This window comes from Melanerpes formicivorus, unplaced genomic scaffold (genome assembly GCF_026170545.1).
Source record: "Melanerpes formicivorus ecotype bairdi unplaced genomic scaffold, bMelFor1.0.p_v2 SCAF_34, whole genome shotgun sequence".
NCBI lineage: Eukaryota > Metazoa > Chordata > Aves > Piciformes > Picidae > Melanerpes > Melanerpes formicivorus.
Genome location: NW_027142386.1, coordinates 629,758 through 690,341, shown reverse-complemented (window position 1 = coordinate 690,341; position 60,584 = coordinate 629,758). Strand labels below are relative to the sequence as shown.

Here is a 60,584-nt window from a genome sequence, read left to right as displayed (position 1 = left end):
AGGGGAGAGGGGGGGGAAGGGGTTGGGGGTGTCAAAAAAAAAAGACCAAACAAACGAATGGCGACCAAGTAGGATGGCAAAGAAAAGCTACAATCAAAAGTGAGCAACTTTCAGAGTGAAGCCTTAAAAGGAAGAGCCTCAAATAGATGAAGACCAAGAGTCAGGGGGTTGGTGGTGGTAGTGGTGGGGGGGAGGGGGGAGGGGAAGTCACGTTCCCCTCCCCCCCCCCGCCCCAATCTTGCTTCCAATACCTACTGGCAAGACAACGGACTGCACGACCCCAACAGCTCTGATCTGTGGAAGCCAAGTTGTGCCAAAGAGGTTTGCACAGGGGAGGAGGAGGGGGGGGGGTCAGAAAACATTGGAGGATGTTCACTTGGGGTTGTTTTTTTAAGGCTTATTTTTTTTCCCCCCATCACTCGGGACCAGAATTGTGGAGAAAAAAACAACTAAACATAATCAACAACAAAAGGAAAAAACCCAACAGAGTAACTTTAAAAAATTTAAAATATATAGAGAGAGATATATATATATTAAAAGGAAATCAAAAAAATAAAAAGAGAGAAAAACTCAAGGAATATTTCACAGGTTACATTCATCAATCCAGACTTTCAAAATGAGCTCTCAACAAGAGGAAGGATGCGGACATGAGCAAAAGGAGTTACCTCGAATTACAGGGCTATTTTCCACATATGAACTAGCCAAGAGAGCAGCTCTCGTCTCAGAGGTTTTCTGTTGGAGGCACAACACTTCTTTTTTCCTCTCCAAGGACACTGCAGTGTTCCACATACCGCTAGCAAAGAACGCTCAGAACTTTTCGTGAAGGCAATGCACAAAGCTAAGCTAAGCGACGGCAGTGCGCCTGACCGGGGGGGGGGGGGGGTCCACACCGCACCTAGCAGCTGCTCCTCCCCCAGGGGAGAAGAAGTGGAGGGGGGTCAGGGGGGTGACTAAAGCACTAAGTCTTCAACTACAGTGTAGGTGGGGTGCAGGATTGGTTGGGTTTTGGTTTTCCATCCTCCTAACCTAGCACCGGCTGAGTTCAGCACCGGCCCTTAGCGCTTTCAGATCCTCCGGCCTCTAGAGGCAGAAGCTTCTGTGTGCAAAAGAGGGTGACAGAGGTCCCCTGGGCAAGAGAGAGGTCAGGTTGGAGTCACTCAAGCTGGAAAAAAAATCTCCTCTGACATCCTCTCCTGGGCTTAATGAACTGCATCTCCTCAGCTTAATTAAGTGGATCTCCTGAGGTGAGCAAACTGCCATCTCTTGGTCTTAAGGTGGATCTCCTGAGGTTTAAGAGTCTGAGGTTTAAAGTGGATCTCCTGAGGTTAAGAACATGCATCTCCTGGGCTTAATAAAACCATCTCCTGAGGTTAACATACTGCATCTCCTGAGGTTTTAACCAACTGCATCTCCAGGGCTTAAGGTGAATCTCCTGAGGCTAACAAAAATGCATCTTCAGGGCTTAATAAACCATCTCCTGAGGTTAAGAGTCTCCTGAGGTTTAAAAGTGGATCTCCTGAGGTAAACAAACTGCATCTCCTGGGCTTAATATAAAACCATCTCCTGAGGTTTTAACCAACTGCATCTCCAGGGCTTAAGGTGCATCTCCTGAGGTTAAGAAAATGCCTCTCCTGGGCTTAACAAAACCATCTCCTGAGGTTAAGAAACTGCATCTCCTGGGCTTAATAGAACCATCTCCAGAGCTTAAGTTGGATCTCCTGAGGTTAAGAGTCTCCTGAGTTTTAAAGTGGATCTCCTCAGGTTAAGAAAATGCCTCTCCTGGGCTTAACAAAACCATCTCCTGAGGTTAACAAACTGCATCTCCTGGGCTTAATAAAACCACCTTCAGGGCTTAAGGTGAATCTCCTGAGGTTTTGAAGTGGATCTCCTGAGGTTTACAAACTGCATCTCCTCAGGTTAATAAAATGCCTCTCCTGGGCTTAACAAAACCATCTCCTGAGGTTTAAAGTGGATCTCCTGAGGTAAACAAACTGCATCTCCTCAGGTTAAGAAAATGCCCCTCCTGGGCTTAATAAAACCATCTCCTAGGGTTAAGAAAATGCCTCTCCTGGGCTTAACAAAACCATCTCCAGGGCTTAAGGTGAATCTCCTGAGGTTAAGAGTCTCCTGAGGTTTTAAAGTGGATCTCCCGAGGTTAAGAAAATGCCTCTCCTGGGCTTAACAAACCCATCTCCTAGGGTTAAGAAAATGCCTCTCCTGGGCTTAACAAACCCATCTCCAGGGCTTGAGGTGGATCTCCTGAGGCTAACACAAAAGGCATCTCTCCTGGGCTTAAATAAACCACCTCATGAGCTTAACCAACTGCATCTTCCTGAGGTTTAAAAGCCAACAACTGCCATCCACCTGCAATCATCTTCTCTCCTCCTGAGGTCCAGCTACTAAACTTTAGACTTGCTTTGGTTTTGATTGGTTTTGGCTTGGTTTTTGGTTTGTTTTCCTCCTCTCTTCCATCTTCCAAGGAATTGTGTTGTGCAATGAAATGTAAAATGTCAGGAGCAAGAGTTCATTTCAGATGGTCTTTTAATAGGCTTCGTAAAGCCAAAAAGGAGAACAAAAAAAAAAAAAAACTAAAAATAATAAAAGGTAATAATAATAATATGTGAAATAAAAAGAACTGTATACAAGAATCCTTTTACCACTTTTTCAAATACAATAAGCAATGGAATATGCAGTTATTTTTGCTTTTTTTTTTTTTCTTCCAGTAAAAAAGGACAATATAAATAAAACATTTTCTTTTTTTTATCCAAGAGAACCTCTTTTTTTTTGTTGGTTTTTTTCCTCTTTTTTTTTTCCTTTTTTTTCCTATTTTTTTAATGTTTTTTTTTTTCCCCTCTTTTTTTCCAAGCCTATTTTTCTTGTTTTTATGTTTTCCTCTTCTTGTTGCTTTTTTTTTTTCTCTCCTCTGGGTAAATTTACATCATGACAACAGTAAAAATTACCAGTGAGGCAAAGATATCTCTTTTTTTTTTGTTGTTATCCCAGAACATACAAGCCAAAAAAAAACACAAAATAAAAAGGAAGAAATTGAAAGTAATAAAAGAGGAGGAAGCTGTTATTTTCTTTTTCCCACTTTCTCTTTTAGATATATCAAGGTGGTTTTTGTTTTTGGGGGGTGAGGAGGGGAGACACACACACACACCCAAGGCTGCATTCCTACCTTGCTACACTAAAGGAATGTTACCACCAAAAAAATCAATGAAAGGTGGAAGGGGGTAATGCAATTTTCAAAGGAATCCAAAATTAAGATACAAAGAAAAACAAAAGGAGAGGGTTGAAAAAGTCCACAGCTTGTTCAGCTTCTAAAGTGAACACTGAAAATTCCCCCAAAAGGCCTTTTTTCTAAGCTCAAAAAAGGGAGGGGGGGGGAAAAATGAAACCAAATCAGGGCTAGGGGAAGAGAGGAGGCAGAGGGAAGGGGGCAGGGGGGAGAAAGGCCTCCCCCTTAACTCATAAAAAAAGCAAACCAGAACATACACACACACCATGGGCTCAATCAAGGGAAGGAGGCAATTAATAGCTGAAGTGCTTTCAGAAAAAGAAAGATTTCTTACAACACAAAAAAAACCCACTTCTTGAAAGCAGAGCTTTCTTTTGCCAGGAGGAACAACAACAACAACAACAAAACACACTCCCCCTCCCCCAAAAAAAAACAAGAAGTCTTTTTTTTTGGCCCAGACCCCATTCTTTGCTAGATCAGAAGCTGTCAGGCTGTGGGTTTGGTGGTTTTTTTTTTTGGTTGTTTTTTTGTTTCCCTATTTGACAAGATTCCCAACTGATAAATGAAAAGCTAAAAACCCAAAGTGTGTGAAATACAAGGAGATGTTACTACAACAAAGAACCATTTCAGCGAAGCTCCAAAAATCTTTCTAAATACAGCCATTGGAAGGACGATCTTGAGTCAGGAAGGATTTTTACTCGTTGTGTGTAGCTGAGGACAAGAAGCAGGCACAAATTGTAAAGGCACTGAAGCATAGACAAGTTCCAGCATTTCACTCCCTTTCCATTCCTTTTTTTTTCCTCCAAGAAGCTAGAAGGGTTTCTTTTTTTTTGGGGGGGAGGGGGCGTTGCTTTGGTTGGGGTTTTTTTGGGTTCGAACTCCCCCACCCTTGAATCAAAGTTAGGAGGTTTGAGTTTTGCCTTTAAGTCTCTCTCTTTTTCTCTCTCAAAGCTTGAGGAAAATTGGGTTTTTAAAGCAACTTGCTTTGCCTTTAAGGTCCAAGCCAACTCCTACACACATGCATTACACGAAGTTAGCAACTCGTTTTTGGTTGGGTTTCGGTTTTAACCCGGCAACGACCACGTCCAAAGCCTCGGCAGATTTGGTTCTTAAAGGGCAAGAACAGCGCAAATAGCAACAAGTCCCGAGCCTTACAGAGTGCTTCCAGACTCGAGGAGAGGGTGAGGAGGTTTAAGAGAGTTCCTACACACAGCCATAACAACAAAACTCATTCCCACTTGACCCAAGACTTACCATAACTGTCATAGCTGTCTCTGTAGGATCCTCCTGAAGACCTGTCGCCGTAGCCCCCTTGACTCCTGCTGCGCAGAAGGAAAGACAGCCTTTAGGTGCTTGAGGTGGTTTTGCCCAGCAGCTTGGGGCAGCCTGGTTTGAGGTTTTTTTCCCCCCCCCCCAAGAGGCTTAAAGGAAAAAAAACAACCAGCTCCACAACAACCCAGTGGGGCCCTGACAATAACTGTACCTGCTATTATAGTAGTCTCTGGAACCATTGTATCCACCGCTTCTGGAATCGAATCTGCTGCCGCCGTAACCTCTGTCTCCACCTCCTAGAGGAGACCAAAGATCATTAATGATTTGGAGAGATTTTTGTTTTGGACATGCTTTGATTAAAACTATCAGGAACTGAAGGAAGTGAGGAGGAAAAAGAAAGTTGGTATACTCACCCTCACCTCTGGAGAAACCACGGCCCCGACCTCTGCCCCCACGGAAGAAGCCTCTGCCCCCAGAGGATCCCCCTCTGTAACCACGAGATCTGTTCTCTGATGATTTGCCAGCCTGGTCAACTCTGATCTGACGTCCATCTACAGACTAAAAGGAAACAAACAAGGCAACAACTTTGGGTGAAAAGCTGTTTAAACAACCCAAGAGTTGCACATCCTCGCTGCCAGCTACCCAGCACCCGGGCTTGCACCGCTCCTCACAAAGCTTTTAACCTCACCACTCGACCAGCTGGGGGGGTTCAGGCTAGACAAGCTCAAAGCTGCCTTCCAGGACCTGCAAGGATCCTACAGGAAGGCTGGAAAAGGACTTTTCCTAACAGTGCCTGGCCACAGGCCAAGGGGAAATGGTTTGAAGTGGAGGGAGAGCAGAATTAGACTGGATCCAAGGAAGAGGTTCTTCAGTAAAAGGTTGGTGAGACTACAGGTTTGCCCAGGGAGGTTGTGGATGCCTCCTCCCTGGGGGTGTTCAAGGCCTGTAACAGCCAAGTCTAGCTGAGAGGTGTCCCTGCCTGTGGCTGGCAGGGTTTGAGCACATGATCTCTCAGAGGTTCCTTCAACCTAAGCCACGGAACCCCGTTTTAGAGCACCACTACCCCTCCATTTTCCTCCACAGCACTAAACAGAACTCTGTTTCATGCTCATTTCACTACAGTGAAGAATCACAGAGCGAGCCCAAGGCCTCCTTACCTTCCCGTTCATGGCCATCATGGCATCTTTAGCGTCGTCTATGTTTTCAAACGTAACAAACCCAAACCCTCTGGATCTCTGAGTCTCTCTGTCTTTTACCACCACGACTACAAAGAAAGGGAAAAAAAAAAACCAAACAATCAACGCCTGTGCAGCCTTAAATCTATATAAGTCATCCCAACCTAGGCCTGAGGATCTTACCTTCAGAGATCTGTCCGTATTTAGAGAAGACTTGTTCCAATGATTGCTCATTGGTGTCAAAACTCAGTCCACCGACAAAGAGTTTTCCCTCGTCTGATGCCATTTTAACCTAAAACAAAAAAAAAAAAAAGGGAAAATAAATCAAGGAAAGGGAAATCGGGATCTCAAAATCCACATTCCCGCAAGGGCTGAAGGATTAAATGGCTCCGAGACCACGACCGAGGACCGAGGATGACGCAAAGGCCGCGCACAGGACACCGCAGCTCTGCGTTACAGAGGATCAGCCCTGGGGCTGGCCGCCGGCCAAGCGCCCCCCCCCCCCCCCCCCCGGGCAAGCGGAGCCGCAGCCGAGATCACGGCAAGCAGCAGGACGTCGGCAGCGCGGCCCCGGCCGCACACAGCCCAGGCCAGGAGCGGAGCTCACAACCCAGGCGTCCAAGCCCCGCAGCTCCGTAAAGACCTCGTGGTCCCACGGGGGCATCCCATCTCGGTCGCAGCCGATAGCCCGGGTGGAGTTCCCAGCCACAGAGCCCGGTAAAAGCTTACGGCCCAGTGGGGGCTCCGACCCCACAGCTCGGCAGGCACACGAGGCCCCGGTAGCGCAGCGAGGGGTCCAGGACCCCTCCACCGTGGGAAAGGGAGGAGGGAAGGGGCAGGCGATCAAGCACGCATGCGCATTCCGCGGCCCCGCCCGCCACCCCTCGGCGCCCTCCCGACCCCGCCCTCCCTCCCCGCCCCCTTGGCGCCGGCGCGCTCCGCCGCCCCGCCTCCCGCGCGCCGCCATTTTGCACGGTGGAGCCTCGTCGCCATTTTGTTTCCGAGCGCGCATTTCACCCCTCCCCCGGCCCCTTCCCACATACACGCAGCAAACAACCGGGACAACTCCTCCGGACTCCACGCAACTGCGGTGGTCACCCCGGCCGCAGGACAAAGACTCCGCTCCGACCTCCCCCGGTTAACAATTTCGCCATTCCTGAGACACGTTCCCTCAAACTTCGGCCCACCAAGCGTTCCCCGGTACCGTCCAGCCTAGATGGGCCCATCCCACTCCAGCCTGCCCGGTGCTTACCGGTGCCTGGAGGCGCGGATTCAAGACTTCACTTCAAAGCTTCAGCGCGATGTACGCTGAGGCTGGCGGGGCGGCGGCTTATAAAGGCCCACGCTGCGCTCCGCCCATCTCATGGATATGCAAATTAAGCCCGGCGGAAGGCGGGGCTACAACGTCACCAAAGCGCTGCCACCGCCGAGCCACCGGATTGGGCAGGCCGTGATTAACATTCATGAGCCCCCGCAGGGAGGCGAGGGGAGGGGGGAGAGAAAACAAAACGGCTGCGCCTCCTGACCCCTCCCGCTTAGAGGCGGGACGCAGGGGGCGGCGCGGATTGGCTGCGACCGCCGAGGCCGTTGGCCGGGAGAGCCCCTGTGAGAAAGAAGGAAGTGGAGGCAGCCGATTGGTTGGGTTCTGAATCCGCCCCGCCCTTATTGGCGGCCGGCGAGGGGGAGGGGGCGTGGCCTCGCTGCCCCAGTTTCGCGCCCTTCTCGGCAATGCGGCGGCTGCAGACAAAGAGGCCGCCCGAGGGGCCGCCGCCATCTTGGGTGGCGAACGCTGCCCGCAGCCGACCCCGTCCCTGGTCTCAGCCTTCCCTTTCCTCCTGGGCTGTTCTCCCGCTGTCTGCTGTTCGCACTGCGCAGGCCGGCTGTGTGTGTGCCCACCACCCCTTACACCAAGATGCGGCTGCTGCGGCCTTGCCATGTCTTCCCTCCTCTGAGGGAGACGGTGAGGGACAGCATATCCCCAGCCCCTCCGGGCTGCAGCCGCAGAGCCTCCCGGGGAGAGGCTTCTCTTCCCCCTTCCCTGCCCCGCAGAGTTAAAGCAGCGATCCTGCGCTTCCACCGTGGGCCGTGTGGATAATCCCTGCGGGGGGGCAGCCTCCCCGCTTCGCAGCGTGGCGCTCGGTGCCTCCCCCCCCACCCCCTTCCCACGCGTGCTTGGGAAGAGCAGGGGGCACAACGTGAACGTGAGAAACAGCCCTGCCCCGGGCTCCAGAGCGAGGGAGAAGTTTGTTTAACCAAATAAAAACCAAGATCAGAATGCCTTAGCTCAGTCTGTGTTGTATTGAAAACTTTAAATAAGTAAATAAATAAATAAACGAAACCACCAACCCCACCCCCCCCACCCCACCCCCCGCGCTGTGGTTTTCTCTAAGGTTTGTCTCCAGCGTTCGAAACTTCCTCAGTGTAAAGAGGAAACTCTTAATGGCAACAGAGAAACACGTGGATCGGCGCGGGGGGGAAGGGAGGAAGGGAGGGCTGTGTTGGGGGTTTTAAAAGCACCGAAAGTAAACATTTTTTTTCTCTTTTTTTCTTTTTTGCGGTTTTTCGTAAGCTAATTAGCAAGCTCTTCTAGGAAGGGAAAAGAAAGAAAAAGATGATGGTGACCTCTGAGAGGAAAGAGATGCAGGGGGGGGAAGAGGAAAAGGGCAGCGTGGAGAGGAGAGCTGGGGAGAAAGGATGGAGGAAAAGCCGAGATGAGGAGGGCGAGAAAGGGGGTGGAAGAAAATCAAGACGAGGACGAGAAAGGATGGAGGACAAGAAAGAGTGGAAGAAACCCAAGACGAGGAGGACAAGAAAGGATGGAGGAAAAGCCAAGACGAGGAGGACAAGAAAGGATGGAGGAAAAGCCAAGACGAGGAGGACGAGAAAGGGTGGAAGAAAATCAAGACGAGGACAAGAAAGGATGGAGGAAAACCAAACCCAGGAGGATAGGAAAGGGTGGAAGAAACCCAAGACGAGAAGGACAAGAAAGGATGGAAGAAAACAAGACGAGGACGAGAAAGGGTAGAAGAAAATCAAGGCGAGGACGAGAAAGGATAGAAGAAAATCAAGAGGAAGAGGACAAGAAAGGATGGAGGAAAACCAAGAGGAAGAGGACAAGAAAGGATGGAGGAAAACCAAGACGAGGAGGACAAGAAAGAGTGGAAGAAACCCAAGACGAGGAGGACAAGAAAGGATGGAGGAAAAGCAAAACCAGGAGGACAGGAAAGGGTGGAAGAAACTCAAGACGAGGAGGACAAGAAAGGATGGAGGAAAACCAAAACCAGGAGGATAGGAAAGGGTAGAAGAAACCCAAGACGAGGAGGACAAGAAAGGATGTAAGAAAACAAGACGAGGAGGACAAGTCCCTGGAGGTCACCTCATGGGAGAGGCAGGACCGGGCGGCAGCAGCTCTGCCTCCACAAACCGCTCCTGAAATTCCCTGCGCGGTTTGCAGAAGCCAGGAGGAGGAGGAGGAGGAGAGGACGAAACCTCCCCCTGCATCCCCCCTCCGGCCCCCACCCCCTACCCCGAGCGTTCCCGGCCGGAGCTGGGCTGCACAGAACACCCCCGGAGCGTTCTCAATCGGGGGCTGTTTGGTCGCAGATAACGCGATTGAATTCCTTCCTGAGCGCTGAAAAGGAGTTGAAAGCTCAGTGAAATGCAAAGAGATCTTTCTATTTTTTTTTCTCCCCTGCCCACTATTGTTCTGCTAAAGCTGTGAGTGCCCCATTCTCTGCCTGGCTGAGCGAGGAAATTGGGCTTTTCCTCCCTCCCCGGTTTGTTGTCGTGCCTTCTTCGGGGAGCTGCGGGGAAAAGGCATGGGTTTGGGTACGGGGGCAAAGAGCAAGGAGGAAACAGGGGAGGGATCTGGCTGCTGCACTCTGCCCTGCATCGCAGCAGCTGCACACACACAGAGACACAAGAGGCGTTCCCAGCCTTGATTCCTGTGGGGTTTGCCTTGTGTGCCAAGCACGCAGGAGCTGGCACTGCCAGCTGCCACCGGGGTGCTCGAAAAGCACCTGAAATCCCCAATGTCGATGCTGTGTCATGATAATACCCTCAAAATAGTGTGTGTGTGGGGGGGAGCTTGTTTAACTTTCCAGGCCTGAAAGCAAAGGAGCAGCCTCGAATATAGAGTTGATGGCTAATTAATAGTTTATAGCTAATTAAAGTGTACCTGAGAGTGTCGATTATTAAGTTTAGCTGCTGTGTTTTGTTGGAGAAGGTGAAGGAAAGGCTCAGCACTCAGGGAAGAGGCTGCTGAGAGAGAGCTGTCTCTGACTCCCAAGGCTAAAATGGGACAAGATTGGGTTCCAAGGGCATAAATTGTTTCCTGCTTGGAGGTGGCTAGCTGCGAATCTCGACTCTGGGTTGGAGTTATTGACTCACTCTGGGTTGGGCTGGTTTCTTACTCTCACACAAGGCTGCCTGGTCCCTCAGTGTCCAGGGGTGGGGAGGCTCATCTGAGACTGGGAATCGATTTTTGCCCTTCAAGGAGGGAACCCAGCCCTGAACCGGGAGCCCCCGGCGCGCTGATTAAATTAGAGGCTCATTAACGGGAGCGCTTCTGGAGCTCGACTGGGGGCGGCTGAAGTGACCTTGAGGGACGGAGGAGCCATTTTCCGGGCGGTGCAGAAGCGACAAGCCAGGACGTCGTCGGGATGCTGGCGGGGGCGGAGCAGCCGCTGCTCCCTGCGCCCCGCAGCCTGCCTGCTGCAAACGGCGAGGGGCGAGCGCGGCGCCGGGTGGGCTGTCAGCTCCTCCAGCGCAGCCAACGCGGGTGCAGATCGCGCCTGGTAACCTCCCCGTGCTGCTCCAGGGCAGCAGGACACACCAAAGCAGCAGTGTGGCTCTGGTGGTGGCAGCTCTGCCCGGATTTGCCCCCAGAAGTGTGATGCTGGTCTCTCTCGGGCGTGTGCCTGATGCCTTTCCTTTGACTCCAAGGGAGTCACGCTGGGAAACGAGGCGAGAGCCCGGGCTGGATCCGGCTCACCCGTGATGCCTCAGCCTCTGTCCCAGTTCTGCAGCTCTCGGGAGCTTTCTGTGCTCCAGATCTGCTTGTTCCTCACTGCCTGATCCAGGGCATTAGCCGCGGCTTCTCTCGCCTCAGCCTGAGAACAGCCCCACGCAGGCAGTCCCACGTCACCGGCGCGGCCCCGGGGGCTGTGGGACTCGGGACAGGGACATCTCGGCTTGGATGAGGCTGTGGCTGAAACTGGTGCCGGGGGAGTAGCCCAGCAGGGTTCTTAATCACCCGGGTGATTGTGAGAGCAGTTAATGACACCATGGAACACACCGGTGTGATTGCACCGAGGCCCTGCGTGGTGGGGGTGGGAAGGGACCTCTGGAGATCATCCTGCCCAACCCCCTGCTCCAGCAGGGCACCCACAGCAGCTTGCCCAGGAGGGGTTGGAAGCTCTCCAGGGAAGGAGATTCCACAACCTCTCTAGGCAGTCTGCTCCAGCACCCTCACACCAAACGAGTTTGTCCTCCTGCTCAGGTGGAGCCTCCTGGGTGCCACTTTGTGCCCCTGGCACTAGGCACCTCTGAGCAGAGTCTGGGCCCAGCCTCTTGCCTCCCACCCTTTAGCTCTTGCTCAGCATTACTCAGATGCCCTCTGGGGCTGCTCTCCTCCAGGCTCTCAGCCCCAGGGCTCTCAGCCTTTGCTCCTCACAGAGCTGCTCCAGGCCCCTCAGCAGCTTCCCAGCCTCCCCTGGACTCTCTCCAGCAGTTCCCTGGCTCTCATGAACTGGGGAGCCCAGAGCTGGCCCCAGGGCTGCAGCTGTGGCCTCACCAGGGCAGAGCAGAGGGGGAGGAGAGCCTTCCTTTGCCCTACTGCCCACACTCTGTGCATCCCAGGAGAGCACCGACCTTCTGGCCATGAGGGCACCCTGCTGGCTCATAATGAACCTCTTGTCCCCCAGCACTCCCAGGTCCTTCTCTGTGGGGCTGCTTTCCAGCAGTTCCCCCCTTGAGCTGTCCTGCAGCAGGAGGCTGTTCCTCCCCTGGAGCAGAACCCTCCACCAAACAGTTAACTTTGCAGAGCAGCCAAGGCCTCGGTGGTGGTTTCCAAGCCAAGCACCATGGTTTGTTTGCTCTGGCCTAAGCCCATCTGCAGTCACCTGGAGCTGTCTGTGAGCAGGACCCGTGGCTGCCATGACCTAATATGGTGAAAGCTCCAGCACTTGGGCCAGGACCACAAATAGCTGTTGGGAATCACTCCGTGGAGCAGAGCTGGTGCCTGTCCACGAGGGCAAGCATCCCTCAGGAGAGGCTGGAGGGGGCTGGGGGGGGTCTCCTCTGCTGGTTCCAGCAGCCCCACAGATCTTCTGCTCACCCGACTTTGTACCTCCAAGGACAGGTTATTGAGACCCTGGCCCGGGTTGCCCAGAGAGGGGCAACCTGCTCTGGTTGGGGATGTCCCTGCTGGCTGCAGGGGGTTGGGCCTGGTTTCTTCCCACCCAACCCCCTCTGGGAAGCAGGGCCCTCGGTACAGCAGCACAGCAGCACTCAGTGCCACATCCAAGCCTCTCCAGGGGGCACCAACACGCTGGGATGTGCTCCTCTCCCACCCTCCTGCCTTCACCTTCATCCCCCACAGGTCCCCAGAGCTGCACAAGCTTCTCCTCTGCCTCTGAGGGGGACCTTGCCTTGGGTGCATCCTGCAGCCCAGCAGCCCCTCCTGCAGCACTGCAGGTCTGGGGGAGAGCCAGCAGAGCTCACTGCCTGTGCTTGTGGGAACCTTCCTCCTGTCCCACAGGTTGGTGTCTGCCCAGAGCCAGGAGCAGCTGAGCCTGAACCTGCTCCAGAGCCTGAACCTGCTCCAGAGCCTGAGCTGGGAGCCAAGGGCAGAGCAGAGGCCTCCACCCCAGGCACTGCTCTGATGAAGCTTCCAAACCCCAGGCCTGGGCGCTGCTGCCTGGGGCAAGGGCTGGGGCAAGGAGCTCCCAGGAGGGATGGGGGAAGAGCAGGGTGGGAAGGAATCACAGAGCCATGGAATTGTTTAGGCTGGAAGAAACTTTTCAGATCGTTGAGTCAAACCTCTACCCCAGCACTGCCAAGGCACCACCAACCCATGGCCCTTAGCACCTCATCTCCATGGCTCTGAAACCCCTCCTGGGATGGGGACTCCACCACTGCCCTCTGGGCAGCCTGGGCCAGGCTTTGACAGCCCTCAAAAGGGGAACAAATTCTTCCTCATGCCCAACCCAAACCTCCCCTGGGGCAACTCGAGGCCATTTCCTCTTGTCCTGTTGTTTGTTAACTGAAGACCAATCCCTCTACCCTCCCTCCCAGCTCCAGCCTCTTTTCAAGGAGCTGTAGAGAGCAATGAGGTTGCCCTCAGGGAGGCTGTGGCTGCCCCCTCCTTGGGGGTGCTCAAGGCCAGGCTGGATGAGACCTTGAGCAACTTGGGCTGGTGGGAGGTGTCCCTGCCCATGGCAAGGGGGGGTTTGAACCAGATGATCTTCAAGGTCCCTTCCAACCCAACCCATTCCATGTTTCTCTGAGTCTATCAAAGAGAGGATGTGGGGCAGGGGTCCCCCCTGGGCCTCCATCCCATCCCTCCCCAACCCCACTGCTCCTTCCTGCCCCGGGGGCACAGCCCACGCTGTGAGGCAGGAAGGCTTCCACGGCACAGAGCTGTGCTGGGCACTTCCCATTCCCCAGCCAACCTCCCCTGTGTGGCCATCCAGGGGGTCTCATCACCAGCCCTGAGCCCCAGGGAGCAAAAATACTTGAGTGGGTTTGGAATTTGGGAACCGGCAGCCCCAGGAGCCCACAGGGAAAAAACAAACCACCACCAGCCCAAAGAAAAAACCCCTCCCACCAACAAACCAAACGAATCCTCCCTTCCCTCCCCCCTGCTGCTCCGGAGGGAGCTGCTGCTCCAGCTTTGCAGCTGGAAAAAGCCAGCCCTGACGCAGTGCTGGTGTTGCCATGGCAAGAAGCCCTTGCTGCTGGAGCCTCCTCTGCCAGCCCCTGCTGCAGCTGCTTCTGAAAGGATGTGGGGCTGGGGCTGGCAGTGGACTGGGGCTGGGGTCAGGAGGGATTCGGGGCTGGGGGTGCCAGTGTACCCAGGCTGGGCTCAGGAGGGATTCGGGGCTGGGGGTGCCAGCGTACCCAGGCTGAGGTCAGGAGGGATTCAGGGCTGGGGGTGCCAGTGTACCCAGGCTGGGCTCAGGAGGGATTTGGGGCTGGGGGTGCCAGTGTACCCAGGCTGGGGTCAGGAGGGATTCAGGGCTGGGGGTGCCAGTGTACCCAGGCTGGGGTCAGGAGGGATTCGGGGCTGGGGGTGCCAGTGTACCCAGGCTGGGCTCAGGAGGGATTCGGGGCTGGGGGTGCCAATGTACCCAGGCTGGGGTCAGGAGGGATTCGGGGCTGGGGGTGCCAATGTACCCAGGCTGGGGTCAGGAGGGATTCAGGGCTGGGGGTGCCAGTGTACCCAGGCTGGGGTCAGGAGGGATTCAGGGCCAGGGGTGCCAGTGTACCCAGGCTGGGGTCAGGAGGGATTCAGGGCTGGGGGTGCCAGTGTACCCAGGCTGGGGTCAGGAGGGATTCAGGGCTGGGGGTGCCAGTGTACCCAGGCTGGGGTCAGGAGGGATTCAGGGCCAGGGGTGCCAGTGTACCCAGGCTGGGGTCAGGAGGGATTCAGGGCTGGGGGTGCCAGTGTACCCAGGCTGGGGTCAGGAGGGATTCAGGGCTGGGGGTGCCAGTGTACCCAGGCTGGGGTCAGGAGGGATTCAGGGCTGGGGGTGCCAATGTACCCAGGCTGGGGTCAGGAGGAATTTGGGGCTGGGGGTGCCAGTGTACCCAGGCTGGGGTCAGGAGGAATTTGGGGCTGGGGGTGCCAGTGTACCCAGGCTGGGGTCAGGAGCAATTTGGGGCTGGGGGTGCCAATGTACCCAGGCTGGGCTCAGGAGGAATTTGGGGCTGGGGGTGCCAGTGTACCCAGGCTGGGGTCAGGAGGGATTCAGGGCTGGGGGTGCCAGTGTACCCGGGCTGGGGGTGCCAGTGTACCCAGGCTGGGGTCAGGAGGAATTTGGGGCTGGGGGTGCCAGTGTACCCAGGCTGGGGTCAGGAGGAATTTGGGGCTGGGGGTGACAGTGTACCCAGGCTGGGGTCAGGAGGGATTCAGGCCTAGGGGTGCCAGTTCATTCAGGCTGGGCTCAGGAGGGATTTGGGGCTGGGGGTGCCAGTGTACCCAAGCTAGGCTCAGGAGGGATTTGGGGCTGGGGGTGCCAGTTCACCCAAGACTGAGGTTTGATGGTGCCAGTAGCCTGTGGTAACCAAGGCAACCATGGCTGTGCTGGGCTGTCAGGACTGCTGCTGCGCTGCTCAGCCAGCTGGTGGAAAGCTGAAGCCTCTGCTGTCCCCCCAGCAGTGGGAGGGGTCCCTGCCCACGGCAGGGGGCTTGGAACTAGACGATCTTTAAGGTCCCTTCCAATCCAAACCGTTCTGTGACTCTGTGTCCCTGCTGGCTGCAGGGGGGCTGGGCAAGATGACCTTTGAGGCTCCCTTCCAGCCTGATGCACTCTCTGATTCTGTGGCAGGGGCTAAAAGGGACCTCTGGAGCTCATCCAGCTCAAGCCCCCTGCCCCAGCAGGGCACCCACAGCAGCTTGCCCAGCAGCACAGTGGCCAGGGGTGGGGTTGGAAGCTCTTCCAGAGAAGGAGACTCCAAAACCTCTCTGAGCAGCCTGCTCCAGGCCTCCAGCCCCCTCCACACCAAAGACATGTTTGGGTGTAAAACAGAGCCAGGATGCTCAGAAAACCCAGCTGGGGTCAGCCCTAGCTGCTGCCCCTTGTAGCAGAGCCTCGGTGGGCTCCGTGGGTGGCATCTGCCCTCAGATCCACATCTGCCATGTGCAGAACCTGCTTGCTCCAGGTGGGGAAATAGAGACCCCCCGCTCCCAGCAGCCAGGGGCTTGCTTTTTCTCTCTGCCACCTTCACTCCTGTCAACCTCTCAGCTGCATTAAGGACTCATCTGGGTTATATAAGCTCTCATTAATCATCATCCAAGAGCCTTCGCAGCACAGGAGCCCTTCAGGTCAGGAGACGCTACCCGAGGACACAGCAAAGCAAACTTCCACCCCCTGCACGCCCCGAGAGTGACCTTGCAGGACGGGAGGGGGCTGGGGGCGCAGGAAGGGTTCTGATCCCCAGGCTGTGGAAGGGAAGAGCTGCCGGGACACGGCGCCTGTGCCGGTGAAACGCTCACCGAAGTGACCCAGCCTTGGCTGCCCGAGGAAACCGGAGCCTCCCCACACCCCTGGGCCCCCTCTGTCCCCTTGCTCACACTGCAGGGACAGGCTGGCGCTGCCAGCGCGCTGCTGCTTGCTGCCGGTGGTCTTGTACATCCCCCACCCCCACCCCAAAAGCCTGTGCAGGGTGGCCTTTGGTCCTGCACCCTGGGGGCTCACCACGGTCACAGAACAGCAGGATGGAAGGGGATGGAAGGGACCTCTGGAGACGACCGAATCCAACCCCTCTCCTCCTGCTGGAGCAGGGTGGCCTTTGGTCCTGCACCCTGGGGGCTCACCACGGTCACAGAAACACAGGATGGAAGGGGATGGAAGGGACCTCTGGAGACGACCGAATCCAACCCCTCTCCTCCTGCCGGAGCAGGGTGGCCTTTGGTCCTGCACCCTGGGGGCTCACCACGGTCACAGAAACACAGGATGGAAGGGGATGGAAGGGACCTCTGGAGACGACCGAATCCAACCCCTCTCCTCCTGCCGGAGCAGGGTGGCCTTTGGTCCTGCACCCTGGGGGCTCACCACGGTCACAGAACAGCAGGATGGAAGGGGATGGAAGGGACCTCTGAAGATGACCGAATCCAACCCCTCCCCTCCTGCCGGAGCAGGGTCCCCGAGGGGCAGGTCAGGGAGGAGCACATCTCCTTGGGGAATCATTCCTCTGGGGGTGGCCACATTTCCCTGCTGACTTCACAGCTTCTAGAGATCGCGTCGGGTTGGGAGGGAGCCTCAAAGGGTCATCTTGTCCAACCCCCCTCCCCGCCTGAGTATTTCCACGGCGATGGCAAAAGCAGCTCGGCGTCGGTGCCGTGCTCTCCGTCCTTGCGCTTTCCACCTCCAGCAGCGGCGCTTTTATTTTTGCTAGCGACGAAACTCTCTCCCCCCCTCCGCCCCGGGGGTCTCTCTCTTTTGCAAGCCGCCGTCAGCTGAAGGGGAAGGTTAAAAAAAGCACCACCAAATGAAATCACCTTGAGCGCCGGCGGAGGAGCTTGGAGCCCCTCCTCCCCGGCAGCTCTTCCTCGCTTGTCGACACGCACGGAGCGAGGCGGTGAGGTTTCTGCAGGAACAAGCCACGATTGCAGAACCTCCTGAACTGCAGCATCAACGTTTCTGCCTGCCCGGAAGGTTTCCCCTTGCACATGAGCTCATCCTGCATCCTCCGTCCCCCCCCTCCCCGCGCCGGAGCCTCCCTCTCTCTTTCTCTCCGCGCCGCAGCAGCCAGGCTGGAACCCAAACTCTGCCCCAGCCTGCGGCGCTGCTGCGGAAGAGGAGGAGGAGGAGGAGGAGGAGGGATAAGAATCACACAATCATAGAATTGTCAGGGCTGGAAGGGACCTCAAGGCTCAGCCAGTTCCAGCCCCCCCTGCCATGGACAGAGACACCTCACACCACAGCAGGTTGCTCACAGCCACATCCAAACACCTCCAGGGATGAGGCTTCCACCACCTCCCTGGGCACCCTGTGCCAGTCTCTCACCACCCTCCTGGGGAAGAACTTCTTCCTAACATCCAATCTGAATCGCCCCACTCCTAGTTTTGCTCCATCCCCCCCAGTCCTGTCACTCCCTGACAGCCTCACAAGTCCCTCCCCAGCTTTCTTGGAGCCCTCTGCAGATCCTGGAAGGCCACAATTAGGTCTCCAGAGCCTTCTCTTCTCCAGACTGAATGGGGCTGGGGCCTCACAAATGGGGCTGGGGCCTCACAGAGGGGCAGGATGCAGCTTGAGGCTTCACTCTAGGTCTGAGCTCACCCCCAGCCAGTGGTGGGGGTGGGAAGGGACCTCTGGAGATCACCTAGTCCAACCTCCCCCCTGCCGGAGCAGCATCACCTCGGGCAGGTCCCACAGGAGCACATCCAGAGGAGAGCAGCCAAGGCCCCCAAAGCCCTCCCCAGCCTCAGCCTCTCACCCCCATCCCAGCATCCCACCACCCCCAGTCTGCTCCTCTGTGCCCCCCTCCTGCCCCCTGCCAAGCCCTCCCAACCCCAAGAGCAGCCAGGGAGGAGAGGGCTGCTACCAGCTGACCCTGATGGGGGGCAAGGGGCTGTCACACCCCCATCAGAGCTCCCCTCTACCCCATCCCAAGGGTGGCACCAGCAGATAGCCCCACTCTGCCTTGCCCAGGCAGGGGGCATCCACAGCCTCAGAGTCATAGAATGGGTTGGGCTGGAAGGGACCTTCAAGATCATCCAGTTCCAACCCCCTGCCATGGGCAGAGACACCTCCCACCAGCCCAGGCTGCTCAAGGCCTCATCCAGCCTGGCCTGGAACATCTCCAGGCAGGAGGCAGCCACAGCCTCCCTGGGCAGCCTGTGCCAGGCTCTCCCCAGCCTCACTGCCAACAATTTCTTCCTCATCTCCAGCTTCAATCTCTCCTCCTCTCCTCGCTCAAAGCCATTGCCCCCTCGTCCTGGCACTCCCAGCCCTTGTCACAAGTCCCTCCCCAGCTCTCCCTCAGGAAATCCTTCCCCGTTAAGCCCCCCCCGGCCCCCAGATCACTGGCAGGGCTCAGCCAGCTGCTGCTGCCGCCCCGGAAAGCCTCCAGCAGCCCTCCCCTGGCATCGCTGTGCGCCGGGAGCTGGACGTGACCTGCTTCCCAAAGCTTCCCAAAGCTTCCCAAAGCTTCCCAGCGCTTCCCAAAGCCTCCCAGCGCTTCCCAGCCCTCCAGGATGGAGGATGGGAGTGAGCTACGGGCCGGCAGCGCTCAGCACCACCCCCGAGAGCAGCGGGGACCCCCGGGAACCCCCCCAGGAGAGAAACCAAGTCCCTCCCCAGGGCTGCAGCCCCCTCCGGAGGGGTTGTAAATCCCAGCAGCGATGCTGCTCAATTCCCTCCCAGCTGCTCGGGGGAGGGACGTGGAGAGGGGAGGGGAGAAGAGGGAAGGGAAAGGGAGAAGAGGGAAGGGGAAGGGAGAAGAGGGAAAGGGAGGGATGTGGAAAGGGACAATTTTACTTTCACCAGCACTTCTGCAGCCCCCTCCCCTGCCTTTGTCCACCCCCTTGGAGTCCCTTCTCTGTACCCACAGGATGCTGGGGTGGGGGCTGCTGGGATGGAGGGGCACAGCTGGGTCTGGGGGTACAGTTGGGATGAGGGGGCCCAGCTGGGATGAAGGGGGCCCAGCTGGGGTGGAGGGGCACAGCTGGGATGGAGTGGCACAGCTGGAATAGAGGAGTACAGCTGGGTCAGGGGGCACAGCTGGGATGGAGGGGTACAGCTGGGTCAGGGGGCACAGCTGGGATGGAGGGGCACAGCTGGGTCAGGGGGCACAGCTGGGTCAGGGGGCACAGCTGGGATGGAGGGGCACAGCTGGGATGGAGGGGTACAGCTGGGTCAGGGGGCACAGCTGGTACAGGGCTGCAAACACCCATGGGGAGAGCTCCCCTCTGCCCAGTTCCAGCCCGTGGTAGAGCCAAGACTGGGGCTCCCCCCTGCTGCTCCCCAGCCTGCCCCCACCCTCGTGCCAGGCTTTAGCTCACAGTGGGCACAGGGCCATGGGGGTGGTGCAGGAGAGAGGGTGGCATGAGTCACCACGGGGCACCGGCTCCTTATTTGTCCTCTCTGCTGCTGGGGCTGGCATGGGACTGGCCTCAGGCCCTGGCTGGCCCCAGAGCTGCCTGGCACAGCCCCAGCCCCAGCCCCAGCCCCATCGCTGGCACAACCCCCACTGATGCAGCATGGCTCTTACCCCCCCACAGCGTGCCCCTGGCACTGCAGGCAGGGTGATGCCACGGGGGACCTGGCACCAGCAGTGGGCACAGGCCTAGAGCTGAGCTCTGCAGAGCTCCTGCACACCCACGGAGCCCCCACTCAGGGCATCCACGGCAGGGGGAGGCTGTGCAGGTGGGGTGGGAGTGAGGAGGGCTGTTGGCATCCCCCATGCTGTGCCCAGCCCACCCTGCCCTGTCCCACGGTACCCACCCCTGTGCCCTGCCCTGCCCCAAGGCACCCAGGAGCTGCAGTGGGGTCAGGGCACCTCTGTGCCCCCCCCCAGGGTGGGGGGAGGCTGGAACCTGCCCCACCCTGGTGCTGTGGCAGCCTGGACGCCCCCAACCCTGCCCCTGGGTGGGGGAGGCTGTGCCAGGGCGCGGTGCCCGGGCACGGTGCCCAGATCCACAGCGGCTGCCAGGACCTGCCGGGGGGCTCGGGGGGGGGAGTGAGCCGTGCCCGGCCTGGCAGCTCCGATGGGAATGTGGGCAGGGGCTGCCCTCCTGCGCCCCCGCAGTGCCCAGCCCCCCACGGCTGGCACAGGGCTGGCTGAGCTCCCTGGTGCCAGCAGGGCTCACAGGGGTGCAGAGTGCCCAAGCTTGCTGGTGCCAGCTTCCAGCTCTGCCGGTGCCTTGCCCATGTTCCCCTGGGCACAGCTCCTCACCCTCGGGCACAGCTTCTCACCCCCGGGCACAGCTCCTCACCGCCGGGCATAGCTCCTCACCCCCGGGCACAGCTCCCTGCCCCCGGGCACAGCTCCCTGCCCCCAGCCAGCCCCGCAGAGGAGGGCAATGCTCCCTCAGCCTCCCTGGAGCGCTGGGCACGTCCGGTGGAGGATGTCCCCCACGCTGGGTGCCCAGGCAGCCACTGGTGCCCAACAGCCGTCAGAGCAGCCCCCGAGAAGCCCTCTGGGCGCCGTGCCCGGGGGTGCCCGGGGGTGCCCGCGGCGCTGGGCGCCGGCGGGGGGGTGCTGAGCACTGCCGTGGCGGTGGCAGCAGAGGGCAGCCACGCTCCACGCACGGCACCCATCCTGCCCGCCTGGCACCGCGCACCCGCCTGTGCCCACGCTTGTGCCCTGCCGTGCCCGAGCCGTGGCTGGGCTCATGCCACCCTGCGCCGTGCGGTCCTGCCTGCACGCCCCCTCCCCCACCCCCCGCCTGGAATCCGCTCTGCAGCCAGGGGCAGGCCAGGAGCGCTGCCAGCTCCTGGCTGCTGATCCTGGTGCCCAGCAGCTCCCTCAGCACCCTGCGAGATGGCTCAGGGTTTGGACATGGGCAGCAGCTGGCGCTTGCCCACCCACACCCCACGTGTGGCCCTGGCACGGGTGGGCGTGGGGTCCCCACGTGGATCTCTGAGCATGGGGGGCATTGGTGGGGTGGCAGAGGGTGGCACTGGCATGGCAGGGAGTGGCACTAGCATGGCAGGGGGTGACACTGGCACAGCAGAGTGTGCCAACAGGGTGCCAGCAGCACATTGGGAGCTGCCTGGGCACAGGCAGCAGTTCCCCAACCCCCCACGGGAGGCCTGCAGCCGTGGGGCTGTGGTGTGCACATGAGTGTGCCAGGGGAGCTGCAAAGGGGGGGGCTGGGCATCCTGGCTCTCCCCCACACCCCTTCCCCACAGCTCTCCTAGCCCCGTGGTACCCCGGGTGGCACCGAGGGCTGCTGGGGGGGCACTCAGTGCCCTGTGTGGGCAGTGGTGGCAGCTGGGAGGGACAAGGGCTGAGGGAACACAGCCAGGACCCTGCTGCTGGCTCAGCAGGTGGAGGGATGGGAAAGGACTGACACAGACTGGGGGGTACCAGGGCCCCCATGCCAGGGGGAAGTGCTGCCCAACACTCAGCTCTCTGGCCCTGACTCAGCTTTGTGGCCCCAGGCAGAAGACTTCGAGCCCCAGCATGGGGACAGAGAAGTGACACAGTTCCAGCCCGGGGAGGCAACGTCCCCAGCTGGGGCACAGGACCAGGCACTCCCAGACGGCTCCTGTGGGCACCAGAGCTCAGTGCCAGGGCCTTGGGGCCGTGTGTGTGCCACCAGCACCAGGGCTTGGCACCGTTCTCAGCGACCCTGCCAGGGAAAAGGTCAGAGGCAGAGCCCTGGCACAGCTCAGACCTGACATCTGCTGCCACTTGGAAGCTCCTGCTGGGCCTCGGGGTGGGCACTGGTGCCAGTCAGTGCATTGGCATTGTGTGGCTGTAGGACAAGTCAAGGGCTGGGCAGGCTGGAAAGGGGCAAAGAGCAGAGCTGGGGGCAGCAGCATGGCACAGCTGCCATCCCTGTCACCCCCCTCCCACCCTTGTCACCCCCCTCCCACCCTTGTCATTCCCTTCCCACCTTTCTCCCACCCTTCCCACCCTTGTCACCCCCCTCCCACCCTTCTCACCCCTCTCCCACCCTTCTCACCCCCCTCCCACCCTTGTCATTCACCTCCCATACCTAACAGTCCCCTCCCATCCCTGTAACCCCCCCATCCCTGTCACTCACCTCCCCCTGCCAGCCACCCCCCACCCTTGTCACCCACCTCCCATCCTTATCTCCCATCCTTATCAGCCACCTCCCACCCCTGTCACCTACCTCCCATCATTGTCACCCACTTCCCACCCTTATCAGCCCCCTCCCATCCCTGTCACCCACCCCCTATCACCACCCACCACCCCCCTCAAGGAGCTGGGTTGGGTGAGCACAGCCCCCGCTGAGGGTAGTGCTGGAGGCTCCACACAAGGAGCCTCCACAACCTCCCTGGGCAGCCTGCTCCAGGCCTCCAGCACCCTCCCACCAAAGAGGTGTGGAACCTCCTGGCTTCCAGTTTGTGCCCTCTGCTCCTTGTCCTGGCACAGGGCACCCCGGAACAGAGCCTGGCACCTTCTTCTTGCCCCCCACCCTTTAGCTCTCGATGAGCATTGATCAGATTCTCTCTGGGGATCGTTAAGGTCTCCTCTCAGCTTTCTCCTCTCCAGACTAACCAGCCCCAGGGCTCTCAGGAGGGATGTTTCAGTCCCTTCATCATCCTCACAGCCTCCCCTGGACTCTCTCCAGCAGTCCTCTGTCCCTCTGGGACTGGGGAGCCCAGAACTGGACACAATCACTAGCTGGGGGCGGGGGTTGGACTGAATGATCTCTGGAGGTCCCTTCCAAACCCTCCCATTCTGGGATCTATGAGGTGATCCTGGCAATGCCTGGCACGGCTGGCACAGCCCCTTGATGGTTTCCAGCCAGTGAGGGGTGGGTGGGGAGCTGGGCTGGCACCGAGGGGAGAGGGCACCAGAACAGAGGAGAAGGAGAACCTCCCTCGACCTGCTGGCCACACTCTTCATCCCACAGGCTTTACCCCAACCCCCTGCAGCAAGGCTTCACGATGCCCACCCCACCTTGTCCTTGCCCCCTCTGCTCCCTGGCACCCAGGGATGGGCACAGCTGCCCGGGGCGGGGGACCGCGCCCGGTGGGGGCCGTGAGTCTTCTTCCAGGAAAGGGCAGCGAGGAGGCGCTGGGGCTGGCAGGTTCACACCAGCTCAGCACTTTCCGAGCCCTCAGCGGCCTCGGCACACCCTGGGGCTCAGCTCAGCGCTGCCTGCTCGCTGCCTGCTCACCGCCGCCCGCTGCGGGCCCCCGGCCAAACCCGCAGCGCACGGCAGGGGAAGGAGCGACCCGGGAGGCGAAGGGGAGGCGGGGGAGAGGGCAAATCAGAACCCAGACCAAGCCAGGATGTGATTTCCAAGCCTCAGCACCTCCTGCAGGCTGAGGGGGAGACCTCGTCGCCCTCTACAGCTCCCTGAAAGGAGGTTGGAGGCAGGTTGGGGTTTGGTCTCTCCTGGCCAGGCAGCAAGGGACAGAACAAGAGGAAACAGCCTCGGGTTGTGCCAGGGGAGGGCCAGGTTGGAGATTAGGAAAGATTTGTCCCCAGCAAAGGGTTCTCAGGCACTGGCCCAGGCTGCCCTGGGAGGTGGTGGAGTGCCCATGGCTGGAACGATGCTGAGGGATGTGGGTTGGGGGTGGTGGCTTGGCAGCAGGGGTGGCTTGGCAGCAGGGTTGGCTTGGCAGCAGGGGTGGCTTGGCAGCAGGGTTGGCTTGGCAGCAGGGGTGGCTTGGCAGCAGGGTTGGCATCCTGAGCTCAAGGAGAGGGGCTCCAGAATCAGGGAACTGTTTGGGTTGGAGAAGCCCTCTAAGGTCATCCAGTCCCACACCAACCCAACCCCACCAGGGCCACCAAACCATGGCCCCAAGTGCCACAGTCAACCATTTCTTGAACCCCTCCAGGCATGGGGACTCTGCCACCTCCCTGGGCAGCCTGTGCCAACCCCCTGACCACTCTGGCAGCACAGAAATTGTTCCTCATCTCCAACCTAACCCTCCCCTGGCACAATCTCAGGCCAGTTCCTCTCCTTCTATCACCTGATCCTGGGCAGAAGACACCACCCCCCAAGCTTGGACTTGATGATCTCAAAGCTCTCTTCCAACCTCAGCAGTCCTGTGATCCTGTGAAGCATTCCTGACCTTTTGGGCCCTGTCAGCAACACGCAGGGCCCTGGGTCACATGTGGGACTCACTGCTGGTGACCAGGCCTGGGACAAAGGACCCTTTGCTGAGGGGCAGCATGACCACGGTGCTGGATGACTGCAGTGGGAGGGCCTGGAGGAAGCACCTGGGGGGGGTGGGGAGTGGGGGGCTGAAACCAGACAAACCTTGGCACAGAGATGAGAGGTCAGGGGCTTGGGGCTGCATCTTCACACAGGATCAGAGGACCTCAGGATGTTAGGGGTTGGAAGGGACCTCCGGAGCTCAGCGAGTCCAACCCCCCCCTGCCAGAGCAGGACCACAGAACCACAGAATCCTGGGGTTGGAGGATGGAGCCCAGCTGGAGCTGGGCAGTTGGCATCCCTGTGGGGCAGCTTGGCCATCCCCCAGCTTGCTCCCACCCCAGCAGGGCGTGCAGCTGGGCCGCAGGGTGCCCGGGCAGGTTGCGTACGGTTGGGTTTTGCAGCCCATGGCCTGGCTGAGCCTGGACCTGGGAATTCCCCAGCTGCTGGAGCCAGGAACCAGCCCAGCACTGGTCACTGTGGTAGCTTCTAGGGCCAAAAGCAGGCATTTGGGGATCTCCAGCCTCAACCAGTGCCTGGTCACCCCCACCACTGACCAGCATGCAGGATCCTAGGGCAGGGCACGGTGCCTGCTGGGGACTGGCTGCGCTTCCCCTTCCAGCTGCCAGCCCAGGAAGGATCTCTGCTGTGTCTGGAAACTTGCTGACTTCTGAAAAAAGAGATGTGTTTTGGAAAGAAAAGCTCATCCAAGGTCCTGGGGACAGCAGGCTGGCAGCAGGGCTGAGCTGAGGGCGGCTGGGAGCAGCAGCCCTGCCGCTGAGCTCCAGCACATCATTAATCACAGCCTGGCTCAGGCCTTCCATGGTTCCACCAGGATCAGTGCTGGGCTGCCAGCCCCATCCCCACCTGATTCACCCTTCTCAGCCCCTGGCCAGGAGCTGCTGTTCCCTGCTGTGGGTGTCTGAAGGGCACACACAGGACAATATGTGAAGGGGACCTAAAGGGCAGGCTGGGGAGGGGCTGCTCAGAAGGGGCTGTGGGGATAGGATGAGGAGAAGTGGTTTGAAACTGGAGCAGGGCAGGGTTAGGTTGGACATCAGGAGGGATCTCTGCACAGTGAGGGTGAGGAGACACTGGAACAGGCTGCCTGGGGAGGTGGTTAGGGCTCCCTGCCTGGAGACATTCAAGGCCAGCCTTGATGTGGCCCTGAGCAGCCTGCTCTGGCTGGAGCTGTCCCTGCTGCCTGCAGGAGGTTGGACAAGATGTCCTTGGAAGGTCCCTTCCAGCCCGATGCATTCTGTGAGTCCATGATGCCCCCAGTGCTGCAGCTGGCAGCTGGCACATGGTGCTGTGCCCTGGCTCCTCAGCTGGCACTCCTTTGGGGACAGCTGTCCCTGATGGACACCACACACTGCCCTCAGTCCCCCCTGTCCCCACCTGCTGCCCCTTGCCCAAGATGCCCTCGCATGCACCAGCTGCTGCTTGGTGCTGCCAATGCCCTGCGCAGCACTGGCACCATCCCAGCTCCCTCCTGGCTCAGGGTTGCCTCTGGGACTGTCCCATCCTGGCCCCACCGAGCAGCCCACCCCAGGCACCACCCCCCAGGACCCCCTGCCCCCACGACCACCTCCTGCACAGGCAAGGACACAGCCACACTGGGTCAGCCCCAGCCCTGTGGGGTGCCCATGGCATGGGGGTGCCTATGATGTCCCCATGCCCATCACAGCTGCCAGCTCACCATCACCAGTGGGTGCCAAGGAGCCTCTCCAGGAATTTCCTTGGGACCTGCCTGCACTTGGGGGGCAGCTTCAGTGCTTCTTTCTCACCCCCCACCAAGTCTTTCCTCCAACCGCCTGCTGGGACCCCTGAAATGTCCCCCAAATGGTCCCTGTGGAGCTCCTCTGCACCAGAAGCAGCTCCAGCCCCAGCTCAGGCTGCAACCCCCCACCCACAGCCCCCCATGCACCCCCCTACCACACTGTGGGAGCAGCTGGGGATGGTAGCTCCCTGGCAGGTGTGGTGAGCACATGGCACCGTGCGTGGTGGCATCTCTGTGGCTGCTCCTGAGGCTGCTGCCATGTTGAGGGGGCTCAAGGGGGGCACCAGGGGACTCTCCAGGTGCACCCCCAGTGCTGCCAGGGTGCAGAGGAAGCTCAGATTCACACGGCCTGCCCTGTTTGTCTGGCAGCTGAGTCATGCCCAGAGCGTCCCTGTGCCTCCCCACCTGGCCGCCACTGACTCACCTCAGCTGCCCCCGGGCCCTTGCTGCCACCTCTGGTCACTTGCCATGCCCCCCCTGGATGCCACCTGCCAGACCCCATGCCCACAGAGGGCACCCTGGCCCCGTGGGGGTCTGCTCAGGAAGGTGAATTCTCAGCCCCAGCGCTCAGCAGCCGAGGGCAGAGTGAAAGGGATTTGGCTGAAGCCAGCGGCAGCAGCCGTGCCAGAGCATGGGCAGCGATGTGGGCAGCGTGGGCAGGGGCAACCTGTGGGGCATGGAGCCAGGGCGAGCTCAGCAGAGCTGGGCGCTGGAGGGGAGGGCCGGGGTGGCTGCCCCAAGTCATTGCGAAAGCGATGCTGGGGCCTGGGAACAGGGCGGGCGGGGAGGGGGCAGCGGCTCCGCCTCGCTCTGACTCACGCAGGCTGCCCGTGCCACAGCACAGCGCCTTGGGCACCGCCTGGCACTGCTGGCACAGCACCCCCCGGGCGCTACATGGCACTGCTGAGCGCCGGCACGACACCCAGGCTGCCCTCTGCCCCCTCCACGGGCACCAGCAGCAGCCTCTGATCGTGCCAACATCCCCGGCGCTGCCTGCGGGACCCGCAGACCATTGGTGGGCACGGGGCCAGCAGGCACGGCAGCTGCAGAGCCCGGTGCCAGTGGTGGCTCAGTGCCAGGGGCAGGTGGAGCTGGTGCCGCACCTCAGACCCGCGGCAAACCCACGGCAGGTGGAGCAGCCCTGGCTGTGTTTGGTGTTGGTGCTGTGCTGGGGCACGGGCATGGGCACATCGGGCGAGGGAAGGAGTGGGTCAGCGGCAGGGAGATCCCCCACTGTGACAGGCTGGGCACACCGAAGGGGTGGCAGGAGCCTGGGCAGCGGTGTGGGCAATGCCCGGTGCCAGGCACGCAGCCCATGGCATGGACCCAGAGGTGGCAGTTCTGTGAGTACTCCCCGGACAAAGGGGAGCCCTCCTGGGTGACAACTCAGAGCACTGCCTGGCACCACTGCCCAGGGGCGGCATGCTGGGTTGGGCTAGGCCTGAAACACCCCTGGGAAAGGTGCCCGAGCCTGGAAGCAATGCCCAGCTTGGGCAGGACTCAGGGTGTGCACGGTGGCACCCCAAGTGCCCAGGCCTGCCTCCTCCTGCATGCCCAAAGACTTTCTGGTCCAGGCAGGGTCCCCACAGCAGTCCAGGGAAGTGGCACAGGCCCCCAGCAGCCCAGCGGGCAGCACCCAGCTGTGTCCTGCGGTTCGGGTGCTGGGTTCGGGTGCTGAGGGCTCCACGTGGCTGCGAGGGCTGCTGGGGGGGGGGGGAGCGTTGGGGAGTGGGGAGAGGCAGGACTCCAGGTCTGAGTCACTGCTTCCTCTGCCAGCCTGTGAGTCACCCCCCGCGGCAGCGCCGCGACACGACGCAGGGGCCCCGGAGGATGCTCCGCGCACGGCTGCGGGTGAGGGGCAAACACCTCCCGACGGCGTGTGCGGGAGCGCGCCCCGGGCCCCCCCGCGCGCGCGATGACGTCAGCCGGCGGCCGCGCGCACGTGTCCGAGAGCACGCGTGAGCGCCGGCGCGGGTATGCGCCGCCACACGCGTGTCCCCTGTCTGCCCACCTCCACGACGAACCGCGGGAGAAGCCTCCCGTGCCAGGCACATACCCGCGGGCGCCCAGCCCCACGCTGCCCTGCCCCACGCTGCCTGGCCTGGGGGCACTCGGCCACCGCTTTTGGACCTCGAAGCCCAGGCTGGAGCCCACCCCGTGGGGCTTGGCAATGTGCGGCAGCTTCCTCCTGCACCTCATGGCTGTGGGCGCTTGGTGCGGGTGCCCCAGGGAGCTGGAAGAGGGGCAGGAAGCTTCGTGCCCCCCCAGCTCGCCCTGTGCCCATGCTGCAGCCCTCTGAGCTTTCACCCAGCGCCCGCGGGGGCACTGCCTGCCCAGTGCTCCCAGTGAGCATCTCTCCTCCCGCTGCAGCTGTGGTTTGGGTGTAAGGGGGTCCACACCACTGCCCCCCCTTCCCCAGCCCAGCTGCACCCTGAGCCTGGGGCAAGACCCCACGTTGCCCCGTGCCCAGAGGGATTTCCGGGGGCGAAAGGGGGGTCCCCATCACGCCGGGGGGGGGGGGGCTCAGCACTCTCCTCTGCCAAGCTGGAGCTCAGTACCACAACCACAGAGCCGGGAGTGGGTTAAGACTGTGCCAAACCAAACCCATGGTGGAAACCGCTGGGGCCTGGCAAGCACCGGGCAGGGTTTGGAGGGGGGGGGGGGGGGGGAAGGATAACGAGACCCATGAGACCCCCCGCGCCGACGTGGCAGGCACCTTCGGGAGGGTGTCAGGACAGCTGGGGGCCGTGCGGACGAGGGGATCCCCCCCAACCCCCCCCCAGCACAGCGTGGCTGCCGCAGCCATATGGGACCCCCCGCCCCGGGCTGGGGGCGCCCCGGGTGGTCCCCAGGCCTCCTGTTCCCTGCCTGCAGCTCTGGGCACAGGAACAGCTCCCCCACCGCCCCCCGCCGCGGGAGCCGGGGGGTTGCCACGGTAACGGTAACGGTGACGCCGACGGTGACGGGGCCCTCGCGCCGCCGGCATGAATGGGCCGGGAGCGCGCGGCGCGAGCTATGAATGAATGAGCGCGCGGGGCGCGGCGGCGCGGAAAGGCCGGAGCGGAGTTCAACCCGGAACGGGGCCGAGCCCGGAGCGGAGCCGAGCCCTGAACAGAGCCGAGCCCGGAACGGAACCGAGCCTGGAACGGAGCCGAAGCCGAAACGGAGCCTACCCTGGAACGGAACCGAGCCTGGAGCGGACAGAGCCCAGAGTAGAGCCGAGCCCTGACTCCCAGCCCCGCCACACCGCAGCGTCCCATGCACGACCCGGCCGGTCCCGCGTGTTCCCACACAGACCCCTGCCCGCCCCTAACCGCCCCCTGGCATCGGGCACTCAGGGCCGGGCAGGGCGGTGGGTACCCGAGGCCATCCCGCTCCGCTGCCCTTAGATCCAGGCCGGGTTTTTTCACTGCAGCGGGGGCTGGGGAACCCCCGGCCTGGATCCAGCGTTTTGGGGGGATGTTGGGGGGGAAGTGGTCAGACCCCCCTCAACGTTTGAGAGCTGCCCTGGCCCCCCTGCCCCACTGCTGGCTGCTAGAGTGGAGGGGCTCCGAAGCTGGAACACTCCTCCTCCCCCCTCTCCCATACACTCCTGTCCTGGACACCCCAATGAGCTGGGGGCTGGTGCTGGGAGGGTCTCTGGGGAGCCCATCCTCAACAGCACAGGCAAGCTGTGGGGTACATTGCTCAGAACTCGGGTGGGGGGGCTCACTGGGGGAGCCTTAGCCCCCTGCAAACCCCCTTAGGGGCCAGCGTTAGGGCCAGCGGCGAGTAGCCCCTCCAGTCCCAAAAGCCTCGCCCCCTCCCCCCCCAGGCGGTTCCCAGCAGGCAGGGTGGTGGCACCTTCCCATCAGGGTCCGGGTCAGCCCCGGTTGTCACCGGCCCCGGGACGGCTCGTTCCCAGCACAGCCCGGCGGAGGAAACCGCATTGCAACAGGCGGGGGCTGGGGAGGGGGCATTCCTGAGCTGCCTGGGGGCTGACTCACCCCCCGGCCACCCTGCCACGCACACACGCGGCCACACGCAGAGGCACGCCGCGGCCACACGCGCGGAGCGGGCGGCAGGACGGGGACACGGGGGACGTGGGCACGGGCAGACGCCAACACGCGTGTGCGGAGCCACGGGAGTGCGGGCACAGAGTGACACGGGCGGGGACGCGCAGCGTGGACGTGGCCACGAACACGGCAAGAGGCATCATGGGCAGGCACACGTGGACACGCGTGGGCACACACAGGGGCAGGCAGAGCCCTGACAACGTGGGGGCACAAGTTGGGGGCACACAGAGGCAGGTGCATGCACACAGGAGGCACATAACAGGCAGAAGCATGCACACATGCACATAACATGCGTGTTGCATGCACACACATGCACACAGCACACACATGCACATAGATGCATGTAACATGCACACACATGCACACAGCACACACATGCACATAGACGCATGTAACATGCACACACATGCACACAGCACACACATGCACATAGACGCATGTAACATGCACACACATGCACACAGCACACACATGCACATAGACACATGTAACATGCACACACATGCACACAGCATGCACACACATACATGTAACATGCATAGGCACCCACATAACATGCATAGACATGCACATAGCATGCAGGGCGTGCACACATATGCACATAGATGTGCATGCATGCTACGTGCATGCTACATACATGTAGCAAAGCACACACATGCACAGAGCATGGCCACGTGCATTTACACATGCACATAACCTACATGCATGCACATATGTGCACACACCATGCACATGCATGAATATAACGCACATGCACTCACACACATGCACATAGCATGCACACACATGCATATAGCATGCACACATGCACATAGCATGCACACACATGCACATAGCATGCACACATGCACATAGCATGCACACACATGCATATAGCATGCACACATGCACATAGCATGCACACACATGCACATAGCATGCACACATGCACATAGCATGCACACACATGCACATAGCATGCACACATGCACATAGCATGCACACACATGCATATAGCATGCACACACATGCATATAGTATGCACACATGCACATAGCATGCACACACATGCACATAGCATGCACACACATGCATATAGCATGCACACATGCACATAGCATGCACACACATGCACATAGCATGCACACATGCACATAGCATGCACACACATGCATATAGCATGCACACATGCACATAGCATGCACACACATGCACACACATGCACACGGGGTGGTGCTGGGGCACACAGCCATGTGCCACCCAGCACAAGCCACCGCACGTCCCAGCCAAGCTCTGCTCATCCTCCAGCCAGGACCAGCCCCAAGCGAGGACCTTGCAAAAGCTGCAGCGTCCCCAGGCCCTGGGGGTGCTGTCGGATGGAGGATACTGGGGAGGGGGGGGGAGATCATCGCAGCCCCCCCCCCAGGGAGCCGGCTGCGGGGGCGTTGGGCCGAGCGTCGCCGGGGCTGCGTCACTGCGCTCTGACGCATCGCTACCTGTGGGTCCTGCCGCTATAAATAGTCCCACGCACGCCCCATCTGCTCGCTCCACGCCGTGCCCGGTTGGCATGGGGCTGGGGGGGGGAGGGGGGCTGGATTGACACACACTCAGCTCTGTGCCCCCCATCTCACCCACCCTCCCCAATGTCCAGGAGCCAGGTGGCCTCATGCCAGACCTGAAAAATCTCCCTGGTGGCTTCTGGGGGAGGGAGGTGTGGGGGGAGTGGGGTGTGGATAATGTGGCGGTGGTGGCACTGTGCCACCTGGCAAGGGCCCGGCTGGCAGGGGCAGTGTGGACGTCATGAGGGCTCCTCGAGGTCCTTGTAAACACAGTGACGCAGCAGCGGTGCCCTCTGGCCCCGGTGTCGCCACCAGCTGTGCCATGCTGCTCAGGGCCATGCTGTGCCAACCCTTGCAGCGCACCCTGTCCTTCCCTCCCCCGCCCCCCCGCCCAGCGCCCGGCTGGCACAGGCTGCAGCCACCCCAGTGTCACCAGGGGGCATTTAAGCACCAGCCCCTATGGAGCTCAACTGGATGGGAGGGGGCTAAGCCCCCCGCCCACAACAATTCCAGATGGGAGATGCCTTTTTTTTTGCGGGGGGGGAGAGGAGGTCCCTGTGGGGTTGAGGGGAGGAGATCTGGGGGTGGGGTCTTTGCTGCTGGGAAAGGCAAGCAGCCGGCCTGGGAGTCCCCAGTTTGCCCAGCGCTGGTTCCCAGTCTTGGACGGCTCCTGCCCTCGCTGCGACCCCAGCCCAGCGTGCGGGGGAAGCGGGGGGGGGCCCTGGGGAGCAGGGCTGGGCACTGTGCCCCTGGCTCTGCAGCCCCCATGATGTCACCACCCAGCCACGCTGGGCTGCCGGCCAAGCTGGGGGGGTCGGGGAGGCCCTGGAGGGGCTGGGAAGTGCCTGGGGGGGTCCCTCTGAACCCCAACCAGGCTGGGAGGATGCCAGGGGATGCACTGGGGGGAGAGGAAGGGGGGGGGGGGCTACTGTGCATAGCCCCCACACATACAAACCCCACATGTGTGCAGCTGTGCCCAGGGGTGCTGAGCTCCTTGGCTGCAGACAAGGGTGCTCAGCCTGCACCCCATGGAGATCCCCACCCCAAACCCATCCCATGGCAGCCCTGGGCACTCCGTGGCACAGGAGCTGCAGTTTGGGCACCGACTGCATGCACAGGTGTGTGCCCTGCTGCATGCCCGGCGTGCACACGCGTGTGCAAGGCCTGGGGACGTGTGTGGGGAGCAGTGTGGGGCAGGAGGGAGGGATGTGGAGCTGGAGAGAGGGGTGTGGGGCTGGAGGAAGGGATGTGGGGCTGGAGGAAGGGATGTGGTGATAATTCTGGGGAGTGGTGTGGGGCTGGAAGAAGAGATATGAGTCTGGAGGGAGATGTGTGGGATTGGAGGGACAGAGATGGGGCTGGAGGGAGCAGTGTGGGTCTGGGAGGAGCGGTGTGGGTCTGGAGGGGTCAGTGTGGGTCTGGGAAGAGCGGTGTGGGTCTGAAGGGAGCAATCTGGGGCTGGAGGGAGCAGTGTGGAGCTGGGGAGAGCAGTGTGGGGCTGGAGGGAGCAGTGTGGGTCTGGGAGGAGCGGTGTGGGTCTGGGGGGAGCAATCTGGGGCTGGAGGGAGCAGTGTGGGTCTGGGGAGATCAGTGTGGGTCTGGAGGGAGCAATCTGGGGCTGGAGGGAGCAGTGTGGAGCTGGGGAGAGCAGTGTGGGTCTGGGGGGATCAGTGTGGGTCTGGGGGGAGCGGTGTGGGTCTGGAGGGAGCAATCTGGGGCTGGAGGGAGCAGTGTGGAGCTGGGGAGAGCAGTGTGGGTCTGGGGGGATCAGTGTGGGTCTGGGGGGAGCGGTGTGGGTCTGGAGGGAGCAATCTGGGGCTGGAGGGAGCAGTGTGGAGCTGGGGAGAGCAGTGTGGGTCTGGGGGGATCAGTGTGGGTCTGGGGGGAGCGGTGTGGGTCTGGGGGGAGCGATGTGGGTCTGGGGGGAGCGGTGTGGGTCTGGAGGGAGCAATCTGGGGCTGGAGGGAGCAGTGTGGGTCTGGAGGGGTCAGTGTGGGTCTGGGGGAGCGGCGTGGGTCTGGAGGGAACAATCTGGGTCTGGAGGGAGCAGTGTGGAGCTGGGGAGAGCAGTGTGGGTCTGGGGGGAGCGGTGTGGGTCTGGGGGGAGCAGTGTGGAGCTGGGGAGAGCAGTGTGGGTCTGGGGGGAGCGGTGTGGGTCTGGGGGGAGCGGTGTGGGTCTGGAGGGAGCAATCTGGGGCTGGAGGGAGCAGTGTGGAGCTGGGGAGAGCAGTGTGGGTCTGGGGGGATCAGTGTGGGTCTGGGGGGAGCGGTGTGGGTCTGGGGGGAGCGATGTGGGTCTGGGGGGAGCGGTGTGGGTCTGGAGGGAGCAATCTGGGGCTGGAGGGAGCAGTGTGGGTCTGGAGGGGTCAGTGTGGGTCTGGGGGAGCGGCGTGGGTCTGGAGGGAACAATCTGGGTCTGGAGGGAGCAGTGTGGAGCTGGGGAGAGCAGTGTGGGTCTGGGGGGAGCGGTGTGGGTCTGGGGGGAGCAGTGTGGAGCTGGGGAGAGCAGTGTGGGTCTGGGGGGAGCGGTGTGGGTCTGGGGGGAGCAGTGTGGGTCTGGGGGGAGAAGTGTGGAGCTGGGGGGAGCGGTGTGGGTCTGGGGGGAGCAGTGTGGGTCTGGGGGGAGAAGTGTGGAGCTGGGGGGAGCGGCGTGGGTCTGGAGGGAACAATCTGGGTCTGGAGGGAGCAGTGTGGAGCGGGGGAGAGCGGTGTGGGTCTGGGGGGAGCGGTGTGGGTCTGGGGGGAGTGATGTGGGGCCCGGCCGGGGCTGTGGGGCAGGGCGGGGACAGCCATTCCTTGGTGGTTTTTTTTTCCCCTGGTTCAAAGTCAGTTCCTGGAATGTTTTTAATTCCAGGATCCCGCCCCGGCCTCCCCGCTGCACCCCCACCCCGGGGCTGCCTGCCCACAGCCCAGCCCTGTGGCACCACCGCCGCCTGGCATCTGGGCCCACGGGTGCCCTAGCCCCGGTGGATGCCCCAAAGCTGGGTGGTGTTGGGGGTGCTGCCTGCAGTCCCCCGTGGGAGGGGGGGCCGGGGCTCACCCCCCCCACGCTGAGACCCCGCTGCTGGCAGACTCTGTGTTCCCGACTGCTGCCAGGGACATGCCAGCAGCTCCTCGCCCACCCGGCGTCTGGCAGAGCTGTGCCAGCTCCGTCTCTCGCCAGCAGCCACCGCCCGGTGCCCCAACGAGTGGCAGGTGGCACTGTGTGGGGGGGGACGACACTATGGGGCTGGGGACTCCATCCCCACGCGGGGGGGGTGGGGTGGGGTGTCTCAATGCCACGGGAGTGCTGCAGTGGGCACTGGGCGAGCAGCCTGGCACATGCTGGCACGCTTGGCGCCGGGGGCGGGGGGATTGGTGCACACAGGTGGGCACGCGTGTGGCTGCAGGTGTGGGGGAGGGGGTTGCACACGCGTGTGCAAAGGCTGTGGTGGGGCTCTGCCGCGGGGGGTGGGAGGGGTTGTAGGGTGCAGTGGGGGGGTGGGCAGGGGGCTGGTTCTGCAGTGGCTGGGTGGGCAGGGGGCTGGTTCTGCAGTGGCTGGGTGGGCAGGGGGCTGGTTCTGCAGGGGGCTGGGTGGGCAAGGGGCTGTTTCTGCAGTGGCTGGGTGGGCAGGGGGCTGGTTCTGCAGTGGCTGGGTGGGCAGGGGGCTGTTCTGCAGGGGGCTGGGTGCACAAAGAGTCAAGGTGCAGCCCCCTTCCCTCTCCACCCCCCTCACATGCTTGTGCCGGGCGTGTGCCCCGCGGTGCCGCGGCTGTGGCCGGTGCCGTGGGTGTGTGCCAGGACCCACGGGTGTGCCGGGAGGGCCGTGGGAGCCTCCGTGGGTGTTTCCTGGCGCACCCTCCGCTGGGGGAGCTTGGGGGGTGGGGGGAGTGACCGGCTCCAACCCGCCCACACCCACTGAGCTTGGGAGGGGGACACCCCGGGGGTCCCTATCCCATTCCTGCCAGAGCCCACAGGCACCTGGCTGACCCCCGGTCCCCACCGCCCCCCAGTTAGGCTGCACCACGGGAGCAAAATATTTGTGCCCCCCCTCCCCCAGCCCCCCTGAGCTGTTCGCCAACCTGAGATTGGCACCGGGGAGGGGGCATCTACTCTGCCAGGAGGTGCAGAAGTAGGGGGGGAGTCCTGGGAGCTCACACTTGGGCACATCTCAACGTGCCCAACATAGCCCCCTGGCATGCACTCTGCCAACCTCTGCCCCGTGCATGGATGCACACCTCAAGGGTGGCACCGTTGCTGCCTCCCCCCCCACCCCAGCAGGCACCACACCACAGGTGGCACCGCTGCATTGCTCCATACTGGGAGCACTGGGCTGGCATGGTGCTGGTCCTACAGGGTGCCAGGTGCTGGGGGGCAGTGAGGAGGAGGCAGGAGGGGATGCCAAGGGGTGTGGAGTGCCCAGACGCTTGGGCTGGGCAGAGTGTGGGGCTGTGCCCGGCCTCACACCCCCAGCAGCGGCCCCCTTCCCCCCGCACCCCCCCCCACTTTATCAGCAGCATCTGGCGGGCGCGGGCAGGGTGATGTCAGGCAGGTGGCACGGAGCAGAGCGGCCTCCCGTGCCCCAGCTTGCCTCCTGCCGTGCCACAGACACCTCCTGGGGGTGCCCACGCTGCTGGGTGCTGTGCTGAGCTAGCCTGGGCCGTGCCATGCCGTGCCAGGCTATTCTGTGCCATACTGTGCCATGCCATGCTGTGCTATCCATGCAATATCATGCCATGTTGTGCCATGCCATGCCATGCAATGCCCTGCCATATCGTGCCACGCTGTGCCAGGCAATGCTGTTCCAAACCCGTCCATGCCATGCTGTGCCATGCAATGCCAGGCCATGCACACTCGTGTGCACTCCCACACCCTCCCTCTGGCACACGGGCACTCTCGTGTGCGTGCCCCACGCGTGCCCGGCTGGGCAGCCGTTGCCTTCTTCAGGCACTGGCAGTGGGCACAGGGAGCAGCTTCCCTTCCCCTTGCCAGATTTGGCCAGAGCTGCCCGGGCTGGGGGTGCCCGGCAGGGCGCGCCGGGGGGGTGGCACTGCCTGGGGCTGTCTGTCCCCGAAGTGACGTCAAAGCAGGCGCAGGCAGCACCGCCCGAGGTGGCACTTGGCACCGCAGCAACCTGAGCCACTTCCTCTGCTGCCCTGCGCTGCCTCCAGCGCTTGGTTGGCCCCAAGGGTGTGTGTAGGGGGGTTGGGGTCCAGTGAGGACCTCCAGCCGCACGGCCAGACCTTAGCACCCACCCCCCTCACCCTTCTCCAGCCGTGGGGAGAGGTAGCGGTGCCAGCTGGGCAATCCTGCCCCTTCCAGGGGGCATCCTGTGGGGCTCCTCTGCAGGGGCAGGGCTGGGGAATGTGGCACAGGGGCCATGGGCAAGGTGAAGGGGCCATGGGCAGCCACTTCTGCCCCCTCCCCAAATAACAGCCCCACAGCTCAGCTCTCCAATGCCCCAGGGACAAACTTCACCACACCTGAGGGTACCACTGCGCCACCCTGTATGGGGCACAAGAGGTGCTCCAGCCCGGTGTCCTCCAGCCGTGCCCAGTCCCTGGCACCCCCTCTGGCCCTCACAGCTTCCTCCTGGGGCCCCCAGGAGCCGATGGGGCTGGGTGAAGCAGGCGCCCACGAATGGGCTGGCACCGCCGTGTGTCCCCAAGGCCGCCCCGCACCCTCTGACCCCTCGTGGGGTGGAGTACAAGCCACAGGGAAACAAACCTGCAGCTGCAGGTGGGGAAACTGAGGCACGGCCGGGATTGAACCCAGGCATGGGGGTGGCAGCAGGTTTGTGGCCACCAACCCTCCGCCCCGGCCCACGGCCACCAGGCTGTGACGCAGGAGGGAGGTGCCAGCAGCCGGGGCCGGCCCAGCTGGTGGAACCAGCTCCTCAGGGCACGGCGGGCACGGCCAGGGGGGATGGGACCGGCTGCACCCAGTCGGCTGAGCACCACGGCTTGGGGTCCAGCACCCAGCCAGAGCTGGAAACACCAGCCTGGGCACACCCCCACAGCTAGGTGCCAGGGTGGGTGCCCAGGTCCCACTGGTTCTCAGCTTCTGGAAGGGTTGGGCAGCTCCAGCACCTCCAGCACCTCCCTCCCAGGGATTTTGGGTTCCTCTTCCTCCTGCATGTGTATGTGAGTGTGCATGGCTGGGGACACACGCACAGGGTCACACTCATGTCCACCAGCTCACACATGCCCATGCATGTATTGGGACCAGTGCTGCTCAATGCTTTCATCAATGACACAGAGGGAGACTGAGGCACCCTCAGCAGCCCCGCAGATGGCACCAAGCTGAGTGCTGCAGCTGGTAAGACTGAAGGACAGGATAGGAGCCAGGACTGGAGCAAGGGTGGGAGCCAGGCAGAATGACCTGGCTGGGGAGAACCTCAGGAGGTTGAAGAAAGCAAAGGGCAAGGTCCTGCAGCTAGGTTAGGGCAATCCTCACTATCAATCCAAGCTGGGGGTGATGAGGCTGAGAGCAGCCCTGCAGGGAAGGACGTGGGGTTGCTGGTGGGGAAGAAGCTGGGCAGGAACCAGCACTGACCAATGGCAGCCCAGAAGGCCAAGGAGAGCCTGGGCTGCATCCAAAGCAGTGTGGCCAGAGCTGGAGAAAGGGGATCCTGCCCCTCTGCTCTGGGGAGACCTCACCTGCAGGGCTGTGTCTAGCTCTGGAGTCCTCAACACAAGGACACAGACCTGCTGGAGAGGGTCTAGATCAAGGCCACAGAGAGGAGCAGAGGGCTGAAGAACCTCTGCTATGGGGACAGGCTGGGAGAGTTGGGGCAGCTCCAGGGAGACCTCAGAGCTGCATTTCTAAATCTGAGAAGGACCTGCAGGCAGGCTGGGGAGGGACTGCTCAGAAGGGGCTGTGGGGATAGGACCAAGGGGGAATGGTTTGAAACTGGAGCAGGGCAGAGGTAGGTTGGACCTCAGGAGGCAGCTCTGCACAGTGAGGCTGGGGAGACACTGGAACAGTGAGGTGGTTGAGGCTCCATCCCCTGGAGCCATTCAGGACCAGCCTGGCTGTGTCCCTGCGCAGGCTGCTCCGGCCGGGAGCTGTCCCTGCTCCCCGCAGGGGGCTTGGCCAAGCCGCCCTCGGGAGGCTTCCCCTTCGAGCCTGCTGCAAACCAGCAGCCGTTCACCGCAGCTCCCTTTCCCTCACTGGTCCAACCCCAACACAAGCCCCCGCCCCCTCTTACGCGACCCGGCTCCCCCCGACCCCCAGCAGTGAGCACAGGCACAGTTCTCATCCAGACTGCCCAAAAAAATTTATTTCAAAAAAATAAAAAATAAAATATTAAAGACCAGGGGGAAAAAAAAATCTTCTCTCCCCTCCCCCCCCTCCCCAACCCCTTTCTCTTCTTTCACCCTCCCCATTTTTTTTATACTTTTTTTTTTTCTCATCTTTGTTTTCATTTTTTCCCTTATTTAAAACACACACCAAAAAGAAAAAACAAAAAAAGAAAATAGTTTTGTTTTTTTACAGACAAAAAAGAAAAACACAGCACGGGGGGGGGGGAAAGAAGGGGAGGGGTGGGTTGGGGTTTTTGTGTTGTGGGGTTTTTTTTTTTCTCTCTCTCTCTTTATTTGCACAGATCTGAGGATAAAAAAAAATCGTGAAAAAAAAATTAAATTAAAAATGAAATTAAAAAATTAATTAAAAATAAAAATAAAATAAAAAAGAATATATTTTAAAATAAAATAAAAATAAATAAAATAAATTAAAAATAAAGATAAAATACATTAAAAAAAATAAAATAAAAAATAAAAATAAAATAAAATAAATTTAAAATAAAATAAATTTAAAATAAAAATAATGTAAAAATTAAAATAAAATTTAAAATAAAATTAAAGTAAAAAAATGAAATTAAATTAAAAATAAAAATAAAATAAAGTAAAATTAAGAATTAGAAAGAAAAAAATTAAAATGAAATAAAAAAATAAAAAATAATTAAAATAAAAGGAAAAATAAAATGAAAAATAAATTAAAATAAAATGAAAGATAAACAAAATGAAAAATAAAAAAGAAAAATTTTTAAAAAATAAAAAGAACATTTATAAAATTAAAAGAAATTAAAATTTTAAAAATTCAAAATAAAAGTTAAAGATAAAATAAAAAACTAAAATAAAATAAATATAAAAAAAACCAAAATAAAATTAAAAATGGGAAAAATTAAAACTAAAATAAGAAATTAAAAATTAAAAAATCCAAACTAAAATAAGAATCCAAACTAAAATAAAAATCCAAACTAAAATAAAAAACTAAAATAAAAATCCAAACTAAAATAAAAATCCAAACTAAAATAAAAATCCAAACTAAAATAAGAAATAAAAAATTAAAACTAAAGTAAAAATTAAAAAATAAAATATTAAAAAATGTAAAATAAAATTTTTAAAACGGGCAAAATTAAAAATAAAATAAAAAAATTAAGAATAAAATAAAAAATATTAAAAAATGTAAATTTTTTTTTTTTTTTTAAATGGGGGTTGGGAGGAGAAAGAAAAAAAAAAAAGAATGGAAAGAAGAGGAGGAATAATCTCTACAGCCTATGCAAGACTATGTCAGTATTGGCTCAGGTTGGGTCATTAATGTCTATAAATATTAAAGCCCCCCAGCTTGGGGACAGCCAGGACCAAGGACTGGGCTTAGTCATCACTTCTTTTTTTTGTTCTTTTTTATTTTTTTGTAACTATTTTTATCTTTTTTCTTATTTTTTTTTTCCCTAAACTTTCTTTAAGTTAAAAAAAAAAAAAAATAATAATAATAGGAAAAAAAAAAAATTCAATTCTTTATTCCACACACACCCCACCCCCCCCTCCCTCCCCTCTCCCCTCCCCTCCTACTCCCAACCCCCAGGGCAAGGGGCAGGGCAGGAGGAAGAGTCTGAACGACTCGGGAGGAGCCTTGGTCTCAAGGCGCGGAGGGGAGGTGCCACTTCTTTCACTCCCTCCAACAACACCGAAATAAAAAGACACCCCCAGCCCCCCCCCCCCCTCCACCCCGACCCCCCCCCCCTCAGAAAGGTTTTTCAAACCCACCCCACAAAAAAAAAAATCGAGCCCGATCCGCACCCCACCCCCCCACACACCCCTCCCACCCCCAAATCTCAACCCTGGCTGCGGCACCCAGGCACCCGTGGTGTCCCCCTCGGACCTCCTCCTCCGAGCCACTCCCCCCCCCTCCCCCAAAAAAGAGGAAGGGGAGGTCCCAGCCCCGCAGCCGAGCAATGCTACATATAGAAGGGAAGGAAAACAAACGGCCCCCAAAAAATCTGGGGTGGGGGAGGGAAGGGGGGGGGAAAACACACCCCAGCACCTCCAAAAGAGACTTCATCTCCTCCTGCCTGCACCGGGGGGGTTGTGTGTGTGGGGAGGATGCTGGGGGCGGGAAGGAGGCAGGGCTGGAGCCCACCCCCCCTCTGCACCCCTTTTCACAGCAAAGCAGCAGCTTTGATATCCCCCAGGGATCTCCCCCCACAACACCCCCTCCAGGTGCCAGGATCCTCACCTCTCCTGGCTGAGGAGGATGCAGAAGGAGGCTGCAACCCTCCAAGCACCAGGAGCCCAGCTGGGTGCTAGGACCCTTCCCTCCACCTCCCCTACAGCTCTCCTGGCTGAGGAGGATGCAGAAGGAGGCTGCCCCCATCCAGGTGCCAGGAACCCCCCCCCGCAGCTCTCCTGAATGAGGAGGATGTAGAAGGGGGGGGTCGAAGGCTCCTGCTTGCTCCTCCAGCTCCCCAAATCCAACCAGTTCAGGGTTGGGGGGGTGTGAGGCCATCCCAGCTGCTCCCCCCCTCTCCCCCCACGAAACGCTTCCCTGGAGCAGAGGCAGAAGTCAGCCCTGAGGCGTCCGGTCGCGAGGAGATGGCAAATCTTAAGAGGAGATCTGGCCCAGGACAACAGAAACGGCCACCAGCAGCCATGGGGGAGGGGCGGCGGCGATGATGGGAACCAGAGCATCCCCCACCCTCCCCCGGGGTGGGGGGAGGCGGGGGCAGTGTCCGTGGAGGCCCCCGGGGCGGCGGGGCGGGCCGGGGAGGAGAGGGATGGGGGAACAACTCCCCTCCCGCTTGGGGGGGCCGCCGGGCAGCGGCTTCTATGCTACGACAAACTCGGATTTGATGTCCGCCTTGACCTCCGGCTTCCAGACCGAGTCCTCGAAGTCGAGGTCCAGGCTGCCCTCGCTGGAGACGCTGCTGTTGCTGTTGGTGCGGCCGGGCTTGCGGTTGGGCAGCCAGTGGTAGGGGGCCCGGGCGTCCCTCCGAGCCTTCCTGCGCAGCCTCTTCTGCTGCAGCAGCAGCTGCAGCCGCTCCACCTTGCAGCGCGTGGCGCGGTTCTCCGTCTGCCGCAAGCGGTCCCCTGCAGCGGGCAAAGGGTGGCGGTGAGGAGAGGGCAAGGAAGGGGGCACCGGGGGCGGAGGACGGAGTCGCCGTCGCTGCCGTGCGGGGGCACCCAGCCAAGCAAGCAGCAAATGCGTACGGAGGGGCCGTGCAAGCCATGCCATCCCCCCACCGAGGTGCCAGCCAGCCTCCCTCTGCCATGGTGGTGCCAACCTATGGAGGAGCCATTGACCAACCCCATCCCCCATGGTGGTGCCAACCAGCCTCTCTCTGCCGTGGCGGTGCCAACCAGCTAGCAAACCCACATGAAGGGGCCAACTAACCTCCCTCTGCCGTGGCGGTGCCAACCCAACCCACACTGTCTGCCATGGAGGCACTGCTGACCAAGCCCATCGATCGTGGAGGTGCCAACCAGTCAATGCCATCCCTCATGGAGGTGCCAACTCAACTCATGCCATCTGCTATGGAAGCACTGCTGACCAAGCCCATCAATCGTGGAGGTGCCAACCAACCCACGGCAGCCCCCATGGAGGGGCAAACCAACTTCTATCTGCCACAGAGGAGCCAAGCAGCCAATGCCATCCCCCATGGAGGGGCAAACCAACCTCGTCTATCATGGAGGTGCTGACCAACCAATGCCAACCCCCCTCTGCCATGGAGTGGCCAACTGACCCCAAGCAGCCTCTCCACCAGGCCGGTTCTCACTGGGCAGGACCCATTGGTCTCACAGAGATGCATCTCCCCAGCGAGGGGGGCAGCGGTGCCAGCCCTGCCACTCCCCCTCCGCCACGGCACAGCAGGCGGCGCAGGCCTGGCCCTGCTGCGGTGTGTGGGAGGCTGAACAATTGGAGCTCCAGACGTGGGCTCCAGCGCTGGGAAAAGGGGGGGGAGGGAAGGGGGAAAAAGGGATCCTGCTCCAGAACAAACTTGGCTGGGAGAGAAGCTGTGGTGGGAGAGGACTGGGAGCACCAAAGCCATCTGCAGTGCCTGGGAGGGGTGCAGGGGGTGCCTCAGGACACAGTGAAGGGAATCATGGAATGAGAGAATTGTTTGGGTTGGAGAAGCCCTCTGAGAGCATCCAGAGTCCAACATCAACCCAGCACCACTGTGGCCACCAAACCATGGCCCCAAGGGTCATGGCCACATGGTTCTTGGACATTTCCTGGCATGGGGACCCCATCACCTCCCTGGGCAAGCCTGTGCCAATCCCTGACCACTCTGGCAGCAAAGAAATTGCTCCTCACCTCCAACCTAACCTTGTCCTGGCACAGTTTCAGGCCAGTTCCTCTCCTATCAATGTGATCCTAAGCAGAAGAGACCAACCCCCACCTCACTGCAATCTCCTCTCTGGGAGCTGCAATGAGGTCTCCTCTCAGCCTCCTCCTCTCCAGCCTCCACAATCCCAACCCCCTCAGCAGCTCTGCTTCCCTCCAGCCTTCAGATCCTCCCTTCCCAAGCCATCAGCACCAAACAAAGACCACATGAACCACACTGGGTGAACCCAGGGCCAGCCCCACACCCTACCATACCCTCACTGCTCAATGGGGATCTGAGGTGGTCCTGAGGGAGGGTGACAGAGCCCACCATGGCCACCCCCAATTCCTGTACCATACTCAAGCACCACCCTGGCACAGCCTCACCACACCAGGATCCCCCCCCAAACACTCCAGCATCACCCTTTGGATTACAGTAGGGGCAGACACCCAAAAAATGGGGGGGACAGAGCAGGGCACAAGGGGATAAACCCTCCCATAGCCCCAGACAGATCCTCCTGGGTGGGGAGAAGGGGGCCCTGGCATGGAGCAGAGCAAGTGCCACCAGATTTGGGCACTGCTTTTGGTGGCATTTTGCCCTTGCTGAGACTTTCATACTGGCACAAAGTCAGCAAGGGGCACCTGGGGGGCTCCAACTAAGCAGGGTGAACCCAGGCAGGGCTGGGGAGGGATTCTGACACCACAGAGGGGGGGGGGGGGGGAAGGCTTCCCCACACCCACACACCCTGCCCTGAGGTGCAGGTGGCCCTGGGGAGCTGCAGGGGAGGGCTGGCCATGTGGCACCCCCCAGACACGTCACTGAGTGCTGGGAGCCAGCACAGAACCACCCCCGGAGGGAGGGGATGCTCAGACCCCCCTGAGCCACGAGAGAGAAAAGGAAGAGAAAGCCCAGCAGGGAGGGTGACCTCCCCCCAGCTGCCACTGGCAGTTTCACTTCTTTTCTCTAAGCAAATTGTGGAGGGGGGGTGAGAAATATACACACACCAAGGCAGGCAGCTCCAGGCACTTCCCAGCCTCAGGGTGTGCAGGTGTGCACCCCAAAACCTGCCTGGGGGGTAGCCATGGGAAGCCTGGTGGGGTCCAGCCAAACCTACCCCCACCCTCAGCCTGGGGTTCATGAATAGGGAGGAGGGCAAAGAGCCAAAGCAACCAAAACGTCCACAGCAAGAACTCAGCACTGCCAGGGGAGGGGGGGACTGAGATGGGGACACCACAACCAACTGCCCCCAGCCATGCACTGCCAGGACTCCCCCCACCCTCCGTGGGGCCCTGTCCCTGTAGGGTTTGGGGGCTGGTGGAGAGACTGGAGCAGGATCACCAGGTCCCTGGGGGTGCTGCTGGTTGTCCCCCACCCCTGCAGCATCCCTTTGCCTCACAGAGACCCTGCAAACCTGTAGAGCCACCTTCCTGATTGACATCTGTTAATCATTCAGCTCCCCCATCCTGCAGGGTAGAGCCCTGGTACACCTCCCCTGGCACACCCCCAGCTGTGCCAGGACAACCAAGTGGAGGAAACATCTAAACCCCAACCCCCTGAGTGACCCCCACACTGGGCTCCGCAGGGGCTGGCATGGGGTGAGCCTGTACACAAGGAGGGGGAATAACAGCTCTGCCCTGGCTAGGGAGGTGGCTGCAGGGGGTCCCCAGACCCAATCCCAACCACCTCCAGAGGCACTGCCCCAAGGACGCCAAGCAGGAGTGCCAGGCTCCCACCGTAGAACCCTGGCACCGCCACTCGAGGTCAGCCCAGCAAGGAGCAGACTTCCCCCAAGGGCTGGCACCCTCCCTCCCCCTCCCCCCATGTGACAGGGTGGGCACCCCCCAGGGCTTACCACTGGGCTTGCACATCCGGATCTGGCTTTGGCACTGGACGACAGGGTGCAGGGGCGGCGAGGCCGCGGCCGCCGGCAGCGCCTCTGAGGTAGTTTTGGCGGAGAGGTCCGGGGAGGCTGGAGGCGAGGAGGGAGAGGAGGAGGACGAAGAGGAGGAGGAGAACTGCGTCTGGCAGCGGAGCTGTGTCAGGGACTGGGGCATGCCCTGGTAGTGTCTGGTGGCACTGAGGAGGTCGTTCAGGATCTGCAGGATGGTGCCAATGTCTCGCCGCGGCCGCCCGCTGCTGTCCTGGCAGTTGGGGTGCAAAGTGCCTGTGGGGAGGGAGGGAGGGAAGGGTGAGATGAGCCAAGCTGCTTCCCCCACGAGGGATCCACGGCCCCAAACCCCTTCCTGCCACGACCCCCCACACCCTCCCAGGGAGGCTGAAGCATCACCTACCGGAGAAGGTCCCTGAGAAGACCCCAGGCGCGTGGTTGACGAAGCTCTCGATGACTGCCCCTGGCTTGCGGGAGCGGGCGGTGGGGGCTGGGCTGCTGCCAGGGGAGCTGCTGCTGCGGGTGCCACAGTCCACCTAGGGAGGGCAGGAAGAGACATGAGATCATCCTCCAAGCACAGCACCCCCCAAGCCCCAGTTGGGTCAGGCCTGAAATGCACCCCCTGCCCACCCCCACCCCACCAGCAACCCCAGGCAAGAAGCGAGGTCCAGCAGGTGCCACCAGCCTGAGTTTTAGGGGGATACAGAGAACTGAGGCCGTCCCTCCCCCTCTGTATGTTGGTGTCTCCCCTGGTGGTCACCCCCTCCCCCAGGCTGGTTCTGCTGTGCAAGAAGGAAGCAGCTGGGAGCAGCTGAGGATGAGCACAGCAAGAAGCTGGATTGCACCCTGCCCCTGAACTCTTCTCCAGACCTTGGTGGGGCACTTTGCAAGCCAGGCAGGGAACCACATGCAAGGACACAGAGACAGGGAAACCGACGCAGGGGAGGACACAGCCACAGCAGAGCAAGAACCTGGACTGCACCCTGCCCCTGAACCCCTCCCCCGACCTTGGTGGGCAGGGACACTTTGCAAGCGAGGCAGGGGACCCCGAGGCAGGGGAGGGCACAAGCAGAGGCAAGCTCACCTCGGAGCAGGAGGACACCACGCTGCTGTTCACCGTCTGCGCGCTGGCTCCGTGCGACCGGAACACGCCGGCGGCGACCGGGGCGGCGTGGGGAGCGTTACAGTACACGGGGGGGGCCGGGGCAGAGGCCGCGGGGCTGCTGGGAGCCGGGCTCTGCTGGCAGCTGGGCACCACGGGGATGCGGGAGAAACCGGAGGCGGAGCCAGCGCCGCCGCCGTGCAGCGTCCGGCAGTGGGGGCCGGCGGCGGCGGCGGCAGCCCCGGGCTCGCCGCGGCTGGCGATGAGGTGGCGGTGCTGGAGCTGCCCGGTGCTCTGCTGGGCTGCCAGCTGCAGCTGCACGAACATCATGTGGTCGCCCACACGCAGCGCCAGGGTCAGCGGCGACCGGCCCGACAGGAAGTCGTTGACCTGGAGAGACAAAGAAAAGATCCCTGGGTGAGGGACTCCGTATAGGACCGGGGGGAACAGAGCAAATGTGGAAGCGGGGAGATGCAGACTGGACGTTAGGAAGAAGTTCTTCCCCAGGAGGGTGGTGAGAGACTGGCACAGGTTGCCCAGGGAGGTGGTGGAAGCCTCATCATAGAATTGTCAGGCTTGGAAAGGGCCTCAAGGCTCAGCCAGTTCCAACCCCCCCTGCCATGGCCAGGGACACCTCACATCAGAGCAGGTTGCTCACAGCCACATCCAGCCCAGCCTTAAAAACTGTAGCCCCCCCCCCCTCTTTTCCCCCAACTCTCAGGTCAGGGGTCAAGCCATCTGGGCAGCAAAAGGGGTGACCCCCTCCCTGCAGCCCTTTCCCTGGCCCTCAGCTGTGCCAGCCTGGCAGGCAAGAGGGCAAGCCCGGCCAGTGTCCCCAGGCGACCCCAGGCTGGTGCCAGCTCCATCAGCTGACAGCACCAGGGGTGGTGGTGGGGGGAACTTTTCTCCCTCCCAGCACAAAAGGGCCCTGCCCTGGCTGCCTGCCCTCCCCGGCGGTGACCCTGCTGTGGCTGGGTGCTCCTGCCAGTGCCCAGCGGGCAGGGACGGGCAGGGGCCACAGCTGGGGCCACAACCTGAGCACTGCTCCTCCAGCCAGCCCAGTGCCAGCGTGAGGAGGGGCTGCCCCCCCCCGCCTCCAGCATAGGGAACAAGCCAGGGAGGGTGCAGGTGAGGACATGCCAGGGCCCTGCTGTGTCCACTGCCATGATTTGGGAGGATCAGGCTGGGGATGGGCTGCATCTCCCCACCACCACCACACTGCCCTGCCCAATGCAATCCAGGACATGACACCAGGCCTGGCAGAGTGGCTGCACAGGCAGGATTTGACCCCTGCCCACCCTGGCAGCCTCTGGCACAGGCAGGTGACGGAGCAGCTGCAGCACAGAGACAAGACATTCTGCCCAGGTCCTGGCTGGGCAGGAAGAGGTTAGGGGACAACAAAGCACCCCCCTTCCACCCCCCACTCAAACCCCCAACACCTGCTGGCCCCACCAAGCACACCCACCCTAGGGGGGTTGCATAAATCACTCAACATCCAAGAAAGAAGAGACCTCTACCCCCCCAGCTGGGGGGGGACACACGCTCCTAGGGGGCTGGGGTAGCACCCCCTCCCCTCAGGTACTTTCCCATATGCTGCTGGGGGTCAGCAGGGGGTGGGGTGGTGGTTTGTGCCTCTTCCCCACCCCCAACCCCCCCATCCTGCCTGGCTAAAGGGTGCAGGCTCCCACAGCAGCAGGGCTGTGGGCAGGACACCAGGTCACAGCTAATGGGGATGACGCCAGCACTGCCACTACCCCTCCCTGCCCCCCTCCAACCACCATCACCCCACCCCCCCCAGCAAAGCTATTCTGGGGCGCAGCCAGGCCTGGCTTTCCCAGCCTGTCACGTGCAGCACCCTGCACAGCTCCTGGCACACATCACCCACCCACAGCCCCCCCCCCCCCCCCCCCACCACCAGCAGCAGCACCTCGGGGCACAGCCATCACCCACGGCGGCACCACCAGGTGAGCGCTGGCCCCGAGCGGGGGAGCCGACCGCCTTGCATCCATCCCTATCCCCCTTGCCAGCCAGGGGGTTGGCATCCCTACAGAGCATGCCCACCCCCCCCTCTAGCCCCCCCCCCAGCCCCGTGGCAGCTCCCCCACGCCCGGTTCCAGCGGAGGTTGACTTCTGAGAAGCCGTGGGAAAAGCAGCTTTAAAAATACCACCGGCAAAGCCCCGAGCGTGTCAGGCGGAGGCTGCAGAGGAAGAGGTGGGCGTGAAGGAGACTCTGCAGCCCTGGACACTGAGGTTATGGGGCGAGGGGGTGGGAGAGGACAGCAGGGAGGGGTGGGGAGGGGGTTGGGGAGGACACCACACCGTGCACACAGAGATCTGTGCTGCCCGCACGCAGCACCCGACCGCAGGGCAGCGTCGCCCCAGCCCCGTCCTGCCCCCATGGCACAGCCTCTGCCTGGCTTTCCCTGCCCGCAGCAGCTGGGCATGGGCTTGCACCCAGCTGGCAGCCCCGTTCTTGCCACCCCACTTCCAGCCCCGGGGTCAGCAGTGCTGGGTGGGAGCCCAAGGCAGACCCTGCAGCAGGCAGCGGTGCCAGGGCAGGCAGCGGCAGCTACCCGCAGCCCCACAGCTCTGCTGGGCCAACCCCAGCCCCGCTGCTGCAGGTGGGGCATTGCCCACAGGGCACAAACACAGACCCCCCCCAAAAACCAGGTGTGTTCTCCCAGCTGCAGTGCAGAGGTCATGCTTGGGGACAAGGAGCAGCCAGCCCCTGCCAGCCATGCCCAGGATGAGCAGGGCAATTCCTCTCCTTCCTCCCAGCAAGATCCAGACTGGGGACCACTTGCAGGCCTCCCAGGGGAGGCAGCACCCACAGCAGCTCCTGCCACCCTCTGCCAACCCCAGCTGCTCTCACCCTCCCCAGGGGCGGGGGGGGGAGCCCCACACACCTCCCTGGGGCCCCCCTGACGTCAGCTGGCACCCGAGGCCGCCTCCTGCTCCATCTGACTCACACCTGCCTGTGCCCTGCCTGACCCCCACCAGCGCTGGCAGAAACCAGAGCACACCAAACCCACAACAAACCCATCCTGCCAGCTCCTTGGCAGTGGCACTGGAAACATCCCCTTCCTCCCTAGGCATGGGGGTCCTGTGCTCCCACCCTACTGCACCCCCACCCAGCTGAGCCGGTTTGGCCCCTGGGGAGCCCCAGGCAGGGCAGGCAGCCCAGTGGGAGCTCAGCTGAGCTCTGGGGCTCCCAGCACCCACCCCCACCCTGCTGGTAACCCCCCCCTCACCTCCCCCCAGGCAAAACCAGGCCGCTCCAATGCAAACATGTCCCACCCAGCCGCCCGCTCGCTCGCCCGCCCACGCTGCCCAGGGAGGACCCTGTCCCTCCCAGCTGGCACCGCCACAGGGACTTGGGCAGCTCCCCACCAAGGGAAACTGGGGCCACTGGGTGCCCCAAAGCCTCAGTGCTCAAGGCTGGGGGGAAGGGGAGCAGGGGAGGGCTCCTCTGGTGCTCTCCCACCCCCCCCTGCAAGGGGATCTGGCTGCAGCGTGCCGGGCTGGGGGCCCACGGGGATGGAGCAAGTGTCTCCAGGCTGCTGCTCAGCGAGGAGATGACTCAGAGAACTCTCTGCATTCCCACCTCCTGCCAGCGCCTGGCCCCGCGTCACCCCAGCCCCAGACACCCCCAGTTCCAACCCCCCCCCTCCCCCCATGACGCCAGAGAGCAGAGGATGCCCCTAGCCAGCCCCTCTGCCCTGAGTGGGGAGGGCAACACCACCCCACCCCCCAAAACCAAACCCCAAACCAGCTCAGGCAAGCTGCCCTGCTTTGGTTCCTGGCAGATCCACATCAGAGCAGGCTGGCGGGGGGGGAAGCAGGAAATGTGTGTCCCCCCCAAGTCCCTGCACACGCTCCAGCTGGGCACAGCTGCAGCCAACAGCCGGCTCCCACTTGTGCCACCGCTGCAGGGCTTTCACCATGCCAAGGAGGGCAGAGGCCACAGCCCTCCAGCCGCATTCCTTTGGCTGCAGCACCCCCCCAGGCTGGCTGGGCAGGATGTGGCCCTAGCCTGTCCTTCCCCCCCACCCCCCCCCGCCGCTCCCCACCAGCAGGCAGAGGGACCGGGAGGGTGGGGGGGGGGGGAAGGAAGAGCTGAGGCTGCAAGATCCGATGCCAGCTGCCCGCTGCCGTGGGCACAGCTCCCTGGAAAGCGGGGGCAGCTGCCAAGCGTGCCCAGCGGAAGGAAGCCCTTCCAGGAAGGACACCCCCCACCCCTCACCCTCCATGTCACCTCCTGTTTGAGGCACCTGGGCAGCTGAGGGGGTGGCAGCAGCACCCCAGTTTCCCCTCACCCCCCAGAGGAAGCCGGCGCAGCTCTCCCTGCGCTGCCGGAGGATGCATGACGCAGGCAGAGCCTGAGCAAAGCATGAATGAGAGGAGTGGTTTCCTGCCCCCCCCCCCCTTCTCCCCTCCCCTCCCCTCCGCCCCCCCAGGTGCTGGCAGTTCCTCCTGCACAGCCCCAGCTTCCTGAATCACCGACCCGGCAGGAACCTGCAGTGGGCAGGGAGGTGCCAGAGCTGCTGCTTCCCACAGCCAGCAGCTGCCCGCCGCGGCACGCCCGCGCTGCCAGGCCCCCAGCCCTGCCGGGCCCCCAGCCCTGCCTGCCACTGCCTCCAGGGCACCAACTGGGTGGCACACGTTTGGCCCTCCAAGCCGCAGCCCACCTGCCCCTGCTGTGCTGCGCTGGACAGGGCACCCCGCGGTGGTGGGAGCCATGCTGGGCATCACAAGCCCCCACGGACACAAAGGGTACCCTAAAGCCACACAGCCCCCCCTGGTTCTGAGCAGCTCTATGGCTTCCCAGGAACATGCCCACAATGCTGCCCCATGCCAGTGGGCAGCTGCAGACCCTCTGCTTGAAATGGCTGCAGCCTTGAGGTGCACCAAGACCCCCAGGGGTGGGTGGTGAGAACCAGTTCCCTCCCACAGCTCTGCACCCTGACAGGGACAGGCAGCACCCTGCAAGCAAAGAGAGCTCCATGGGGACCACAAGCAGTCCCCTCCCACAGCTCTGCACCCCTGACTGGAATGGTTAACACCCTGCGAGCAAAGCAGGTTCCATGGGGACCAGAACCAGTCCTCTCCCACAGCTCTGCACCTCAACCGGGACAGGCAGCACCCTGAAAGCAAAGCAGGCTCCGTGGGGGACCCTGGTAGGGGACAGCAGGGACAGAAGCCAGCCCGTGGTTGGCTCCCAGCTCACCCTTTTGGCCCAGGCAGGGTTAAACCAACTGTCGGGGGTCAAGGTCATGCTGGGCAGCCAAGGGCACCAGAGAAGGTGCCCAGGTGCAGGGCCACATCCCCATGGAGGTCAGAGGGCCACAGCCATGTCCCCACTGAGCCTCTTTGTCCAAGCTGCACCACAGCAGGAGCTTGAAGCCCCTTTCTCCAAATCCACTAAGGGGTGGGGGTTGGGGTTAGAAACCAAACAATACTTTCCCCACCCCCACCCCCTCCCCCATAAAACCCACCTCTGAGAAAATAAGGAGGAAATAAAGCAAACAGCTGCAGCTTTGGCCAGAGAGGAAGGGAAGAGTTCAACAGCAATAATAAAGGGACTGAAAACAAAGACGCCGGAGCCTGCGTGGCTTTGGGGGGGGTAAATTCCACCTTGGCAGCAGCACCAGCCTGGGCTCACCCACCAGCCCTGGCAACGCTTCCTCCCCACACCAGGGTGAGGACCCCCCCCACCCCCCTCGCCTCCCACCCCTCCCCCATCCACCCTCACACCTCCCACGCCGCCAGCCGCCCTGCCAACAAACTTCACACTTCTCAAACACAGCTCCCACCGACGCCGCCACTGCTGCTGCTGCTGCTGCCACCCCTGTGCACCCCCAGCTGTGCCCCCTCCTCTCCTCGGCACCCACTGCCCAAGGCCGGCGAGCAGGCACACGGCGAGCTGCACAAGACGCTGGGCATGGCCAATTCCACTCCCCCCCTACCCCCCCACCCCTCCCCCATCAAGGACGGCTCCAAGGGTAAGGGGGATGAGGCTCGGCGGGTGCTGGGAGGAGACTCTGCAACCCCCAGAGCCTCCCAGTAGCCCCCAGGCGGATGCAGACCACCAGCCCTATCCTTGCCCTGGGGGGTCGGGGGTGGGGTTGCAGCCCTACGGCCCTGGGCAGGGCACCGAGGCCACCCCTGCTCTGCCGCCGACCTGCTTCGTGACCTTGGGTGAGTCACGGTCACCTCCCTGCGCCTCTGCCCTCCCCGGCTCGGGGCTTGTTTGGGCTGCCAGCAGCTGCTGGCGTGGGACCTCCCTGCGCTGGGTGCTGCACAGGATGACGGTGCCCGCCCCGGGGCACCACCCTCAGCGTTCCCAACCCCTTCACGAAGGTGAAACTCAAAACGGAGGAGGCACCAAAAAAAAAAAGGTAGCATCGAAAGCTTTGGGGAAGGGGACAAAGAGACCGATCAGAGCAGCACCTTTTACCCACCCCTCAACACGCAGCACCCCCACCGGAGCCCTCCTTTGTCTCGGCAGCAAAGGTTCTCACCTGAGTTTCAGTTAAGCTTTCCAGAGCTTGCATCACCGACTGTTCTGGTCTGGATGCCTGGGACTGGAGAGGGGGAAGGGGTGGTGGTGGGGGGAAAACACACACACAAAAAAAATCAAATCAGAAGGAGGTGGTGGTGAGGGGTGGGGGGGGGGGGAGGAAAAAGAGGAGGGGTGGGGGATTAACATTACAAATGCAGAGAAAGAGGGGGCGTCTGTGCGGCAGGAGGGGAGGGCTGACATGTCACTTCCACTATTTTCTACACCAGCCCTGAGAAAAGCAGCTGAAATATTAAACCCTCTCTGCCTCGGCTGCCTTTGGCGTGCCCGGCGCTGCCTCCTCAGCGAGGGCTGGGCAGCGGAGCCCTGGGGCTGCCAACACATCCTCGCCCGGGGCTTTAATAATAGATGGGGACGAGTGGGAGGGAAGGCAGGGAAGGGGGGGGGGGGGGGGGGGAGGAAAAGAAAGAAAAGAGGTAGAGAAGGAAGAAGGCTGTAAGGAAAAAAAAAGGCCTCTTACCATCAAGCCAGCCTCCACGGTGGGCACCAGCGTCAGCTTGCTGCCTTCCATGACCCCCAGGTCCTGCAGCTTTCCAGAACTGAGGCGGCTGGAGTTGGGGGGAGGGAAAAGAGACCAAAAGCAAGGTCAGTGCAGCCCCAGAGACGTGCACGCGTATGGGTGGGCCCCAGGGGACCAAACCGCACCCCCCCCCCCCCCCTCCAGGTATCCCCCACCCCAAGAGTTTCCAAGCCCTGACAGGCAGGAAGGAAGATCCCAGCACCCTCAGATGCTTTTACCCCAGCTGCCCCTTGCACCCCCGGGGGTAAGGGGGGGATGCGCCCCGTGCTAGGGGTCCCTTGCTCCTTGCAAAGGGGGCTGGGGGGTCTGGCAAGATGAAAGAGACAATGAGGAGCTAGGGAGGCTGCGGAGCTTTGTGGCACAGGAAATCTGCCCACGGAGGCGGGATGGTGGTAGAGAAACTAGGACCAGCCTGGGGTGGGCGGCAACGGGGAAGTGTCCCCCGGTAGGTGCCGGCAGATGTACCAGGTCGTTCCCCCGCTCCTGGGGAGACTCTCCAAGTTACTTGGGCCCCGCTCCACGCAAGGCGGGGGGTCGCGCAGCCCACTCGGGCCGGGTCTTGGGCAGACAAAGGACCGACCCTCCCCAACCCCCCCCCCCTTTCCCCAGCCGCCCCCGGCCCTCCCAGCGCTGGGGGGGGGAGGAAGGCGGGCCACACCGTCGCCGAAGTGGAGCCCAGAACAAAGGGCAGGGCCCCCGCGGGGCACGGCCGGGACCCGCCGCCCACAAAGAAGCCCCGGCAAAGGCCGAGCGAGGGGGCGGCGGCCGCGCTCCGGTCCCCGGCACGGCCCGGAGCCTCCCCCCACCTCCCTCCCTCTCCTCCTCCTCCCTTCCTCCCTCCTTCCCTCCGCCCCGACTCGCCCCCGCCCGCGGCCCCCCGGGCTGCTTCCCCCCCGCCCCGACCCGCAGAGGAATGGGGCCAGGCAGGGGGAAGGGGGGCGGGAGCCTTTGTGCGGTGCCGAGCCCGGTGTGAAGGGGCCGCCCCCGCGCCCAGCCCCGCTACCGGGAGGGGCGGGGGGGATGGGGACCCCGACGGACACCGTCTCACATCCCCCCCCCAATTCCCATTCCGACCCCCCCCCCCCACGCACACTCCCCGAGCCCTACCTCTCTTTGTGCAGCAGCGCCAGCCGCTCCTTGGGCACCTTGAGGCGCTGGGACAGGCGCCTCTTGAGCCCTTCCACCGTCTCCTCGGCGGGCACGGAGAGCTCATAACGAGTCCCGGTGGTCGTGTTGATGTAGAGGTTCATGGGGGGATCGTTCGGGACCACCTCGCAGGCGGGAGCCCCGCGGCTGCAGCTCCTGGCGCTGGGCTGCGGGTCCATCCGCCGAGCTGGTGGGAGTAGGGGAATGGGGGGGGGGAAGCGGCGGTTGGTGCCGGGGAGCGGACAAAGGAGGGAGCGGGGCCCGCTCCGCCGCACGCCCCGCCGGTACCCACGGGAACTCCGGTTCCGCTGCGAATCCTCCGGGAAGTACCGGGTTGGGTGGGTGGGTAGGTAGGTAGATGGTGGAGGCGGGGGGGGAGGGGGCGATCCCCGGTCACCAACCGGGCCCTCCGCGGCCCAGGCAAAAAAAAATATATATAAAAATCTATATATATAAAAAAAATTGTCCGTTCTCCTCCCGCTCCGCCGGTTGCTGGCGGGGCGGCGGCGCTAGCTGGCTGCGGGAGGAGGGAGGGAGGTAGAGGGGGGGTGTGGAAGCAGTGCTGCCTGCCCGCTGCCTGCCCTGCCTGCTGCCTGCCCTCTGCCTGCTCGCTGCCCGCCCTGCCCGCCGCCTCCTTTCTTTCTCCTCTCCGTGCTCGACTCTTTCAGTGCGGGGTTTCTGGGGGCGGGGTGCGGGCCCGGAGGCCACGGCGAGGGGCGGGGAGCGCGGAGGGAGGACGCTTCGTTTCCCCCCCCCCCCCAACCCCGAACCCTCCTCTCTACACACACCCACCCCCCGCACACCCACCCCGCTTTTCTCTTTAGGGCCGGACCCGCCGAACCGGCAGCCGCCGCCGCCGTCGTGGAAGCGCCGAAGGGGAGGGGGGACGACACGGGAACCGGGGAAGGGGTGGAAGGAGGTGGGGGAGCAGCGTCCCGCGGGCGGGGCCTCGCCCCTCATTCACTCCGGCTCCCTCGGCAGCGCTAACCAATGAGAGAGCGTCCAGCTCCCAGACATCCGCGGAGGCAACCAATAGAAACCTAGTGCTAGTTTCCCACGTGGCTTATTGGGAGGAGCTGGATTTTTTCCCGCCCACGCGGCCGCCGTGGCCACGCCCCCTCCCACGCCAAACCCCGCCCCCTCCCCCTTCGCTGCGCGCGCGCTCTCGCGCCGCGCCTGGAGCCATTCATAATCCTGGGGCCGCACAACAAAGGGGGCCTCGGGGCAGCGGCGGGGATGGGGAGGGGGGTGCTCAGGTAGTGCTGCAGGGCTCCTGGGTCCGATAAGGGCCCGGCGGCACTCACTACTCGCTGGGGAGGTGGTCTGCCCCTGCCCCGGGGTCGATATTGGGATGCAGAGCCCGGGGGAAAAGGAGGAAGGGAAGGGGGGGCTCCGCTGTTGCGGAGGGGTGAAGGCGGGACACGGGCAAGGCAGCGACAGCAGCCCACAGCTTTGCGGTGGGGGCGGAGAGAGGCCCCCGCACCGGAGGAGGCCGCAGCGGGAGGGAACTGCCCGCGGGGACGGGCGGGAGCTGGAGCCCCTGGAGATCAGTGACGCGGGGACACCGAGGCGGAAAGGGCGGGGGGGGACGGGACACGCAGAGTCACCAGCGACCGGTCACACCCGCCTGGTCACGCTCCCGGTGACGGCGTTACAGCCCAGATACGGGGCTGAACCAGCTACCGACAACCCGCAGCAGCGACCCCCGACCCAGCGCGCTCCCCAGCCGCTACTGCCAGACCGCAGCCCCGGGGCCCCGTTGCCCTCACCGGCGGTGGGGAATCCGGGGGGGCCCTATGAGTCAGCAAAGCGCGGGCGCCCTCTGCTGGCCCCGCCGCGCCCTCCTGCGCCCGAGGGGACCAGCGGAGCGGGGGGGGTCCGGGAAGCCTTTGCCGAGACACCGGAAGCTCGACAGCTGTGCGCCCCGGGGCTGCTGCCTTGTGCGCCGGTACCCAAGCGAACCAGCCTGGGCAGGGCCCCCCACACCTCGGTACACTCGGTCTGCGGGCGAGGGGACGCTCCTCGAGTAAGCGGTGGAAGCAGAACGGGGAGCTCCCACACCCGGGAAGCCGCGCTCGGGGTCTTCGAGACGAGGGGAACCCGTGCCCCCAGGGCGAACAAAGCCCCGAGTCACCGCGGATACGGAGGGTCCCGGCGTGGGGGAAGCGGTCGCGGACCCCCCTGAGCGGGTGGGTTCTGCCGTGTGTCTCCTGCCCCAGGGGAGCGGAGCCACCTCACCCGCTATGGGAATAGCGAGCGAACGCAGCCCCGGTCCACAGGCCCCTTCCCCACAGCCCGGCCCGGGAGCCCTCAACCCCCTATTTTCCGCTCCTCCGACGGCCCGCCGGTCCGCCCGCAGTCAGCCCCGGTTGCACTCACCGAGCCCGGAGAGTGGTCCCGCGGTTCCCCGGCGCGGCTGGAGCTCAGTTTCCTCCGAAGGCAGAGGAAAGAAAAAAAACACACACCCACGAAAGATCCAGGAGGGGGGTAGCGGGAGGAGGGTCACGTTGCTCTGCTGTGTCGTGCCCCCTCCCGAGCGCTGGAGCCGGTCCGAGCTCAACCCTGACGCGGAGCTGCTGGGGGAGGTGCCCCAAGTTTTATCCCGCACCGCCCGGGGTGGAGCCTGGCAGGGGCAGGGACCGGCCTGGCCCCAGCACCGGCCCCAGCAGTGGCCTGGCCCCAGCAGCGGCCTCAGCGGGACCCGCAGGTGACGCGCCCACACCTGTCCCCGGGGTGGGGTCCCTGCCCTCGCCCCCTACCCAGTCCCTGCTGCAGGGCGGGGTGGGAGGTGTCCTCGTTCCTGGTCCCCTTTCCGGCTCCTGCAACCGGGGCCCCTGCTCTGAGTCCCCTTACTCCCGGTGTTCTCCCCCGGAGCTGGGGGGTTCTGGCCTCTCCTCGCGTCCTGGCTCTGCCCTGCCGGGGGGTCCCGGTGCCAGCTCTGCCCCCGCTACTCACAAGCGCTCGGCGCTGCAGCGGGCAGGGCACGGGCAGAGGGAAGCTGCCTGCCCGGGGCAGTGGGGAGGGGACAGTACGGACACCTCTCCCTGTCCGGGTGCCCTGTCACCGGGGTCAAAGTCGCTGGGATGGGCTAAGCCGTCCTGGGGAGCTGATCTTCAGAGCCGCTCCCGGAGGACACTCACCGATGTCTAACAGTGAGGCTGGGCGCCCCCCCGGGGATTCCCTCTGCCCAACCACCCTCCAGCCCCATAGTGTGTTGTGTGGCAGAGAAGTGGGCTGGGGTTCCACCGATTCTGGAGGCGATGTCCCAGTGGTGCCCGGGAGCAGGAGCCACAGGCTGGATCCCCCCTGGGACAGGGTCTGTGGGGCCAGCAGCTGCAGCCTTCTTGCAGCAGGGAGGATGTTGGAGGGCTGCTGCATGCCCTGGTCTGACTCGCCAGGTCCCTCCTCCAAGCCCTTGGCAGACAATGCCCTGGCACAACCGAATGGTGGAGCAGCTGGAGGGGGGTGGGTCTGGCGGCTGGCCTGTAATAAAGAGGGGGCTGCGTATCCCTGATCCATAAGACAGCAGCGAAGGGGCCTGGGGGGAGCAGGGGCAGCCCCCCACCCCCCCCCCCCCCCCCCAAACACCTCACTGGCCTCCCCTGGGGTGGCACGGATTGAGGGTGGGAGTGAGTACCTTCCATGCATGAGGAGCTGGGAGGGAGGGATTGTGGAGGGAGGCTTTGTGGTTGCTTTCCCGTGGCCCCCACCCACCCCGGCCCCCTCTGGGCTCCAGTGGGGAGATGAGCTCAGGCAGCTCCGGCTCCCAGCTCCTGCCATTGTTGTCCCTGGGAGAGGAGCTGGGATGCGCCATTGTTCTCCCCGGGAGCTGCTGAGCCCCAGGCCTGCAAAGCCGCCCCCTGCGGGGGCCACGGCCCCAGCTTGCTGCCACGGTTCCAGCTTGTGCCCTGGAAGGGGCTGTGATGGGGGCAAGGCATCACCCCAGAGCCACCTCCTTAGGGAGCAGAGCCCAGTCACAGCCCCCAGCCCCTCTGTGGGAAGGGACAAGAGGAAGACACCGCCATGGGACAGATGCTGTGGTGCTGGCTGGGAGGGGTGGCACTCTTGGGTCTCATTGGCACAGTGAGAGGTTCTCCAAGGACAGGACATCATCCCCACATCCTCACAACCCCTCTCCCACTCACCACTCTCCCCACAAGGGTTCCACCGTCTTCCTCAGAGGAAGCTCCTCTCATGGAGTCACAGAACAGTTGGGGTTGGAAGGCACCTTCAAGATCATCCAGTTCCAAACCCCTGCACGGGCAGGGACACCTCCCACCAGCCCAGGCTGCTCAAGGCCTCATCCAGCCCTGGCCTTGAACACCTCCAGGGAGGGGGCAGCCACAGCCTCCCTGGGCAACCTGTTCCAGTGTCTCCCCACCCCCACTGGAGACTGCCCCCAGCCCTCCTGTGACCCCTGGATTCTTAGGTGCTTTAGGAAACCTTGTGCAGATTCCTTGGTATGTGAAAGGTATCTGAAGCCTCAGAGACACAAGCTGGGAGATCCCAGGATTCCCAGCAGCCCCTAGATTTTTTGTGTGTGTGTTTAGTTTATTGTGTTGCCCTGGGAATAAAGAAAATCGTTCAAAGATTACACTCCAGACTGGGGCATAATTGCCGTGCAGCATCAGAGGCTCCTGCTGGCTCCAGAGGGAACGTTCCCCAAACGCCGCACGGCTGAGCGGCTCCGGCGAGCAAATACCCACACAAAATCCATCCCCCTGCAGGCCACACGCAGCTCCCGCAATCCTCTTAACCACCCCGGGGCCGCTGCGGATTAGCCCCCGCCGCGGCTCACATGCGCCAGGCTGGCAGCGCCGGGGCGGGAGGGCAGGGGCTTTAACCCGGGGTCCCACCAGGACGCTTCCCACGGAGCCTGGCAGCTGGGCACGTCCCAGGGGGAGGGCGGACTTGGGGTAGGGTTTGAGGCTACCGCCCTCATCCCCGCCGGCCCCTGCCTCTTCACCTGGGAGCCCTAAGTCTTTGGGGGTTGGTTCTTGGGGGCGCTGAGGAAGGAAGGAAGGAAGGAAGGAAGGAAGGAAGGAAGGAAGGAAGGAAGGAAGGAAGGAAGGAAGGAAGGAAGGAAGGAAGGGAGGGAGGGAGGGAGGGAGGGAGGGAGGGAGGAAGGGAAGGAAGGGAGGAAGGGAGGGAAGGGAGGGGAGGGAGGGAGGGAGGAAGGAAGGAAGGACGGAAGGAAGGAAGGAAGGAAGGAAGGGAATTCCCAGCCCTCCTTCTTTGGGGAAATCCCCCACCAGCCCCAGGCAGCAGCTTTGCTTTTTTTTCCCTCTGTTTTGTTGTTTGGATTTTTTGTTGGGTTCCTTCTTTCTCTCTTTCTTTCTTTCTCTTTCTTTCTTTCTCTTTCTTTCTCTCTTTCTCTCTTTCTTTCTTTCTTTCTTTCTTTCTTTCTTTCTTTCTTTCTTTCTTTCTTTCTTTCTTTCTTTTCTTTTCTTTCTTTCTTTCTTTCTTTCTTTCTTTCTTTCTTTCTTTCTTTCTTCCTTTCTTCCTTTCTTCCTTTCTTCCTTTCTTCCTTTCTTTCTTTCTCTCTTCCTTTCTTTTATTTTTATTTCCCCCCCCCCCTCCCCCCTTTATGGGCTGCATTCCTGGCTGATCTCACAGCTTTGGCAAACAGGGATTTTATCACAAGTCTCAGCGTTCCCCTCGAAGCCGCGAGGTCACGGGATTAGGGCAGAGCCGACGCCGGGCTAGGGGCAGCGGTGGCGAGAGGGAGAAAGGGAGTTCACACTCTGCTGTCTGCAGCCTGGCGGGCCCTTTTCCTCCATTTTTCCTCCCTCTTCCTCTCTTCTTCTCCTTTCCTCCCTTTCCCTCCCTTTTCCCTCCCTTTTCCTCCCTCTTCCTCCCTTTTCTCCCTCTTCCTCCTTCTTCCTCCCTCTTCCTCCTTCTTTTCTCCCTCTTCTTCCCTCTTTCTCCCTCTTCTTCCCTTTTCCTCCTTCTTATTCTCCTTTCTTCCTCTCCTCCCTTTTTCCTCCCCTTTCCTCCTTTTTTTCCTCCCTCTTCTCCCTTTTTCCTCCCTCTTCTCCTTTGTCCTCACTCTTCCTCCCTTTTCCTCCTTCTTCCTCCCCTTTCCTCCCCTTTCTCCTCCCCTTTCCTCCCCTTTTTCCTCCCCTTTCCTCCCTTTTCCTCCCTTTGCCTCCTTCTCCAGCCCTCCAGCGCTG

The 60,584-nt window shown here is 61.4% G+C and overlaps 2 protein-coding genes across 11 annotated transcripts in view; both read right to left on the bottom strand.

The window, feature by feature from the left end:
* CIRBP (cold inducible RNA binding protein) overlaps positions 1–7,041 on the bottom strand; it is an 8,908-nt gene extending 1,867 nt beyond the window's left edge. Inside the window, exons 1-7 of one of the 8 annotated variants that reach the window (XM_068156266.1) lie at positions 6,938–7,041; positions 5,869–5,977; positions 5,668–5,774; positions 4,924–5,068; positions 4,722–4,806; positions 4,493–4,560; positions 1–3,949 (exon numbers count right to left, since the gene is read on the bottom strand). The exon at positions 1–3,949 is cut by the window's left edge and continues 487 nt beyond it. In XM_068156266.1, coding sequence (XP_068012367.1) covers positions 3,933–3,949; positions 4,493–4,560; positions 4,722–4,806; positions 4,924–5,068; positions 5,668–5,774; positions 5,869–5,971 — 525 coding nt within the window. In that variant the 5' untranslated portion in view covers positions 5,972–5,977; positions 6,938–7,041 and the 3' untranslated portion in view covers positions 1–3,932. The other 7 variants (XM_068156267.1, XM_068156261.1, XM_068156264.1 and 4 more) reach the window with 7 other exon arrangements.
* A 33,643-nt stretch (positions 7,042–40,684) lies between these two features.
* Positions 40,685–56,967, bottom strand: MIDN (midnolin). 3 transcript variants are annotated; one of them, XM_068156258.1, is made up of 8 exons: positions 56,791–56,967; positions 54,373–54,598; positions 53,206–53,293; positions 52,687–52,749; positions 46,148–46,555; positions 45,467–45,599; positions 45,028–45,339; positions 40,685–41,940 (listed from the first exon to the last, which is right to left on the bottom strand). In XM_068156258.1, exons 2-8 carry the CDS (start codon positions 54,588–54,590, stop codon positions 41,678–41,680), a joined length of 1,485 nt encoding a protein of 494 aa, XP_068012359.1. In that variant the 5' UTR covers positions 54,591–54,598; positions 56,791–56,967; the 3' UTR covers positions 40,685–41,677. The 3 variants fall into 3 exon arrangements, with proteins under 3 accessions (XP_068012359.1, XP_068012360.1, XP_068012361.1); XM_068156259.1 differs by lacking the exon at positions 56,791–56,967 and adding an exon at positions 55,219–55,320; XM_068156260.1 differs by lacking the exon at positions 56,791–56,967 and adding an exon at positions 54,704–55,105.
* Positions 56,968–60,584: the final 3,617 nt, after the last annotated feature.

Coding starts and splice junctions, on each gene's coding strand:
- MIDN (XM_068156258.1), bottom strand. CDS start 54,590: ATGGACCCGCAGCCCAGCGCCAGGAGCTGCAGCCGCGGGGCTCCCGCC. Junction 45,600..46,147: donor TGGTGTCCTCCTGCTCCGAG/GTGAGCTTGCCT, acceptor TGCCCTCCCTAG/GTGGACTGTGGCACCCGCAG. Junction 45,340..45,466: donor CTTCTCAGGGACCTTCTCCG/GTAGGTGATGCT, acceptor CCCTCCCCACAG/GCACTTTGCACCCCAACTGC.